Source organism: Maylandia zebra, linkage group LG7, assembly GCF_041146795.1.
Source record: "Maylandia zebra isolate NMK-2024a linkage group LG7, Mzebra_GT3a, whole genome shotgun sequence".
Taxonomy (NCBI): domain Eukaryota; kingdom Metazoa; phylum Chordata; class Actinopteri; order Cichliformes; family Cichlidae; genus Maylandia; species Maylandia zebra.
The window spans coordinates 59,430,103-59,485,195 of NC_135173.1; the positions used below are offsets into that span (position 1 = coordinate 59,430,103).

Consider the following 55,093-nt stretch of genomic DNA (forward strand, 5'->3'; position numbering starts at 1 on the left):
ACGATATGCCGCTCATATTTTAGAGCACAAACCACGTGACAAACTGAATGAACACAATGGTGTTGAAGATGATTCAGCTGTGTTTTTTAATGATGTTGTACACTGTGTTCCCCAAATGAACCTGTGTATGAATTGTAAACATTCACAGAGTCCTAACTGGTCTGTTTGGAAAGCAAACAGTGAAAATGGAGGCAAATCTATTGTATGACCTCTGGACCATGCACATCTGACCTGATTCACTCTTGCTTCAAACAGCCACTTAAAAGCCACTGATGGCATTAACAAAAAAAAGAAAGAAAGAAAGAAAAAGAGTTGAGTACTACGTGTCAACACGCTGGTATTCACTTACATCTAGATGCTTACAGAGATAGAAACTGCACTGAAAAAAATATGTTGTTGGATTTACTTAATTCAATGGTGGACATTTGTTGCACACAGATGTTTTGCTTTGGCAGCAACTTAAACAATTGAGTTAAATTAACACAATTTATTCATGTTCAATAAACCTGTGCAATTTGTGTTGATAAAATGTGACTTAAACATGTTTTGATGAAGTAATTTGAGCTCTTGGAATATTTTAATCCTTCACAATTTTCTCACTTTATTCCAACACCATTCAATAACTTTTACCCAATACTACTTGGTCACTTAAATACTACATGTTATCTTCAAATTACATTTTGCTATTATATTCTAGTATCAAATACACAATTTTCAAATGGAGGCCTTATAACAGATTATATTGTTCTCTTCCAAGATGGTTGCTGGCATCCACCAGTAACCTTTCAAAACAACATGTCTAATTTCACTGCATTGACAGTAGGTAAAGAATTAAACTGACATTACTCCACTACTAAATCTATATAAATCAACAGTTAAATAATGTCAGTTCTTCCGTGTTCTCTGGAATCAATCACAGCAAAGAAATTAGACTGTTTCTTTTGAAAAATGTTACAGGTAACCATCTTGGGAAAGAACAATACAAAACATTCTATTTAAGGCCTCTGACGTCAAGATTCAGTTAAACAACAATTATAACTAAACAATTTGAGGTAATGTTAGTTTCCATTAACATTAAATTAGGTTACTGAATTGGCAAACACCTTCCTATCAACATTACCCATTTTACCCCAATAACTAAAGAAATTAGCACTCGCAGGTCAAAACCTTTATTCAAGAGACGCAAAAATAACATTGATACAGTGACTGTCAAAAATTACAGCACTGATCATACTGTGACATCTTGGTTCAAAACAGCACACTTAGAAATATTCAACGTTCTTTACTTCAACTGAATGAAACTGAAAATACCATTTCACACGACCCATATGGGATATTTAGACTGCATAACTGTTCATGCTACATCTCTTCACTAGTAAAAGAAAGAAACAATACAAAGAGAAATTTAAAAATGCTGCCAAACAGAGAACTTGTACAGAGTAAAAGGAAAAACAAACAACAACAAAAAAACAGCTCGTCCTCATGGCAGTTGCAGAGTATATAAAAATGAACCCTGCGATCTGTTCCTGGAATTGAGCTTCAAAAATGCAGCAGAACAAGTGTGAGATTTAAATCTCCTCTCACCTAGAGCTGATCAGCTTGCATGCATAACAGTGAGCTTTCCTTGCAGGAGCAGTTTTGTCTTAGTTGTGAGCTTTTCTTGAGAGCCGAGTTGCATCCAACTCCATTACCACCCTTTGAATCACCTCAAGTGTAGCAGAGCTGTGATGGGTAACTCATATTGAAGGAATAAAAAAAAAGGTCCAAACAGCATGGCTACTGCAAAGGTCACGTTATCCAGATCTTGAAGAACTACTATACCTTCGATGATGATGCCAACATCAGAAAAGTCATTGCCTGGCGCATCTCTGGAGACAGATGTTCATTGTGGTTTTCTCAATCTGTGCAGTGGCCTCAGTCAAGTCCTGGTTAAACACAAAACACTGCTTTAAGATTCCTTTTTAAACTCATCTCTTTTGAATCTACCAGTTCTAAGGTTAGAGAAATTTAAACCAATCAAAGCAACATAGTAAATAACTATAGCCAAAGAGTGGCCTGCCATGCTGCCATTCATGGTCTAACAGAGTTTCTAAGAGAGAGTGAAAAACATAATAATTTCAAATGCTTTACATTAGTTTTTGTTAGAAAGACACCGGCCCATCAGAAATCCAGGTTATGTCACTCAGAAGATGTTAGAATTTAGACTTTCAGCCCCACAATTTGGTTAGCTGTTGGTCTTTTTTTTTTTTTTCCAAACAAAAGCTAATGTAAATATTGGTGGGATTTTCCTTTGTTCACTAGAATGACAAATTTAAAGTTTTTTCACACTGATGTGACCCCTAATACAGGGGTGGGGCCTCAAGGGGGGGCGGCCGAGTTCACTACCAGGCCTCATGTGAACTTCAAATTATTAAAGAGAACTACTGGTCCTAACCAGTCCAATGAGAATCAAGTGGATAACTAAATGCATTTTTAAAAGTTGCAAAGCCACAATCTACTCATAAAACACTCACCATGAACTCCTGCACCAAGATGTTGCAATTGTCTTTCACACAGATGCGGAGCACTTTGATGAGACTCCCTTTGAGCATTAATGTCATCCTAAAGTATTATAACAAAGAAAACAGAGATTTGTGAACTTTTCAGTAGCACAGAAGAAAATGATCCCAGACAAAAACTCTTGACTTTTTAAACCAGTCAACATGCAACACCAGCATCTACAAAGCAATATCAAAAGTTCCTGTTTGACATCAACTTTATGGATGGATAGTTTCCAGAACATACATTTTTTTAAAAAGAAAAAATTTTCTTAGTGGGCCAGTAAATGCATGACAAAAATTATGGCATCATTTTAGTGGAATCAGTACTCACAGGTAATAATGACTGTTTCAATGGATGCAGCATAAAAATCTTTTACTGGCCTAATGCATAACATTACCATAACACCTTGAACCCACAATCCATCCCCTGGTGAAATGCAGAATAGAGGTCGTCTCTCAATGTGCAGCAAAAACAAAAGGACAGCAGGTGAGGGCAGGAGGGGTAGGGATGTAAGCTAGCATAATGCCGCTGATGATATTAGCTAAAGCTGTTCAATGTCCAAAATCTCACTAACACCACGGTGCAGTAAATACACAATGTAACTGAAGAGTCAGTTGGCAAATCTATTCACACAGAAAACCAAATTATGTTATGAGCGCCTCGTAATTAGGTTTAATGTGATATTACGGCTCTTGTGCCAAAGACAAATTCAAATGAAAAAGCGCCAATTCTTTGACAACAGATAAAACAGCAAATAAGCTAACGGCTCTTTTTTTTTTAGCATGTTACATGGCGACACTCTAGACGTTAACTACATTTGGCTGAAATATGGTAAATATTAATTCAAAAAATCAAGACATACCAAAAACGTAGAGTTGGCTGCTCGACTTGACTGAGATGGATGCCTTTTTTAAACCACGATCCAAAGCCCGCGAGATGAAATCACGCGTGGTTTCACGAGATTTAACAGTTATTGACTTACTTCACCTGAACATGATATGAACAATTTAATACACCCTTTCTGCATATCATGTAGTTTTTACACTATGTTACAGGAAAGATTAGTTAGATTAGTTTAGAATTATCTTTTTAGACTTTCTCAGCAAAGACATACTGTTTTGGGACATATTGTTTTAGATTGTTTTATCTCTCACAGCTTTCTCCCAGCTCTCTGCTGACGAGACTAGCGCCACATATGGAGTTGTTTATTTTATCTGTTTTGTATTTTTCTTATCCTGTTCTCACTGTCTTTCCTATAAAAAGTGCCCAGCCTCTGTACACGTTGTGAGTTGTTCTTAGCAGCTCACCCGTGTACACGTTTGATAAAGAAAGTAACTTTGTCTCATTGTGTCTTTATTTCTCCTGGGATTTTTACAGAGTTTTCCCCCAACACACTATATAGTAACATTTATCTTTAAAACATGAGGCAATTGTGTTAAATACATGCAAGATGCTTACATAAATCCAAGAGATGGCCAGTCCCTTTTTTTCAGTGGCTTCTGTTGACGGAAATTCTATACTCATGATGTTTCTCATCCTCAGGCAAAGTGAAAATCTAGCAAGACAGGTCTATGACTATGTCTGTAAATTGCACAACATGTCCTCATTCCAGTGGGACCAACTCCACTTGTGTTATTTTCTCTCAGAGTACAAGACCATAAAACCAGTGCAACTGGTTTCTGTGCGTTCTGGAAAGTAAGTATGAGTTTTTACTACTGTGGTGCACTAGACTTTCTTGTTTTATGTAGTGTGTGCACACTGTGGGGATACATGGTTAATAAAAGTGTCCACTATGGACAAGCCCAGGCCCAATTTCAAAAAATCTCAATTTCTTTAAAATTGAGATTAACATATCCTATTGCAAAGTATCAACAACAAGACATTAAACAACAACACAGAGACTAAGAAGGCTAGAGCCTGACTGAGGTATTCATCACATATTTAACAGTAGTGGCAAATATGTTAGGTCCAAAATGACCCAGTGTGAAAAAGTATACGCCCCCCCCCCCCCCCCTTTTTTTTACAGAACATAATGCGAAATAATATTTAAAAAAAGGAAAAGATCCTTGGAGTATTTTATAACTAGCTTCATCACTCTCAGCACAATTAGCTGTGTTTGAAGTCCAAACTTTCAGAGACTCAGCGCGTGACTGCAGCTTGTTGCTATGTCAGCTTATTCACATGCCGGTCATGCGTTTTGGAGATGCGGCACACAGTGTGTTAATAACACTCACCATCATTCTACCTTCAAAGTGTTAATGCTACCTTATCTTAAACCTGTCTTAATAAACAACAATGTCATATGAAAAACTAGGGTGACACTAGGGGTGGCAAGAGATCATTTCAGGATGGCACATGCCAACCCTCTAAATCCGCCCCTGGGTGGTGGAGACCTTCATCTAGAAGAAATGCTGTAAAACTTGTGAAAATACAGTTAAAAAAATGCCCTCACTAACATCTTCTAGTGTCTCCTTAAACTGGTTGTGTTACTTTCACGCAGAACAGTTACCCGGGGGTGGCCGTGTCCCATGATTTCTCTGTGATCTGGTCCCTGAAAGCCACGGGTGCTGTGTGGGCTTCGGGGGTGAGGCGGAGCAGTAGCAGATTTCCGACGCTAGGGGGTGTAAAGAATAAAGGAGGGCTTTATGGAGGATAGGCTCTGACGTAAGAGACGTCGTAATTTCCACGATTCTTTTATTCGTTCAGAGAGTAGAGCAGAGAAAGCACGCCGCTCTGAGTCACACAACAGACACGCCGTGGACTCCTCGTGGCTGAGGCCGGCCTGAGCATCAGAGCGACCGGCACATCAAACTGACGACAGAGGGGGGCGAGACGGGAAGCTTTGTGCGGCAGACAGAAGAGGAACCAGCGATGTCAGGGCTGAAGAAGAGAAACTCCAACTCGTCCGTGGACAGGGAGGAGGATAAGCAGGTCACTGAGAGGATGCTGTCCCCGGGTAGCGGCAGTGATAGGGGGGGCTTCGGTCAGGATGGAGGACCGGGAAGCGACCTCAGCAGCCCCGGCAACGTCACAGCAGGAGACGGAGCGGAGGAAGGGGTCGCCCTGAAGAGGACCATCACGCTGTTGAACGGCGTGGCCATCATCGTGGGCACCATCATCGGCTCGGGTATCTTCGTCACGCCGACAGGCGTAGTGAGGGAGGCTGGCTCTGTGGGTTTGTCCCTCATAGTGTGGGCGGTGTGCGGGGTCTTCTCCACAGTGGGCGCCCTCTGCTACGCGGAGCTGGGGACCACCATCACCAAGTCCGGCGGCGACTATGCCTACATCTTGGAAGTGTACGGCTCCCTGCCGGCATTCCTCAAACTCTGGATCGAGCTGCTTATCATCCGGCCGTCCTCCCAGTATATCGTCGCCTACGTCTTCGCCACCTACCTCCTGAAGCCGCTGTTCCCCGTGTGCTCGGTGCCGGAGACGGGGGCCAAGCTAGTGGCCTGTCTCTGCATCAGTGAGTATCGGAGCTCAGGCACCGGGCGAGATGATGCAACTTTAGTGTGTGTGTGTGTGTGTGTGTGTGTGTGAGAGAGTCCCTATGCAGGCGGTTGTGGTTGCACTTCCTGTATATCTATACTATAAAAACACCTGTGCCTCGTGGGCACCTCCTGAGATAATGAACGACTATGCTCACACACAATATATAAAGCCTCATCCTATGGAGCGCGTGCGATACCATCAGCACTCGCACACGCGCGCGTGTAGTAGTGGAAAAAATGCGGCGATATTACATCAGCTGCCGGGGTGATGTAGGTTGCTCACAGGTTATAGGTCTTAAAAATAACCCAATTAATTGCTTTGAAATAATTCCTGGTGTTTATCATAAATAATATTTTCTGTGACGTGATAAGCAGCAAAGAAATCAAAATAAATGCCTTCATTTTAATTACTTAAAGCTTAGATATGATAACTTAATGTAAGTTGGTTTTATTAAATCAAATGCAAGCAAATATACACCAATAGATGATTTAACCCCAGTTTTAGTGGTGCGGTTTAAAAACAAGTAGTTTATCATCAGTTTTCCGTGTCGCATGTCTAAGTTAATAAACAGCCGCACATTTATGATGGATGTGCAGAGTTTTCTATGTGCACTGGGCTGTTTTACACCTTATTTTGTCTTAAAGCAATTATTTCAGGATTCTCACCTGTTTCATCACTTCATTCTTCTTTTCAAGACTTCATGGCAGCCTGAACATAAGTTTAGAGGTGTGTGTGTGTGTGTCTGTGTGTGTGTCTGTGAGGTGGTCAGGGTCGCTGCACATTCATAGCTCCTAAAGTCTATTTTAGTGCCAGGTTTTGTTTAATTTGACTGCTGCTGGAATCTGTATAATTCAGATCAGCGTGTCTCTGTTCCCTTCAGGTTTGTGAATATACGTGTATGCTACATGCCCAAGTATTAGCCATTAGTGTGTGTTTGTGGGTCTGGATGCCAAAGTGTGTCTACCCCTGTACTGTACTTGGCCTCCTTCTCCTTTGTCCTGGTCTCTCAAATACAGAGCCTCATTGTGCCGTCTCGTCTTTCTATTGTGGCCCCGACCTGATTTAGGAGCTTTGAACAGGCCTGCTGCTTTAGTTAATCACTTCTAACAGGCTACTGCAGCAACTTTGCGTGTGTGCGCTTATGGAGGATAGGGTAGGCACCAGCCGGTACATGGGCATTTAAAAGACAGATGGGTACAGGAGAAAAGACTTTATTCTCTTAAAATGTGTCACCCCTGTAACTTCTTCCTCTGCTCGCGTCATGTTGACAGCAGAACGTACAATCACACACACTCACTGTAAGGTCCCACAAGTGGAGCAGAAGAAACACATTACAGGGTAAAGTTGTGCAATTTGACTGGTTACAAGATTGGTTTCCTATACGCGTAACACACCTGTAAGCTTTATGTGTCAGTGGCCTCTTTTACTCTGTGGTCTTATTCTCTGCCTCCTTTTCTTTCGCAGTGTTGTTAACCTTTGTGAACTGCTACAGCGTGAAGGCGGCCACCAGAGTGCAGGACTTCTTCGCGGCAGCCAAGCTTCTAGCGCTCGCGCTCATCATCATCATCGGATTTGTCAAGATTGGACAAGGTACCTTGCACAAGCACACAGATACACAAATGCACACGTCACCTCTTTGCTCTTATGCCGGCTTTATTTGCCCAACCCCCACTTTATAAGCGTTTCCCTCCATCCCTCCAGACACACCTTTAACAAGTTAAAATGTAAATGACCGACATGGCTGAAGACGGGCTGAGGTAGCCACAAATATGCAAATGACACGTGCTGACAGTTTGGACTTGTGCATCTCCGTGATTCAAAGCACTCTTTTTCTAATATACTCAGGCTTGATGAACCCACTCAGTCTGTTTTTCCTCCCTCTCCTTTTCACTGGCTGTTCCTAAAAAGCAGGAGGTTTGAACATCAGGTGGGTGTGGCTTCCGTGCTCGCCGTCTGAGATGCCCACATTAAGGATTTCTGCTCTCTGTGACACCATACTGATCCATTAGCTCTTATTAAACATTGTCCATGTTTACAGTTTTTTCTGATTGCTTAAGCACATTTTTTGTAACTATTGGCTAATTTTGCAAAACTCTTCACACAAATAAGAAAACCTGTCACCCAATAATCAAAACATTGTAGTTCTCTTGCAAAAGCAAACACAGCTAGATTAACTCTTCACATCTTTGTAAAAATGGTGTTTCCGTATCAAACAGTACACACAAGCCATCATCTACTAAGCACACAATGCGCCAACTGCACACTGATGGTATGAATACAAAACACATCTGGCTTTTGCTTTCTCTGTGCACAAGGTAGGCTATGTCAGTGTGAGCTCATACTTCTGTCATAGATCCATAAGCATAGAGGGATCCAAACTTCAAGTACTGGTGTTTATTCAAACACATCAAAACAAACACAAGTGTTTATTTCCAAGTATAGGATTATTTGCAATCGCCATAATGACTATATGGGTTACTTGGTCTGCAGTGAACATGCTTCCTCTGCCCCCAGCATCTGGTCATCTAGCAATTCTGTAAAGTAACAATTTCAGTATTTTTACATCAATGGTATTGGTGTGTTTCTCATTGGCATATGGCAGTGCTACAAATCTTTGTGCGAAGTGACTGTACTAACCGATTCTCATTTCAAGATGTCCTTATGGTACTTGCTACAGTGTAGCGGCTCGAGTTAGGCTGGACCCGTTGGCCAGCTACCCTCAGGGTCATTCCACGGTTGATTACATGGTCCACTATTGTAGCTCTGATGTCATCAGCAATTCTATTTCTTACTCTTCCTACCCTTCCTCTCCCCCCTCCTCATCTTCCTCTCCCCCCTCCTCGTCTTCCTCTTGCTCCTCCTTGTCCTTGTCGTCCTCTTCGTCCTACTTCTTCACCTCCACGTCCTCTTCCTCGGCCTCCTCTACTTCTCACTCTTTCTGCTCCCTCCATTGTACTCCGCACACACAGCTTACCTGTATTGTAGTGCTTAGGCTGATTGCAAAGTGAACTGATTATCTAAAAAAGTTTTCACATGTGAAAGTGTGCCAGACAGTTGGCAAATTAGTGTTAATGATAGCCATACATGTGTATACTTTTGCTAGGAGTGTGTTGGAAATTTGGTAATTGAGTGTTGTGCAGTGAATTGTGCCTACAGTTTTGCAAAGTGTGTGTTACAAAATTGCAAACTGAGTGCAAAGCAGTTTTTGTGCTTTTAGTTTTGCAAACTCAGTGAGTGGTTTTGCTATAAGTCTGAATAGTTTTAGAGATTGTGCTACAGGAATCACAGTTAGGGTTTAAGCAATCAGAAAAAACTGTAATAAGAGGATAGACCATCGTGACAGTGTATCAGAAAGTAATTAAAAAGCATAAAAAGGTTACTTTAAGAGCCTGACACACATTACAAAAGTTAAACAGTAAATAAACTCCATGGTAAAATATGTGGATTTTATGAACTGTGTATTTTAATGTTCCGTTTATATTGTTATTAGATTCCCTTAAATGATTTAGGCAGTGTAGAAAGTCTTTACAGTTTGAGTTGAGTGATTGCATCAGCGTCAAGGAAGTTGACGGACCAGTTTGTGTGCCACGCGACATAAAACAGGAAGTTTCAGCTGTGTTTACTCCAGCTGTGTATTCCATTGACACAGTAGCTCGCCTGCTGGCACAATCAACCCTTACATAAGCAGGTAATCTCAGTTTCAAGGGGGAAATCCTTAAATTAGATTACTTAACTTAATGGATCTGTGTCTCCTTCACTAAGAGATTTGAAGAAGTGTTGTCGTGTACCTTTTTCCTCAAAGTCAGTCTAAGATTAAAACCGGCAAACTGACTGTGACTGTGAGGTTAATTGTGTTAAAAAGAAAGTCGTGATGGCCCAGACGTATAAAGCTTTCATGTCTTTCATCGCTTGTGACTCCTAAATTGTGTCTGGATCGCCTCTCTTTCAGCTGCTGTGTTCCCATCCCGAGTAAATCCTCACACACATGATTTGTAGATATTTGATTTCATGGAGTGACTTCTGAATTTTATTACAACCAACAGGATCTGGTGAAGCGTTGTGTAAAGATAGGACAGATAAACCATATAATGGCTCTTATGTAGGACACATTTGGGAGTGTGCTCATTGACTGTTGCAAGTCTGAGTCACAAATAACTTCTGTTTGAACAAGCAAACATGTGCTCAGCTCACTATAAACCACTGAAAAGTGTGCTTTTAATCAGACAGGAAGTGTGCTTACGCGATCAAACTGCCCTCTAGAGGAAGGGTTTGGCACTCTCAGCCAAGACTGACTACCACGGTCTACATATCAAAGCTGACACAAGACCCCTCTGCTTCTTTTGTGAGGTTAAAGCTTCTACCAGGCGACTGGAGGCTTGTACCCAATCTGCTGCCCGTGTTGGCTCCTAACTGTGCTCTCATGGCTGGCTTTCTTCCTGCACGCAATGAAGCTGTTGTCCATCGTATTCCTCTGAGAGAGACGGAGGAAAATGGAAAACGGGGGTACATTAGATCATTAGCATTAGATCAGAGTAGCTCTCCTGGACAGAAATAGTAAGAAAGAAATGCAATAAAAGGGAATACAGCAAGCACTGTGTATTGAATGAGGATGAGCTGGTACATCTGAGTATAAGGAGATTGACCACAGGGCTTATTTTGGCTCTAGACTCTGTACATGACCTGTGTATTTTCACTGTATGAAACACTGACGTCAGTGTAAACACACTAACACCTTATATTCCATCGATGTATTGAAATTCAGCAGATTTTGTGGCAGTACTGGTTTACTTAAAACTGCAGCTGCACTGCAAAGTTGATGCAGTTGCACAAGTGTCCACATTCAAAATAACAACAACAAAAAAAGGAAATAAGCTAAAATATTATGAAGGAAATGCATCAAAACACAACACCGAAAGCAGACTGGGTTTAGTCTGGCTTTACTTCAGCCTGTTTCTTTAGTGATAAATGTGTATCTAAAATTACGTTAACAGCGCACTGCAGCACCAGCCAGTCTCTGCTGCTTTTTGTTTTCATATCAAATCCAAATCCACTGTTTATGTTCTGATCCCTTATTAGTTGCCGCTACTGCCAAATTGTTGGTGTAAAACTTCAGCTAACTGTTGCACACAGAAGTAAGTGAGCAAGGGTATCCTGTTATGGGGCAAGATTACTTAATCAGAACCAAACTGGGATAAATTTAACATGTTCAGCTGGAGCTGTGAGGTGCACTGGAGCCACAGATGCACAGGCTTAGTGGGTAAAATGACAGGTCGGAGATCATAGGTCCGAGATCACCTGAGTGGCGGTCGATTAAACCAGAGCTGCGTCTGGTTCAGCATGTCTCCTTGTCAGACTTTTAAAGCCAATATTTTCGACTCATACACCGATGTTCTGTGCGGCACTCGTTAATAAATCTTTGTAAAGTTGAGGTTTGCAAATCCCAGTTTGTTAGTTTAAGGTGCTCGACCAAAATCGTGCCGTATGGATCCAATATTGAATATCCAGAGGTAAAAAGGTTGCAGTGACTCACAACATTCGATAAAAGTTGCCAAAATATCAATTTCCGCTGTTTTTGTTCATGTCAGCAAACCTGTGTCAGTAACTGTGGGGAATTCATAGCAAACTGTGGAATCTGTAACATCAGCAGCTGCAGGGAGCAGCCTCTGACCTTTGTGCTCTACTCTCACAATACCGTTAATTACATTAATACTTTTGAAAGTAATTCTTCCCCCAGTAGTGTGAGAAAACTTCATCAAAGTGTTCTCAAGTAAATAACAAGCATGAGCTGTACCTGCTTTTACTCTGCGGCTTCATTCATCTTTCCTTCCTGATCCGTTCCCTGTAAGCTGAATGCTAAGTTCACCTATCTAGTGTCTGTTTTGGTTTGTAAATGAAACACGAGGACGGATTCTACCAATTTGTTATTCTAGTCCTTTTCCAAGTGTCATTTCTGGTTTGGTGTCTACTCTGAATCAATTTTAAGATCTTTAATCATCACTCTGCTTCTAATAACTGTTTACCTGGGACGTCTGACATTACATAGACTTCTAGAAAGACTAGGCATGTGCCTGTCATTATATCAACAAAGGAAAGCATAAAAAAAGGAAGGCACAAAAGCCTTTATTAGCAGGGAGCTGTTGAGAAAGCCAGGAAATGAAGGGAAAGAACACAGGGGAATGACAAGTAGAAAGGCCCTGTATTTGGAATCAGACTCGGGGTTACAGCTGACGACATCTGTGCCAATTTGATCTGCTCACCAACAACATGCATTGGTACTGGGCCTCACTGAAATGTAGAGAACTCTTTGCGTGAGGAAGTGACTGTAAATGATTATAAGGTAAGCAGGTTAATATTTCTTACAATAAATAAGTGGATTAAAACCATTGTCATAGCTGCGTGCTAAAGACCTTGACCGATTTTTGCCATTTCATGATCTGTCAATATTTGTGGTTGTAAAGAGCGTGACTGAGAGAACTAATATGCACTTGAAATAAAGTGTGCTTATCAAAAAACTAAAGAGGTGTCTTTGAGTGCATTGTCAGAGTTGTGCTTTGTGCCCTGATTCTACACACAGAATGGAAAAAAGGCAGGAATTTAGTTCATTCAGGTGTTGCTGGCAAGTTATCGGCTGCGTGTGTGTTCTCTGTCGTTCATGCATATTTGGTTGTGTGTGTGTGTGTGTGTGTGTGTTACTTTCACTGTCTGGTGCCTGTATCATGAGACCAGCTGGTGGTGGGTCAGCGTGCCCAGACCGATATGGTGGAATGTGATGAGTGGTAGAAACAGAACTGTGAGGAAAGTCCCCCACTCTGACTTTAGGCAAAGATTTAAAGGTTTCACCATACGCATGCCTAATAATAGGAGGTCTAAGTGTTATCAGTTCAAATAAAACGCATCATTTAGCTATGAAAAGAGGCTTATTTGGTTGCTTTTCTGTTGGATCATTCACACAAATGGCTTGCATGAATGATCTAACAGAAATGTGCCTTAATTTGGTTGCTTTTCTTAAAGATTAAGTTTCTGTGTTTTGTTTTGTTTTTTGTTGTTGTTGTTTTTTGTTTGTTTTTTTGTTTTGTTTTTTCCCCCATTAAATATCAAAGGTCAGTAAGTCCCGTTAAAAATGTCATATCATATCAGAAAAGGAAAACAAAAGGAGCTGTGATGAGTCAGACTTCGCTATCATAGGAATCTGTAAAGGTTACTATGAAATTGGCCATTGCACTGATTTTTAAGCCTGATCAGAAGCTGTGAGTTTAACAGGAATTCTGTCGAGTTGAGACACGGGTCAACATAAGGCCTGAGGTGGATGACATGACTTGTGCAATGTGTGGCTACTCACATGGTTTTTAAAAAAAAAAAAAAAAAAAAAAATCTATTCTTCTTCATAGAAATGTCAAACCAGCATGAGCAAGCTGCTTTGTGACGTTTAACTGATGCTGGAATATGCAGCAGAATATTTAAAGGCAAACTCAGACGACAACTGTCTCAAATATTAAAAGCAATCCATCTTAAGGGGGACCCATCATGTAGATTATCAGTCCATACTTTTATTCTTGCAATAGATATTTTTGCATTATTCACAGTTCAAAATAATCAAACTTCTTCAAAGTGAGCGCCATGGTCTCTTGACACTGTGGCCACACATCTGTCTGCTTCATCAGAGGTGGAGCAATGCATGAGGCTGTCCGTTGGACCAGGCTGCACAATAATCGGGCGTTTCCCACGCTGCACATTGGCTCAGGGCTAACCCTCCCAGTACCAACACTGCCGGGGGCTGTTGGTTTAGCAACCGTCGCCATGTCTGAGAATGAGAATGCATGTCGTGGAGAGCAGGAATTTGTACACAGATCCCCTACAACCAGCAGAAACCTGAAGGACTGGAAAAAGAGGCAGTGATCAGAATGTGATAAATCCCCATAAGGGCTCAGGATTTGAGAAATACATATGCTGTCTGCTGGAACAAGTTGCATTTATATCAGCGTTAGCATCTCATATGCCATTGGATGGAAGGCGCGATTCATAGAGCTATGATAATTAGAAATGACACAAATGTTAAAAAGTTGAACTATCCTTAACCACAGACTTTCCCCTGCTCCTCTCCCTCGTCTTTTACCTCTGCCTCTTTTATAGGCTGCGTGAGCCTTATGTCAACCCGCATAGCCTTGCCACTGTCTGGGTTACTTATTGACTGTCTCAGCCAGGTCTTAACTCCAGTAATTCTGCAGTCCTTCACTGATCCGCATAGTGGGGCGGATTTAAGCATGATATTAGACATTTTCCCTTTCAAAGGCTCTTTGGCTTGTGGATTCACTGGTCAGTGTTTTATGTATTATGCCAGAATGACTGGTCAACCTGCCCGTGGCCCAATAGCGCAGACGGTAAACTGGGGCTTTTTTTTTTTTTTTTTATAAATCCTAATCCTTTTGTCTTCTCCAGGTGATACAGCCGGACTTCTTCCAGAGAATTCCTTCAAGGGGTCCAAATATGAGTTTGGAAGTATTGGCCTGGCACTCTACAGTGGCCTGTTTGCTTACGGTGGCTGGTGAGTTAACACATCAGCCTAGCTGTGCAATTAGTTTGCTGTCCACTCTCTGCCTGTATCCAGTTTCCCTCAATTCAAATGTTAAACCTGGTGCTTGGAGACGGTGTGAAAATGGATCAAATGCTGGGGCATTTTGTCAGTAACATATCATCTGATAAGTCCAATGAATGGCTATTACAAATAACACTGAACATACTGTACATTACTAATGTTTCTTTTAAATAATAAATATCAGAAAAATAAAGGTTCAGTGCATCTTCATTGCTTTTTACTGTTCAATACCTATTTGTTGTCTCTTTTGTTTCCAGGAACTACTTGAATTTTGTTACAGAGGAGATGATTGAACCTTACAAGTAAGTTGATCACAATTGTGATTTTTACCTTTAAAATTCATGTGGAGTAGTCAAAAGTCCGCAGTTGTAATCAGCCTGCCGTTGTTGTACGTTTTCCTCAGAAACCTTCCTCGAGCCATCATCATCTCCCTGCCGATAGTGACAGCAGTGTATGTCCTAACAAACTTGGCCTATTTCACCACACTCTCCCCCAATCAGATGCTTAACTCAGAGGCTGTGGCTGTGGTGAGTGCTTTGAGCTGCAGTAATGTACAAAAGTCTTGAGCCATCCCTCATTTCTTTATATTTTGCTAGGAAAATGGGAAATTGGTTCGGTGATTTATTAAAAGATATAAGACAAAAACAGAGTTTGTACAGTTCTAACAAGCTTGAAAGTCTGTATTTGGTATGCTTTAAGTGCTTCCTATCTAACATTCACACACATTCATACTCCAATAGATGCTTCGGAGAGGAGCTTGGAGTCTTTCCGAAGGATATTTGACATGGAGACTGGAGTAGACTGAACCAGCAACCTTCTGATTAGTATACAACCTGCTCTAATCTACCTCCTGAGTTAAAGCCAATCCAAAACCACGCGTGAAGCAGAAGGGAAATTTTCTTGTAATTCCTCTAAGTGGTCTTAGGGAATAGTTCTCCAGGCTTCTTCAAGGACATTTGAAGCTCTTCTTTAGATGCTGACTGGCTTTTGTTCCATTCTTTATCAGGATGATCGCATACTACTTTAATAATGTTGAAGCCCGGCCTCTGGGGAGGCCAGTTCATGAGTGATAGTGTGTTTTTCTATCCAGGTGTGCTTACTGCATAGTGTTTGGGATCATTGCCAATTTGAAAAAATGAAGCCATTGCCCTGACAGAGCCTCCACCTTGTTTTACAGCAGTATTTTAAGGCAGCCAGTGTCCAAAGAAAAACTTTAAGACACCTTCAGGAAGCCTGGAAAACTACTGCCCGGGACCATTTTATGTTTAGTTTCCAAGAAGTCGGTCTTGATTGTAATTGTCTTAAAGAAATTAGCAGCACTGTATATTTGGGTGGGGGGTATAACTGGTCCAAAGATGTGAATACTTGCTGCTGAATGCTGAATATATGTTGCTGATGTTGTTGTCTACAGGATTTTGGTAACTACCACCTGGGTCCCATGGCGTGGATCATCCCGGTGTTTGTAGGCCTGTCCTGCTTTGGATCAGTCAACGGCTCACTGTTCACATCATCCAGGTAACACTCTCACACCAACCATGTTAAAAAAAAAAACTCGTGCGCACACACACACAATTAGCAAGTGTTAAGAGTCAAGATTAGAAACACCCGGAGCCTCTTCATCTTTCTTTTCACAGCGATTAATCACATATCTGTGTCTTTCTATTCATCTCAGGTTATTCTTTGTGGGTTCTCGGGAGGGTCACCTGCCCAGTCTGCTGTCAATGATCCACCCCACTCTGCTGACCCCACTCCCCTCACTTATATTCACTGTATGTTTTTGGTTTTTTAACTTTCTTTATTGGCACGCAAGAGAGTACATCTTCTGAAACCATAGCTAAAATAATAGTGTGCGTGTCTTTTCAGTATTTTAATTTGTGGGATCTCACTTCACTTCACTGCATAATAGGTTATTATATACAGTTACAGAATATTTTTAATTAATTTTGAATAAAAGGACAAAGGTGAACTTTTCTGAAAACAAAGACTTTTTGCTGCTCTCTTACACAGCGGAGAATCAAACCATACCAACATGCTAGCAACTTACACCTGCTCAGTTGAACTTCAATGAGTTACTTTATTTAATTGCATGCAGAAAATCTCATACTTGGAGGCAGTGTCACCAGACTTAGAGAGGTAATGTTTTCCCTTCTCTCCGTCTGTCCAGTGTTTAATGACGCTGCTCTACGCCTTCTCCAACGACATCTTCTCCGTCATAAACTTCTTCAGCTTCTTCAACTGGCTCTGCATCGCCATGGCAATCATAGGAATGATGTGGCTCCGCTATAAGAAGCCTGAGCTGGATCGACCAATAAAGGTGAGTCAGCCTCGAGAACTGTTTTTAAGAGGTTTTCAGCAAAAAATGTGGCTGGTGGTGGAGAGAACTAGTCTGTCAGGCAGGCCAAAACAATGGATCTTCTCTTGGTCTTTGTCATCATTGACTCCCACTGAAGTTGGCTTTGGCAGCAGGAAATCTTCCTTCTTTGTGTAAAGCGACAGACAAAGATCCATTCAGTGCAGATGAACAGATACTGATCGCAGATTAAAAGACAGGAGGGGAGCTGGATGCTAGTCAGCTGGTGCTGAGGCTGGCTGTGTGTGTGTGTGTGTGTGTGTGTGTGTGTGTGTGTGTGTGTGTGCAGTGTACTCGTGTTACCCATGCTGTGGGGACCTGAATGTGTTTATACAGTCAGTGTGGGAAAAGCAAAAAAAAAGTCTTTGAATGTTACATTTGAGGTTGAAAGCTTTCACAATTAGGGTCCAGATTTGGAAAGTTAGCTATGGTTTGGGTAGGTTTGCACGATCTCCGTGATGTCCTCTGAGGTGATGGAAACACAAACGTGTGTGTGTGTGAGTAAGAGGAAGAGCGCTACCGCTGCACTCTCCGCATCACAGAGGACCCTTGTTACAATTTGAGTGTGTGTTTGATGGTCAGAGGCGGAAAAGTGAAAGAGGCAAATGGATGTACTGGTCCAGTCCTGTGTGAAAGCGGGTGGCTGGGACAGGAGCGGCACTGTCCCTGCTGACCTCCATCTCTCTTTCACTCTCCCACTCTTTTCCTTTCTCCTTTCTTTGTCTGTCACATTCCTGCTGTTCAGCCAATGAGAGTAGTGGAGAATCACAGTTAGATTTATTCCTTTTTGTAGGAGAGATAGGGCACAGTGTTCTAAGAACAGCTCAGTTATTGACAGTGTCCACTCACATTGATGCTACGTGGCCAAATGCATCTGAACACATGTGCATCGCATATATGATTATTGAGCACAGACGCTATCAAACATAACCCGGTAATAAGGATTATTACCGGGATTATTATTACTGCCCTGGGGCGCCTCTGTCAGTGCGCCCCAGGGCAGCTGTGGCTACAATGTAGCTTGCCATCGCCAGTGTGTGAATGTGTGTGTGAATGGGTGAATGACTGAATGTAGTGTAAAGCGCTTTGGGGTCCTATGGACTAGAAAAGCGCTATACAAATGCAGGCCATTTACCATTACTACAGTGGCGCTGGGAGGTCAAATGCACTGCAGCTTAAACTTAAGAAAGTATGAGCGAATGTAAAAATACTGCAAAAGCTTTCAAAACACAACAGTTTAAATTTTTCTGGGAGACGCATTCACAGCTTATGTGTTGTGAGGGAGCAAAAGATGCAGGTAATTTTAATTGGATAATCCATAAGATACTGTAGATCCATGTTTGCTATTAGCCGTTTACACTTCTGTTGTGTTTTGTGAGCTTTTTCTGTGTTTTTTCTATTTACTGGTGTTTTCTTAAGTTGCAGTGCATTTGGCCTCTCAGGGCCACCATAGATTATAAGGACAATCTGTGAAAGATTTAGACTTTATTGAATTGTGCCACCTGCCACATCCTGGCATCCCATTTTATCACCTCAGCTAACCAGAGCTGTGAGGGTGGCGGTGATTCGATATTTTACTTGGCTGATGATTTTTACAACTGAAGGGTGCTAATGGAAGAGTCCATTAGTTGACACTAGTGGTTAAATGAGTTTATCTAGCATACATAATAGGGAGCATCCTGTCTTATTGCATCTAGCTTGGCCAGGTTAGATATCACAACGACTGTATATAAAAGATGGCCGTAGGTTCTGTGCATAGAGTATAAATGATGGATTTAGCCACCATGATGTCCCTCATTGGTTTAGGATTGGATTTTGAGCCTTCCTTGTTAGCATTTCCGCTGCCACCTTATGTGGATGAAATGGTGGAGTGCTAATGTTGTAGCTGCCATAGGGGCAATGCAGACACGCCCGTAGCTCAGTTATCCTGGTGGATACGTTGTAAAACAGTTTACGTCATAACTGTTTTTTGTAGCATATTGCAAATATTCTTTTTCCTGCTACAAATTTGGGTATTTTAGGAGCTTTTGACTCCTTTTGCGAGCCTGTCTCAAGTGGCTCATGGAGGAACTGTAGTTTTGGGTCACTTCGCGCTGACTCTAAAACATCGAGCCAATGCAGAAGTGGCTTACAGCGGCGTTATTTCTCAGCAAACACTCAGTTATGAGTTTTTGTGCTTCTCCCTGCAGGTGAACATTCTGCTACCAGTGAGCTTTGTGTTAGCCTGCCTCTTCCTTATCATCGTCTCCTTCTGGAAGACTCCAGTCGAGTGCGCCATCGGCTTTGGGATCATCGGCACTGGACTGCCCGTCTATTTTATTGGTGTGTGGTGGCAGACTAAACCCAAGTGGCTGCGAAATGGAATCCGTAAGTATCAGAATCAGAATCAGAAGACTTTATTGATCCCTGGGGGAAATTATTTTAAAACCAAGTAAAACAAACTCCTCCCCCTTGTCTATGAATATGTTACTTGGAGCATTTTATTCCACCTGTTTTTGTGTGCGCTTTTAATTTGTGCATTAACCTCCTAAGACCCAAACTCTTCCATGGCATGCATTTTTAATTTCTCTTTCATATTTGGGCATGTTGGGGCCCGATGAATGTAAAAACAAAGAATTTCCAGATTTATTTATTTATTTTTTACCTTATTTTTGTTTTTAAGAAAAATAAGAGCCACATATGAGGATATTTGTTTAACATTTTGATAGAACAGTAGCAGTATAATGTCCTTGTAAGTGGATATCAGGCCCTTGTAGAGCAAAATTGAGTATTTTGGTCTAAATAACCCAAAATGTGATGTCCACGTATGTGGACGCCAGGTCCTATGAGGTTAATATAAACTCAGTTGATTTTTACTTATCTCAAATTCTGCGTGAAAGTTTCAATGCTAGGTTCAATAAAAACATGACAAGTTTTTCTTCTTGAAACTTTTTAAAATTGTCCTCCGTTCTGCTGCTGATTAATATTTTAGGTTTATACCTTTGGTGTGTTGATCCGTATTTCTCTCTTCAGCTGCTGCATTTTGTCCTTGTCAGTTTCCAGCTAAATAATAACATTTAACAATCAAATGTAAAATTTGGTAGGATTTCAGATTTATCATCTCAAGGCTTTACGTTGGGTAAAGAAAGATATGGTGTTGGTCCACACTGATAGGCTTTCATATTTCAGCTCCATTCATTTGAACATTTGCTTTGCTCTTGATTTATATCCAAGTTTTTTTTTCTTTCATCGCTGAGTTAAATGTTTAACTCCAGGTGACCTCAGCTGTTTTGGCCCCTGAAACCCAGTTCAGGGTTCAGGGTTAGACTCGGTTTGCTAAATCTGAAGGAGGTCCCTGTTAAAGGTTTTTATTAGTGGTGATCTCATGTTTGCCTCACTCATAGCTCTCCTGAGTGGAAATAAGAACGCCGCTGTGGCCTTTAAGGACAGATAAATGGGACTTGGGATGCAGTCGGTGTATTTGAGCTCTGTTTGGGTGGAAACTTAGGTGAAGTGATGATTAACCGTCTCCGATGTTTGTTTTTCAGACTCGACCACAGCTCTGTGTCAGAAGTTCATGGAAGTTGTGCCTCAGCAGTCCTAAAAACCAAGTTGCCCTTTTACTTCAGCCAAAAGGCCAAGACGATTGGGCTAAGATATCATAACTGATGATGTTTGAACTCCGTTAATGCTTTTCTCTCTCTCACACACACACACACACACACTCTCTCTCTCTCTCTCTCGCTCTCTCTCTCTCTCTCTCTCTCTCTCTCTCTCTCTCTCTCTCTCTCTCTCTCTCTCTCTCTGAAGTTAAACAGCCATCGTCATTCTCTCTCTCTCTCTCTCTCTCTCTCTCACTCTCTGAAGTTAAACAGCCATCGTCATTCTCTCTCTCTCTCTCTCTCTCTCTCTCTCTCACTCTCTGAAGTTAAACAGCCATCGTCATTCTCTCTCTCTCTCTCTCTCTCTCTCTCTCTCTCTCTCTCTCTCTCTCACTCTCTGAAGTTAAACAGCCATCGTCATTCTCTCTCTCTCTCTCTCTCTCTCTCTGAAGTTAAACAGCCATCGTCATTCTCTCTCTCTCTCTCTCTCTCTCTCTCTGAAGTTAAACAGCCATCGTCATTCTCTCTCTCTCTCTCTCTCTCTCTCTCTCTCTCTCTCTCTCTCTGAAGTTAAACAGCCATCGTCATTCTTTGGGGTTATTTGACCCTTTTAGTGTCAATAATTTGTAGTTTCTTTTTTTCTTTTCTTTTTATAAAACAAGAACTGTTTTTTTTTTTTTTGTTTTTTGTTTTTTTTTTTTTTTTTTTTTTTTTTTTACATTTTCACTAATTGTTCTGTGAATACGTCTAATCTGCTGTCACCAGAAACCTGTTGTATTTAGCGGTGCCTTTACGTTGCAGATGAAGGTGAGCGTAGGTGGGCGATGATGCAGAACCAGCTGTCAAAATAAACAAAAAACAAACAAACACAACAACAACTTTTCCCTTCAGGAAGTTGTTGCTGGATATCACTACACACTCTGTTTTGCTCCTGCAGTCTTTACAATTTCAGTGTTGTGTTGTTGTCTGTGCTGCTGTGCTTTTGACAGTAAGCATCTGTCTGCCTCTCAGTGTTGGTTATTTGACCTGGCATGTTGTGCGTCTGTGCACAAAGCTGAACAGAGGCTGTGCTTTTTTTTTTTTTTTTCCTTTTTTGAAATATTTAAAGACGATCAAAGTGCTGACGTCCTCTCACATGTAGGCCTGCTGCTGTGGTTTTATATCGGGTAAACGGGCAGTAAATTAAACCTAATGTATGTTTCGTTTGTCTGGCTAACCAAAGCCCGACTTAAATTTATCTCCGAGTATAAAAAATGTGCAGTCTACTGATTCCTCATAGGACTTCTGTGTCTGAAGTGTCTTTTAAATCCTCATGTGGTTAAGCTTGACAGAAGTGCCCATGGGAAATAGTATTTTCTGTAAAGTGGGTCAAAATGTGCAACCTTTCTGCTGTTCTTTTTGTGTTTTTTATTTTTTTTTAGGGCGGGGGTGGGGTTGTCACTGATGTCAGTGATCAATATGTTGGATAACTGAGCCTGGCTCCCAGAGTGCTGCTTTTACTCCATCGCACTGAAAGTGTTTGAGGCAATGTTTCCAACTACATGCTGCAGTAAAGCCATGTAACACTCACAGCACGAGGTTAGAATGGAAAGACAGAAACAATGCAGTTTTGTGTGTGTGTGTGTGTGTGTGTGTGTGTGTGTGTGTGTGTGTGTGTAACATAGTTGTTTTTCTGGGCACAGACATATGGAGCTTAAATGCTCCCCTCCAAATTATTCCATGCAGCCCTGCTCCATTTTTGTATTTTGGGACCGTTAAAGTGAAGTGACACAGGAGTTTCTGCCTAGTTATACCCAGACTGTCAGAGAGGAAGTTTGATGTTTTTATTTTTATAATGGGTTCGTTGAGAGATGCAGCACGTTTTCACATCACAATATAACTGCTAGTTTTTCATTTTTCATCCTTGTCTTTTGTTTGTATTTCACGCACAGTAAAAGTTACAAACAGAAAACTAGAGCTGCATTATTAGTGTCCACCCCGCTCCTCCTGGAAAAAGGACCAAAAGTACAGGTTACCATGGCAGCGGTGGATCCAGGAGGAGTGACGTGTATGTTATAGAGTTAGAGCCTTCTAACACTCCAGCCATCGCTCAGAGCTGATGGAGAAACTAACATAAATGCGACTGTAGGAACTTTATTTATTTGTAGCAAACTTTTGATGTGTATTATTAGTCGCTCTAATTTGTTTACAGGGCATTTTGTGAAAAGTGCTTGTCAAATAAATCTTGAGGTTTTTTTCCAGTCTTGTGTTCTGTTTTGTTTGGTTTTCATCGTTTGCTCCTCTCAGCTTTCTTTGCATTAATTTATTTGTAAGGAGTATAAAGTACAGATATTAGTGTTAAAATTTAGAGAGGGGGGGTAAAAACTACTTAAGTACAGATAACTAAAAATTATACTTAAGTACAGTAATGAAGTATTTGTAGTTTGCTATTTGCCACTTCTGCTGACAGTTAAAAGCATTTCTTCCTTCTGCAGCCATAGCTAAATGCCATCATACCAAGGCCACACCTCTGCTCGTTCCGGCCAACTTTACAACCCTAATATAACATAACCCCGATAAAATATAAAGACTATAAAGTACACATACAGTAAATAAATAAATAAATAAATAAATATTTAAGTAAAGGAAAGATACCTGAAAATTCTACCTAAGTACAGTCGTGAACTATTTGTGCTTCATTACTTCCCATCCCTGCATTTAACCCTTAAATTTCCAGTTTACATGATCAAACACCTTGTTTTAGGACGTCCATGTGCAGCGGGCTTGCTGCATGATTTGTTGTTATTAAAATTACATTAGGTCCTTACTGTATTTTAATACAATAAATGTATTTCCCGAAACGTAGTAAAACATTAACTAGAGAAACGCTGACACAATCATAAAATCCCATTGCCAGCACCTGAGAGCTTCCATGCTGGACTTGTGCAAACCAGCCACACAGACATCAGCGTGCTTCCTCCTGTGTCTGACGTTAGCAGGTGTAACACTGGCAGCATCTGTATAAACTTTGAAAGGAGGCCAGCGTAACAACAGAAAGTTTGATTTTTTTATTTTCTTGGGGAAACAAGAGCAACTCCAGCATGTTGATATTTCCATGGAAAAAAAAAAACCCAAAGTGGTGTATGACTAGCATGGTGCAAACATGGTTAAAATGTAACCTTAGAAGATCTACATCTTTAAACCCTTCACTAATAATAGTAATGCTGTTTATTGATAGTTATTTTTTTTAGACCAAATCACTGGTTCCTGGTCCCCTTATCCAGGTTGTACCTTTAAGCTTGCTTCCTTTGTTTAGCACTTGAATAGCCTCTCATTCAGCTTGGTAGGAGTAGATGGGCAGGAAGTAAGAGGCTGCCATGTTTGGTCTCCCTGCTGCTTGTTGGATATCTGCAAAGTGCCTCTTCAGGCTTCACTCTGCTTCTTTTCAAACTCTTGACCGGTCCATGTTCACGTGCTCCAGCATCCGTCAAAGATCTTCAAGAAGTCGGAAATTCCTTCACCCCGCTTTTGGCCCCGTGTGCAGACTACAGCTGAATGGATGTTGGACGTTTAATTAGTTGAATTAATTACATTTACTTTGAAAGCTAGTCTGAAAGGCATGTTTTGAGCACGAGGGGTTAAAAAGCAACATTAACGACTGTGCTGCTGTTTCAAGTTTTTCTTTTCTATTTTTGTAAGAATTTGTGTTTTTTGTTTTTATTCAGGACAAAGTAAAAAGAGACTTCACAAGACTACAAAATACTACACAATCATATTAACAGACACTCACTGAAACATTTAGATGGAGTTAAAAAGCTAATGGTACAAAGATCATGTAGGTGTTAAATAACTGTTGCTGCTGCTGTGGATAGTTCTGTGAATGCGTACTGACAGTAAACCGTTGTGCTAGATTACAGCAGGATGTTTGGTCTTTAAGGTTAACATGACACACAGCTGATTGATGTTCAAACAAACATAATCCTCTCAAGCATTCAGAACATGCAATGCAGCCAGGAGTGGAAATGGATGACGGCTCCGAGGTCACTTTACAGGCTTGTGGTAAAGGTAAGGCATGGATACCTGAACCTCTGAACCCTGTACAACACTACAAAGAAGTAATATTTATGTCCTGATATGTAATTTATTTTGAAATCTTAAACTTTCATTTACATTTAACCTTTTGTATTGTCTATATTGGTACCTAACGTTCTGTTTATTTTAGCCTTTTGTGTACAGGGCTTTGTGACTGCCTGTCTATGAAAAGCGCTTAATAAATAAAGTTTACTTACTTACTAGAGCAGTATTCTACAGTTGCACATGTCAGGAGGTCATCTCTTGCAGGTCTTAAAATTAGATATATGCAACTTAAGGTGAGCCACACGACATATTACATTGAGTCATTTTTTTTTAAACAAATATTAAGAATAAATGCAGAAGCAGTGTGTCAAAAACTAAGTACACCCTCAGCTGCTGCTGATCAAATACACTTGAGTGACAGATTATCAGCAAGACATATAAAAGACGCATTCAGTGAAAACCAAACACAGGTTGTCTCATAGCAACTGTCAGCATGGTGGTGGAGGGGTGATCTTTGAGTTGAACAAGAACTTCTCTACATACTAAAAGATTTGAGTGTCAAATATAGGGAATAGGAATTGATACGAATTTAGCGATTCCGATTCCATTATCAATATCGCTTATTCTCTTTGGGTGCACTTTAAGAGTCACCACCATCGCTAAGCAGCACAGACATTACATTCCTGCAAATCAGTTGCCTGCTGTATGATCAAATGTTTGTGCCGATCACTGTTTTGGTCATTACTCAATAAAAATAATGTATTACACATATTACCCAGAACACTGACCTAAAGTAATGCAGTATGTTACTCAGTTACTCCCATGAGAAAGTAATCCATTATACTACTTGCTACATTACTTTCAGATTTCTCTGTAAAATGACCTGAAACACAATGTCTCATAATTACCATTTAACACTATAAACCGACAGACCACAGTCCTACAGCAAAAATGAAAACCAGCACAAACAGACTAAAGCGCTCGTCACAGTGATTCTACTTTAAAAACATGAACAGGTAGAAACGGGAGCTGCACACTATCTGCTCATTAGTTTTGTTACCTGTTGGATCTCAGGGTCTGGCTGCTGGGCTGGGGTCAGCATTCACTCAGCTTTATCACCACTCTGGGTTCTTAGCTAGCTTAGTGTTAGCATGCTACCTGTGCAGGTGCTTGTAAAGAGCCAAAGTTGTGTTAGCAGCATAATGCAGTTGTTTCTGTCCTGGATGCAGTTTGCACTTCACCATTGCACTCTTGCCTTTTTGTGCAATAAAAAATAAAATGTCCCCATCAGTGCTGCAGATTATGGCACTATTTTACACTATTGTATTTCACATACAAACTGAAATCAGCTGATGGTAGCATAAGCACAAGTGGTGATAAGCGGGATCACTGAACTCAGCTTCCTGAATGGTTTTTACAAGTTTGTGTTCTGAGTCATAAAGGATTATTTTCTTTAATAAGTTCCTACTAATCTTGTTGCCTTTATATTGCCTATATGAATGCAGAAACACATCCACTGCATGTCGCACTAATCCTGAAATTCATAAACGTACAAGTGGGTATTGTAAAAAATGCTCATAAAATAATTTTTCCAGCAGAATCTATAAAGCAGATATCATCTATTGTGCAATATTTTGCAGAGACGCCTTGGTTCACCTTGTGTATCCATGCCTGAGAAAGGGAGCGAGGTGTTTGTGTCAGAGCTGATCATGGCACACCTGGTCAAACACCAGTGTGTGCGTGTGTGTGTGTGTGTGTGTGTGCAAGGGTGAAAACAAGCGTTCAGTTACTCTGGTTGCAACAAAATTTACTGCCACTTTAGTAGGTCGAGATCGTGTTTTTACTGCTTCCTATATGTGACTCTGTTGTAACAGACAAACTAACAAACTCGTTCTTTATTTTTAATGTAAGTTTTTGTTTTTGAAAAATGACACAGTTTTTGTAATTTTACCTGAACCACCACAGTAGATTTTTTATTTTCATACTAAGTTCCAGTTTCAGTTTATTGGTAAGCCCATGACCTTCCACACATTAAGAACTATATTGTATATTGTACAGTTTAAATAATTACTCTCTGAAGTGAGATTATTATTGCATGTATCTATTGTCCATCGCATATACTCAAATGTAATGATCTCCATTCATGAGGTGCCATGGTCTTTTTCATGGTTCTTGGTTATTGTTGTAAAGCTGCATCTGAAAGCTGGGTTTTACTCTATTCCCTGTTTTCAGTTTACTACAGCTCCTTTTTTCTGTTTTTATTTCCCTTCATATCCCATGTTACGGTATTGACTGATTTCCCCAGTGCCATTTAAGGACTTTTATTTTGTGTTAATACCCTTCTACTTCTACCGTTCTTCCAGCTTCCCCCTTAGTAGGAATTTAATTTTTTCCAGTTGCAAATGTCTCATTACATCTTATTAATGCTGATTTGATAGGAGGCACTCTTTGCTTCCAGTTTAGTAAAATTAAACAACGTGCTAGCAGCGTCACAAAACGTATTACATTATTTTGGTTGGTTAACAAATCTACAACAACCGGCTTCACTCCAAATAAAGCGCAAATTGGGTCTGGCTTAAGTGTTTTTGTCAGAATCTTAGACAAGTTTTGAAAAACATTATTCCAATATGTTGTTATACAGGGACAATTCCAAAACATATGTGCCAGTGAAGCAGGTTGCTGTTTACATCTTTCACAGGACAAGTTTACATTGGGGAACATTTTTGACAGTTTCAACTTCGATAAATGGAGTCTATGCAGCACTTTAAACTGTAAGAGTCCGTGACGGATACATACAGAAGAAGAATGTACATTTTCTTGGGCTTTTGTCCATTGTGATTCTTACATAAGGTCCTTCTGCCAGGCATCTTTCAGATGATCAAGCGTAATAGTTCCATCCAGTTGTGACAATATATTGTGAATTTTTGTTATTAGTCCTTTTTTGAGTGGATCAAACTGGAATAAGTTATCTAAGGTAGAGTCTGGGGGTCGATCTGGAAAGGATGGAGACTCTTTACAAAGCTTCTGATCTGTAACTATTTAAAGAAGTCGTTACTATGCAAGTTAATTTTTCTTGCTGGAATGTGGGAAAAACCTGTGTGTGCCTGTTTGTCTGTGTCTATATGTCAGGTTGGGTATCAGACGCCACCTCTCTGGGGACATCTCAGGCCCTCCAAGGTTTGGAGGCCTATCTCCCCCCACCACCACTTCCCCTGCCGGTGGCGGACTCCCTCAGACATCGGTGCGTTGGTGGTACTTTGTGTCCGGGGATGGGCGTCCAGGTATACACCGGCTCACTCCTTGGCGGCTGCTTATCGGGGCCTGGAGCCTGGGGCTCGCTCGGGCCACTTCGGAGGTGGGGTGCCCCCGGCCCCTCGGCCTGGGGCTCGGTCACTCAGGCGCAGCTGGCTGCCGGCGGAGCTCACGGGCACGTCACTGCAACCCCCCCTGGCTTCTGCTCTGCGCCTGCTGAATGACCCCTCATCTGGGACTCTCCTCAGCTCTTTCCGGGACAGTGGCGCGGCTGCCCCTCTGTTGGTCTTCCTTGGTCTCTTGTGTTCTGGGGGCCTCTGGATGTCTGGAGTTTTGATCTCCTCCATACCTGCTTCATGCCCTGGTGGACGGGGCAGTGGCTCCCCCACACCCTCTAGCAGATCATTACATGAAGGAACCTTTTAAAAAAAAAACAAGTGTGTCCATGCTCACAGGTGTACACACGGGTGATCACACCCACAAACTACACCCTTTTTGGCTCCTACCTCAAAGCACACTGTGCTCTCGATCTTACGTGCTGCACAATAATGTTTAATATTTAGTATTTACTGTCATATTCCCATATATCATTGTGATGTTGTTTATTCTATTACTCTTGTTCTCTTCTGCTTGTTTTCTTTTTTCTTTCTCAGCAGGTGATCCAGGTGATCGATATATGCATTTTTTTTCTGCTTATTCTGTTGGTTTTTGTTTTTTGCCCTTCTCCCCCGTCCCTCTTCTCAGCTGTTTTTCTTTCCCTCTTTCTTTCTTTCGTTCGTATTCAGCAATTGAAAATAAAATAAACAATAAAAGGTGAATCAAATGGACCATTACGGCAAGGCTGGGATGGTCAATTTGGTAAAGTAAATCTGTTGGGCATCTTTCTTCGCCTTTAGACAACAATTCTGATGGCAAAAGAGCCAAACGGGACAGGCAAGAAAAAAAAAAAGGAATGTGGGAAAAACCTTACTAATGAATAAATCCTTTATTAAATACAGCCCCTTGAGGTTCCACTGGAGAAATGAAATGTTTGAGAGTGATCGGGTGAATGTTGCGTTATTCATGAGTGGAGTTAGTATGGAAGCTTCTTTCCTTCCATAATGTTTCCTTATCTGAGTCCAGAGTTTAATTGTATCAGAGACTACCGGATTCTTAAACTCATGTTTAGGGATAGGGGGAGCCGAACAGATCATAGCTTCTAATGAGGAGGGATAGCAACTTTCACTTTCCAGTTGAAACATTTTTAATGCACATTGGAACATCCTACATATACAATATAATATTTTTTCATGACATTGATTTTTTAAAATGTATTTTACATTATGAATGTTTTTTTTAATGGAGTAATTATAGCTGCCAGCTTGTCTATCTCTCATCTGACAGTGTCTTTCAATTATCAGGTCCAAAAAATGAAGTCTTCAGAATATTTTGACACAATAAATATATAAATATATAAATATATAAATATATATATATCTCTACATCCCAGAGACTTGCTGTTAATTCATCCTTTGACTTATAGACCCCAGCCAGGATGAGGATGCCCAAATATCCATCCTTCCACTTCTTCGTCCTTTTAGATTATTCATTTCACGAATGACTTTCTATACTGACCAGCTCAAAGGCTGACTTGTAAAATGAGTAACAGGAGGGTCAAAACACAAACATGGGGAGTCTCACAGCGATCTGCATTATATGACAGCTTACACTTTATCCTGTCTTTGAGAACTCCCTTGCATCCTTGAAAATGCCCTGAAATCACCACTGATGACTGAGCATATTCTTATCTATGACCCCATAAGTCATAAACAACCCTAGATATTTTGTCTCTCTGGTAAGGACACAATATCCCCAAATGTACTCACTCTCTCAAAACATGATAGTATAGTAAATCACATCCATACTGCTTAATACTAATAATAAATTCATGATTGTAGCGTACATAGCTTTCTGTGTCTGAATATTAACAGGGATGAGATAAGGCACATACATCTATATGCTTTTAAGAAGGATCTATTATAAATCCTTTTGTCAGGATCTGGGTCTGTGACCCATCATTTTGAGTTTATTTTTGTATTTTTGATTTCTTATGTTATATTGAAAGGTTGCTAAGTTCTAGTATTATTATTAGTTTGCCTTGAGTTTTAGTCTAGTCCTTTTTTACGATTCTTTTCTTGTCCTCTGTGTGGTCTCAGTGTTTTACTTTCAATTATGCCTGTGAGTTTGGCTCTCCGCATGTTCTATGTTCTAATTGTCTTGCTCGTGTGGTCATGTCTACGTCTCTCCATGTTTCATGTTTTATTTTGAAGAGTCTGGTGTTTCCATTAACATGTTTAGTTTTACTTCCCCTGTGGCGTCATTATGTTTATTCCAGTCAGCTGTTTCCCCCGTGTGTTTCCACAGACTGAATACCTCCTGTGTGTATTTAGTCTGTGTGTTTTCATTCAGTCTTTGTCAGGTTGTCTGTTTTTCTCCCTCCACGTTACTTCAGGTTTAAATTCTTTCATGATTCTGTTCAGGGCATGTTCATGTTACCTCTTCATAGTTCCTTGCATGCACCTATTTAGAGTCATGTTCATGTCACTTTTGTCGTAGTCGTCACAATTTAGTTTTTCCCATTTTAGGTTTTAGTTTTAGTTCTCGCCCTGCTTTGTTTTTGTAGTTATGTTTTTTTCAGCCTGATAAACAGCTCGCCTTTTCTTTAAACTCAGTTCTGTCTCCTTTCATGTCTGCACCTGGGTCCTCCTTCTCACTCCCACACAGTCAGCTTCAGCCAGACTGTGACACCTTTTCATTTTCCTATTCATCGTCCTCCTGCGAATACGACAAGATGTTCTGTGCTTGCATTTATTTCATGTATCACATACATCGCCTGCATGTAACTTCACAGTTATCAAAAGTTGTATCTGCAACAGTAATTAGCTCATGGGAAACAGCCAGATGCCGGTCATGTGGTGCAGTCGGCAGTAAGTGTATGGCTGGTTAAGGAAGATTTAATCATTTATTTTATAGAATTTAAGCTCTACTTAGATTATTTTATTCAACTAAATTCAAATCTCTTTGATTTCAGGCTACATTAAGTTTTTATTTATTTATTTATTTTTTATATAATCAATGTTAATTCACCAAATCCAAATGTATACAGTTTAATGGTATTTAAATTTGCTATAAATTTGAATAGGTACATGCATTTGTGGACTTTTTGTGTTTAATTATCTAAATATTTCATTAAAAATCTCATCACAAGCCAGTCACAACAGATGGCTGCCCCTTCTTGAGCCTGGCGCTGCCAGTGGTTTCTTCCTGTAAAAAAAACAAACAAAAGAGTTTTTCCTTCCCACTGTCGCCAAGTGCTTGCTCATAGAGGTCCTCGTGACAAAGGGCAGTCCTGGTATAGTCCAACACCTTATGGGAAAGAGTCCGACTTACTGCTGTGCCCTGAATGCTCGTACAGGGACCGAATCTCTCGTAGCAATGGACCACACACCCCATTATCCTGAAGCACCCCCCGCCCCAGTTTAAATCTTAAAGTATTAAGAATATTTCACATCTTGAGTGTTGCTAGTGCTTCTTGTGTCTTATACTGTGTCCCCCCCCCCCCCCCCCCCCCTTTTCCCCCTAATTGTCTCCCCAAACCAAGCGGCAACACCAAAGCCTAAAAAACGAAGCCAACACAGAAGCCAAAAACTGCAGTTCCTCTAATATCCACTTGAATCTCTAAACATGAGTCAATCACAATACGTTCCAATGTTAAAATAGCCAGATTTACAACATTAATAGGCACTGATCAGTTTTATACTGCTTGGTAAAACCAAACAACTGGGGTACTTGGCACCACTCCGTTGTGATCATTCCCTTCGTTGACCAGCCTAGATGTTGTAGCCAACATAAGATGACATTTCTAGTTCTTTTGTGAGTCCAGCTCACTGTGTTTAACTGCTGTTTATGTATTTACTGAATGCTGTACTGCATGTGTGTGTTGTTGAGTGATATGAACCTTTTGATGATGAAAATATTTGGTATTATGAAGAAATTTGAATAAATGAAGGTTCTGCGTTGAAGTTGCCACAACAGCTGTGTAGTAACCTTTATTTTCACAGTTGCTTTTGATAAACAAATGTACAGTACATTGTGTAAAGCAACACACTTTTATTTAGAACTACAACAGTACATCAAGTCCACGGCGTCTGATAAAGGGTGTGAGAGGAAACCCAATAGAGCAGTGACTGCAGTTCAACAAACAGTCTGAGTCCACACAACAGGGGAACACTCACAGGTGTAAGCTCTGATTTTCAATTCCCCATATAAACAGTCACACACAAGCTGAAATGTCCGCAGACAGTGGATTACACACAGACACACCCACTGGGTGGAACACTGGGATCAAATACTCACTTGTGTTTGTCTTTCTCTATTGTTTCTGAAGTTTAAAGGAACAGAGGTGCAAGTGCAGAGTAAATGTATTTTTGACTACAGAATTCTTTTAACAAAAAAAAAAATGTGGAAATGTAGATGAAATATAAAATTCCAAAGTTTTTGGTAGAAAAATGTGATTAAGATCAGCAGATGGGGAAAGATGTCAAATTAAAGCTGTTTATATAAAATGAGAAAAATATGTTTTATGTTGTAGAGAAAGACAGGAAGAAAGGCAGGGAAAGAGGAAATAAGCAGAGTAACATGTAAGACATATCAGTCATGTCAGGTTTTACATCTCACTAACTTGTCTGAAGATACAATTTGGTCCTCAGAGAGCTCGATAATTTAAGGAATACATTGATAAATGGCACGAGACAGTGTGAAGCCACCGTACTTCTCACACCACTGATTAAACTTAAATATGTAACTGTACATTTCCTCATAAAAAAAAAATTACAGAAAGTTACATAGTCACAAATAACTGAACACAACACATAGATACTTAAAACAACGGAGGAAATCTAGTGGGAAGAAGGACAAAATTGGCACAAAGGGATATAAAATGACAGAAAAGAGCAAAATGGTTCAAGAATAGCTCAAACCAGTCTCTTTCATTCTGAGAATCCTGCCTCTACACCAGGGGTGTCCAACTCCAGGCCTCAAGGGCAGGTGTCCTGCAGGTTTTAGATCTCACCCTGGGCCAACACACCTGAATCAAATGATTAGTTCATCACCATGTTGAGGAGGTAATTTAGCCATTTAAATCAGCTTGTTGGCTCAAGGACCAATATGTTCTCACTCTCCAAGTGTAACATATTAGGCTATGGGACAAATAGTCGGTATGTTACGCGTTCGGAAAAAGGAAGCAACATGAGAACTGTTTGGACTGAATCTACACATGTACATTTATTTTACTTTCTCATCATGAATTGCTTTGGAAAACACTATCTAACATGATTAAGGTTGTGGTTAAGGTTAGGGATAAGGTTACGGTTACGGTTAGGGTTAAGATTAAGGTTAGGGCTGGAATACACAGCTGAAATGTGTGTTACCGCCGGGAGCGTCATTCTACTGGATTTCATTCACAATCCAGCGCGTATCATAGGGATTCCTCGGGACGTGACAAATCGTCGGTATATTACGCATTGGGAATGAGAATGGCCTCCAAGGACACATCTAAAACCTGCAGGACGACGGCCCTTGAGGCGTAGAGTTGCACACCCCTGCTCTACGCAGAGGCAGACATCCTGCTATCAGCTGCTCTTCAGTCCTTGTATTCAAAGTGGCCACACTACATTATTTAAATCTATTTAAATCTTTCTTAGAGGAAAAAAAGAAAACAAACAAGATTAACAAAAATTAACAGCTGTGAGAATATTATTTCCACAGGTGAAGTTGAGGAATTTAAAATATGGACGTTGATGGAACCAACCTCAACTGGTCATTAGAGGAACTGCAGTTTAAAAAAAACAGCAACTATTGTTTAGTGTGCAGTTTGCTGCTTTCAGTTAAATTAGTCAAATCTAGCGTTGTGCTTGGTTTAAATGTTAACACCTGAACTGAGGCGTGAAACAACAACAACAAAGGAGACGATTTTTTTGCCGTCTCCAGTCGTGGAGCAATTCAGAGGTGCTGTCGGGTTAAAATAGCAAGTGAACAAATGTTTCATAGGGCAAACTGTGACAAACAGCCAGAACAAGGGGCTCAGAATAAAACTTGATTCTATTTGTGATTAGGTTAGGGTTAGAAACTGAGATATATGAGATGAATGCTTTGTTTGATTCGTTTTGTTTCAGGAGAATGATATCAGTTTTCCATGACGCGTCGTAAATCATGTTCGTGTGCGCGGCAGCGTCTATTTGAAGCCTCCTTTATAATCACAGCAGGGGTCATTTCCTATCTTTTCAGCTGTCAACATTTTGGATCATCTCATCACAGCTCTCCTTTATTACCTCCCTGCAGCTTCAGTCACGGCCAGACTCTCAGATTAACAGGCAAACAGTTCCATGCCGCTGGCAGTATTGACGCAATGATTCTGAGCCACAGCGGTGTTTGTTTGTTTGTGCATGTGTGTGCGAGGGACACAGGTGCAACCCAGCCATCTGTTCTTATCTGTTCATCAAAGAGAAGATGTCCATGTTCCCATGTGACTCATCGCCCAGAGCCTGGGCGATGAGTCACATGGGAACATGGACATGTGTTAAGAAGTTATGTTAAATCATCCCGAATCAAGCAGAATTAGATCCAGTGATTCTCAGAAAGGATGTGCCAATATATTAAATTAAATGAGTTTAAGAAGAAGGGTAAAAGTTCACGGTTGATGAAGTCCTATTGTGAAGTCTGTGCTCGCCATCTCGGTGTAGACGTGAATAAAGACTTAATGCTCTGATCAACATTATTTACTTATCCTGCAGCATTCTTGTCTTTATCTTTTTTGTTTGTTTGTTTGTTTGTTTTTTACTCTAATTGGAATCATAATTTACAAAATGAAGATTATGTTGTTTTAAACAAGGTGTGAAACTGGAGACTGAGACCATAAACCTCTCAGAAAAATTGTTTAATGATGTCACAGATCGAGTGAGGAGTAGGATCGTTTTCTCAGACAGTTCAATTTCGTTTTGCAACCAGAGGAGTCGCCCCCTGCTGGCCTTTTGAAAAAAGAATGCTGGTTTAAGGCATTTCCGATTGTCCATCTTTTCGATACAGTCTATGCCCAAGATCCGCTAAGACAGTCAATGTTAGCTCAAATAAAACAAATCCAAACCGTGATAAGTCAAGTCAATGTATGTAAACTTGACCCAACAATAAAACATTACTTTTTCTGAATTGCTAAACCACTGTAAAACCTAAACTGTCAACTATGAGAACTCTTTCATCAAATCAATCCCACAGTTGCCAAAATCTTAAACACTATTCATCTGGTTAGCACACCATTTGCAAATCTGAATCTCTCATTTACCAAAACTCTAAACATATTTCTAACACAAAACACATTTAGCAGTGTGCTGCACTTGTACCCAGAATGTTGCACTGAGGATTATCCTCATCATCCTGATCACACCACCACTTATAGACCTCTAAGGCACATCTTTGGCTGCTGGGTGCTGAAATGCATCCTGCCTACAAAGGTCTGGAAGCCAGTACTGCTCAGAGGCCCAGTCTCGTGGAGCCTCACATGACTCCTGTGAAATGTTTCAGTAGTGAGTGTGTAGCGAGTGTGACGTAAAAACATCTTGAGTTTATGTTAATTAGCTGGTTGGAAACTGTGTGATATTATGTGTGATGCTCTCCTGCGATGGCCCGAGGTGGAGATAATTACAGTTTTTTCTGATTGCTTAAGCACATTTTTTGTAACTATTGGCTAATTTTGCAAAACTCTACACACAAATAAGAAAACCTGTCACCCAATAATCAAAACATTGTAGTTCTCTTGCAAAAGCAAACACAGCTAGATTAACTCTTCACACCTTCGTAAAAATGGTGTTTCCGTATCAAACAGTACACACAAGCCATCATCTACTAAGCACACAATGCGCCAACTGCACACTGATGGTATGAATACAAAACACATCTGACTTTTGCTTTCTCCGTGCACAAGGTAGGCTATGTCAGTTTGAGCTCATACTTCTGTCATAGACCCATAAGCATAGAGGGATCCAAACTTCAAGTACTGGTGTTTATTCAAACACATCAAAACAAACACAAGTGTTTATTTCCAAGTATAGGATTACTTGCAATCGCCATAATGACTATATGGGTTACTTGGTCTGCAGTGAACATGCTTCCTCTGCCCCCAGCATCTGGTCATCTAGCAATTCTGTAAAGTAACAATTTCAGTATTTTTACATCAATGGTATTGGTGTGTTTCTCATTGGCATATGGCAGTGCTACAAATCTTTGTGCGAAGTGACTGTACTAACCGATTCTCATTTCAAGATGTCCTTATGGTACTTGCTACAGTGTAGCGGCTCGAGTTAGGCTGGACCCGTTGGCCAGCTACCCTCAGGGTCATTCCACGGTTGATTACATGGTCCACTATTGTAGCTCTGATGTCATCAGCAATTCTATTTCTTACTCTTCCTACCCTTCCTCTCCCCCCTCCTCATCCTCCTCTCCCCCCCCCTCATCTTCCTCTCCCCCCTCCTCGTCTTCCTCTCGCTCCTCCTTGTCCTTGTCGTCCTCTTCATCCTACTTCTTCACCTCTACGTCCTCTTCCTCGGCCTCCTCTACTTCTCACTCTTTCTGCTCCCTCCATTGTACTCCGCACACACAGCTTACCTGTATTATAGTGCTTAGGCTGATTGCAAAGTGAACTGATTATCTAAAAAAGTTTTCACATGTGAAAGTGTGCAAGACAGTTGGCAAATTAGTGTTAATGATAGTCATACATGTGTATACTTTTGCTAGGAGTGTGTTGGAAATTTGGTAATTGAGTGTTGTGCAGTGAATTGTGCCTACAGTTTTGCAAAGTGTGTGTTACAAAATTGCAAACTGAGTGCAAAGCAGTTTTTGTGCTTTTAGTTTTGCAAACTCAGTGAGTGGTTTTGCTATAAGTCTGAATAGTTTTAGAGATTGTGCTACAGGAATCACAGTTAGGGTTTAAGCATTCAGAAAAAACTGTAAGACGTGGTCCCTCAGGTTGTCTACTAACCTTTCCTTATGAACAGACTGCTCTCTGTGTCTTTTACTGTTTACAACAACGGCACACAAGAGAGATTGTATCCAGTGTTCCTGTTAGTGGCATCGTTTGTTCACATTTGAACCCCAGTAAAACACACACCCCGGCTGCTCACAAAAGTAACAAAGACTATCAGTCAGAGCGAGTGGTGGGCAGAGAAGTCATGTGCTGCGTCTTTGTAGTCAGCTGATACTAGTGAGTATATGTGTGTGTATGTGTGTGTCTAGGTGTGGGTGCAAATGAGCTTTTGTGAGTATAGATGCTGGGAAGGAAAATGAATATCATAATATGCCGGCAGATGGTTGGAAAGTGCTGATAGCTGCAGCAGAAACTGGCCTTGATATATAAATATGTCGCTTCTATCAGTCGTGTCTTCTATGTTTAATCACAGTGAACGGATAGGAAATTATTAGAAGGGATGGAGATGAGAGATAAAACTTCCATTTAATCAGTGGTTGTGGAAGGTATACGTGGGAGCAAAGAAACACACAGCTGTCCCCTTCTGACAGTTTGCAGTGCTTTCCATTTTTAAATTGTCTCTGTCACAGTGTGATTTTTTTTTTAAAAATTACCTAATAAAAAATTATTATTTTTTACTTAAAATAGAAAAGTATTTACTTTTACTTTTTATGAAAAAAAAATCAATACGAATTTGGTTTTACATCTCTGTAATATTAAATAACGTTAAACTTGCCCCCCGCCCTTCCTACAGCTTTTGTTTTATATTACAGTTTTTTTCAGTCGCTAACAAGCGTTTGTCCAAACAGTTGTCACATTTGCAAAACTCTAAACACAATTAGCACAGCATTGGTCTGTTGTGGCCATACCATTCACACATTTCATGTCGTGTTCACCCAATATGCAGTCAGTGAACACATTTCCACAATGCTTACATTTTCTTAACAGACAAGCTATACCTCCTGTTAGGTATTTTAGTACCATGGTAGCATTTACTGGATATTGTTTTATAGTGACATTATGCAGGAAAACTCTGTCATTCAATAAGGCCCCTTTGTTTTAGTTATTTTTCTCTTTGACCCAAGAATTGATGTGTGAGAATCACAGGCTGGTACAAGGTTGAAATACCACAGAGATCACTCCCTCAGCTACATTAGTTTCTTAATCTTTTAGACGCCTGTTGAGGCCAAATGGTTTGTTTCAGATTTCACTAATGTAAGAACTCTTTGTTTTGTGCCTTGAAAATATGTCGCTGAGATAATCACAATTGTAGCTGAACTAATAAACTACACAAAGGATGCTTCTTCACCCAAGGGCAGGAAGACGCTCCCTTATCTTGGTCTGTACTGGTTTAAACTGATAATCTGCTGTCTCATGAATTTTACCCTCTATATAAACTGTTATACTTGTGAATAAAGTTGAGTCAATTTGGGAAGACAATCTAAAGCAGTCTCTGTTTTCTTGTTCTCCCAAGCTGCTCCCGAGCTCGTACTAACACGCTGAATGGCATGCTTGAATATTACTTGAGAATATATTTGACTGTGTTACAGACTAAGGGACATTCTCTGCTGATAGGTGAAGGTACATTCTCTGCTGATAGACGTCCACGCCTCGGAGGAAGCCGATCCACGGAGTAGGCCCTGGAAACCGTTTCCTTCACCTCCCAACAAAATTATGGACTGTTTCTGTAGTATCTACGAATGTTAACACACAACATCCCACAATAGCAAAAACAATATTCCAAACCTTAGATACAGTATAAAAACCTCTGCTTCTGCAATGATATCAGTACAAAAACAATATCAATATCAAAAATAGATCTCAGCTGATAATAAACAAACAATTGAATAATTGACACACAGCTGATTTATGTTGGGTAAATTGGGCCAACCACAGCTTCTTCCATTCTGGCTTAGAGTCAGTGGGGTTTATAAGGCAAGACCTTGAGGAGTGATGTTTTTGGAAACAAAAAAAAGACAAACACTGTATTGTCTGGTCGAGGAAGAGTAGGAGCAAGGGGCCCAGGGAGAAGAGCAGGCCCAAGGAGAGGGCAAGGTAGAGGTGTAAGAATGCGTGGTGGTGGCATTCCAAGGGCTGCAAGAACAGTAGTCAGTGATGAAATTCGTGCCACTATCGTTGACCATGTAATCAACCATGGTCTTTCACTAAGAGAGGCTGGTGAAAGAGTGCAGCCCAATTTGAGGCGGTCAACGGTTGCCTCCATTATACGCATCTTTCAACAAACCAACAGGTAAGTATTGCATTTTACATGGATTGTTTCTATTCTCACTTGACATGTCAATATGGTCATACAGTAATGCATATGTTGAATTTTTTGTCTTTCTAAAGAATGCAACATCTTCCACCCTCTGGGGGAAGAGGAAAGCTCCTCAGTAATGATCAGGAGCTTGCCATTGTAGAAATGGTTACTGCAAATAATGCAATAAAACTGCGTGAAATTCAAACTAGAATTGTGGCGGACCATGAGATATTTGACAATATCGATAGAATCAGCCTCACAACCATTACGCGGACATTGTCCAAACACAGAGTGCGGATGAAGCAGCTCTACACTGTTCCCTTTGAGAGGAACAGTGAGAGGGTCAAGGAGCTACGACGACAATATGTCCAGGTATAGTGTATATTCAATCCAATGTCCAGTTCTATAAGCTTTGCACTTTGCAAGTAGGTAACCTACACAATACTAGGTTACAGTACAGTATGGTATACAGTAATAACATGACTTACATAAACTTTGTTTCAGAGAGTTATGGAATTGGAGGCCAACCATGCCCCTCATGAATTCATATACATCGATGAGGCAGGATTCAATCTGGCCAAAAGGCGTCGACGTGGACGAAATGTAATTGGAAAAAGGGCCACAGTTGATGTGCCAGGACAGAGAGGGGCAAACATTACCATGTGTGCAGCAATTGCAAATGCAGGATTACTCCTTCACAGATGTCAGGTTGGACCCTATAATACAGAGCGCTTGCTTGCCTTTCTCAATGATCTCCACCAGTGCCTGGTTCCAGAGCAGGGTCAGGAGGGTGAAAACATGAGGACCTTTGTAATTACCTGGGACAATGTGGCTTTCCATCACTCGCAAGCAATAACAACATGGTTTGAAGTCCACCCAAGACTGGTAAGTCTCTTCCTTCCACCCTATTCACCTTTCCTCAACCCCATAGAGGAGTTCTTTTCTGCATGGAGGTGGAAGGTTTATGACCATCAGCCATATGACCAGATGTCCCTCCTTGAAGCCATGGATGCTGGCTCCAGGGACATCACAGTTGACGATTGCCAAGGGTGGATCCGACATACCATGCGGTTTTATCCCAGGTGCATCGACTTGGATAACATCAGATGTGATGTTGATGAAAACATGTGTCCTAACCCTGAAGATCGCAGGGATTAGATGCAAATTTTTTGCCTTTTTTTAGCCCCCCTCCCCCCCTTTTTATCTTGGCTTTTTGCTGTTGTTTTTTTGTTCAGAATGCGCTTGTGTGTTTCATGGATATTTTGTTCACTGTAAGCAATACTGTAGAACTTTCTCTGTCCTATCATACCGTGTTTCTACTGTACCTCCTGTAGTAAACAGTAAAGAAACAGAAACTTGTTTGCTTTTTACTGGAATGCTTTTGAATGTGAACATTACTGTACATGTGGACATACAGTTACCAACCAAGACATTTCTGGTGTCAAAATGGTGGATTGCATGTTTCGCATGCAAATACCTGTAAAACTGAATCATAAAGGTCTATGCAGTTTTTGTAATGTCAATAATAGCCAGTATTTTGAAACCTGGTGTACTTTGATTGACTGCATGTACCTTGGGAAGTGAAAACAAGTGTTATTCTTTGACAGACTAATTTCATTTTGAGTCAGATTTATAGTGTTTTTGTACAGCTAGTGTGTGCAGAGAAAGATGTGTTCTATTTTGAAATGAAGAGGTAGTATATATTTAACAAAATGTATTTTTGAGAAGAAAATTATCCATTTGGCCAATTGTGTTTTGTAGGTGTGAGTCTGTGTTAAGAGTTTAGAAAAAGTATCTGAAGTATGGGTAGGCGCTTGTTAGCGATTGAAAAAAACTGTAAATGAATAAATATCACATTAGAAACTGCAGCCAACATGTTGTTTCACTGCTGCCTGAGTCAAAGGCAGGTCAGAGGTGTTTAACTGACAAATAACTGGCCATTAGTTTCTCTCTGTGAGATTCCACACAAAGTAAAGACAAACAGACACGTGATGTTAAACAGGTGACTGTCTACACGTGTCCCTCAAAAACTTTCTGCCACTGGTGCACATTTACTCTTAGTTTATTTTATATTTTATCTTTATCTAAACGTTTCTGAAGACTAACAGGACTGCGCAGGACAGTAAGGAGCATACAAGGAGTCCACAAAGGCATCAACCAAACCTACCTCAGGACTCCATGAGCGGTGCCCTGTCCAGACTTTGATGAAGACCTACACAATATTAGCCAGTAGAGCTTGGAGTAGAGAAGCTATCTGTCTTGAACCATCCATCGTATTAATTTACTTTGCTTCCAAGGAGCCAGACTTTTGAGGTGGTTTTGAATAATAGTTCTCCAGACTTTCTGATGATCTTTTAAAGTTTATATCTTTACATGATCATTTTCAGAAGTTTTTTTTGTTTCAAGCATAAAAAGACACCTGGCTAAAGGGATGAAGCAGTGTTGTGTCTACACATAACAGACAACTTTCCAAAGAAACAATTTTAAAGTGCATCTTCAGATGCTTTACTTTGTGCATGTCACAAAAATGGGGCGACCGTGGCTCAGGGGGTTGGGAAGCGTATCTGTAACCGGAAGGTCGCCGGTTCGATCCCCGGGCTCTCTGTCCTGGTTGTTGTGTCCCCATGCCACTTTACCCTACCGCCTACTGGTGTTGGCCAGAAGGGCCGATGGTGTGATATGGCAGCCTCGCTTCTGTCAGTCTGCCCCAGGGCAGCTGTGGCTACAACTGTAGCTGCCTCCACCAGTGTGTGAATGTGAGAGTAAATGAATAGTGGCATTGTAAAGCGCTTTGGGTGCCTTGAAAAGTGCTATATAAATCCAATCCATTATAAATGCAAATTTCCATGTCTTTAGTTACACAAATTGTCAAAAATACCACAGTTTGACAAGCATTAAATAGTATTCCTGCACCAACTACATGATTCAGCTCTTAGCCAAACAAATTTGGCATACCTCAGCAATGTGTGTATTGTTTTATTTATTTATTTTGAGGAAACTAGATATTTGGAGAATAAAAGTAGTAACATGTCACTTAAAAAAATAGGAAAAGAAATCCGCAAAGACTGATCCAGGGCTTGAGACCTTTCGCTGAACAGTGACGGTCTCAGTGGAAGTGAAGTCATTCTTAAGAAAAGAAAACAGGGAGAAAGCTGAAGTATGTCAAACTGCACAAGAACTGGACTGAAAATGAATGGCACTTAGTCTTATGGAGTATGAATACAACTTTGAAATACAATGAGTGTCTACACTCACTGTAGAACATGATAGAGGGTCTGTCGTGGTTTTGGGCTTCATTTGGCAGTTCAGTCCTTTCAAAATTGATGGAGTAATAAATGCAGAAAAGTCAAAGGAGCTTGCAAAGAAAAGCGTCTGGACTTCTTTAAGTTGCTTGAAGACGTTTCACCTCTCATCCGAGAAGCTTCTTCAGTTCTAAGGTCAAATGGTGGAGAGTCCCAGATATAAACCTAGTGGGAGTAACCCCCCACAGAGGGACAAAAGGACCCCCTGATGATCCTCTAATCGCCTGAGCCAAGGTGTGAAGAAGCTTCTCTGTTAGGACGCGTTTATTTGATTCATTTTGGCAGGGAATGAGCGCCTTATCGGTTATGTAGTCCTCCTCCGCGACTGAGGGCGCTGTTACATCCCAACAGCGTGCTGACGTCAGGTTTGTTGCCGGAAGTACCTCTCAGTTGTCAGAGGAAAAGCATCGAAATCCGGCGTGAGAGGCTGTTTTGGCTTCCATGTGGCACTGAAGTCAAAAGAACTGAAGATTTTACGAGTAACTGTCCGCTTATAGAGCAGCCATGGGGAAAAAAGGCAAGAAGGAGAAGAAGGTTAAGGGAGCCGAGAAGACAGCTGCCAAAATGGAGAAAAAGGTTTCAAAAAGGTCCAAACGAGAAGAGGTAACAATTAAATCAAAGTAAAATAGGATGAATCGGAAAGCCCTATCCTGTTGCAAACCTTTTACGTTTCGCAGATTATTTATTTATTCTATTTATTTATTGAATCAAATTATCTTTAATATGAGGTGAGCACATAAAGGCGTTTTTGATTTCTTCTCCGTTTAACCTTTTCTGCCTGCAGGATGATTTGGAGGCTCTGATCGCTGAGTTTCAGAGTCTGGACGCAAAGAAAACCCAGGTTGTCGAGACGACGTGTCCGCCTCCATCACCGAGGTGAAAAACATAGAGTCAGGCTCAATATTTGGAAAATATAAATAAAATTCAGTGTCATAAGCAACATCACAGTGACCCACAAACAAAGATGCAAAACAAGAGATGCAAATTAACATAAATTGCACATAAAAATCACCAAAATAAGGCAAAAAACCCCCAAAACAAACAAAAAACGTGCGTAAAGAGATGAATGAATCAAAGATACAGAGTGAGAGAGAAGCAAAACATCAACAAGGAATGCACAGTGACAGAAATTCACAAGAAATCACCAAAATAATGCAAAAGAAAGTGTGTAAGAGGGATAGAAAACAACCACAGATCCCAACCTTTGATTTTTTTAAAAGATATAATTTTCTATAATTTTGTATTTTTTATCGTGGTTTTGACGTAGTTTTGTGGTCAAAATTACAAAAAAACTTAGAGTTTTGGATTTTATATTATTCACTCAAATGACTTACAGTGTAGACAAGAGAAATGCCAACTCAATTTTTTGCTAGTCCCTGTCATGAATGAACAAATCCATTATTTATTAAATTAAATGCACTGAAATTAAAAGATTTAGTACATTATAACATTATTCCAATGTTATAAAAAGTACAGTTTGGGGGATTTGCTCCTGTTTAGCACCAGTGAGGACATTTTTCTGCCTCTTTCCACTTGTTTTCATTATTACCAGTGTTTTCTACACCATCACAAGTCTTCTGCACAGTACAAAGGATGTGCTAGTTAGCTGTGCACGTAGTCTGCAGTAAAAACACAAAAAGTTTAATTCATTCATTCATTCATTCATTTTGATGCCGGTCCAAAAGTAGAACTTCAGGGATCAATAAAAAAGGATGTGAATCATCCTTTGACGGAGTCGTTAATGAGTGCACTGAGTGCAATTTCACCAGAGTCCATCCAGTATAAGTTCAGAGATTGTATTCAAAACAACACATTTCAGCCAGACTGTGGTGCTAAAGAAAAGACTCGGGGACTATTGAAGTGAACAGGAAGAAGAATCGCTTGATGATTTACCTCTTCATGCTTTTTAGATTGAATGGATCCCTCTCTGCACATCCTGAGAAAGATGAACTCATCCTGTTTGGAGGAGAATTCTTCAATGGAAAGAAGGTAGCAGATTAGTCCAATAAATGATATTGTGCATTAGTGCTCAGTCGTGTGTACCAACCTTCAGTATATGTCTCCTAGTGTGAATGAGCAGCTAATTACACAGCGAAACAGTTCATCTAACACTCTTTTCACTGATATTTGTTTTTCTTGCAGTGTTGGTTTGTTATTTATTTGGTATTTTTGGTAGTCCACTTTTGCACCTTTTTCTATGTATTTTTCTCCCTGTTGCATGGGCTGCACCTTATTATTTTTATTACAACAACATCAAATGTCATCACACCGACCTGTGTCACTAAAGAACGAGTATGGGCCATCTTGTGTTCAAAGGCTGCTGCACCTGTCAGGACAGCCAATGCTAGTTTGAACCTGCTGTGTGTTTCAACTGACCCTAGCAACCAATCAGAGTAGAGACTAAACATTTTCAACAGAAGTTACCAAGGTGATTTTCGCAGGTTAAGAGAGAGTGTCTTTGTGATGCTCAAAGACCTCACTCACCGGTTATTTTTACTTCATAGTACAACCCTCCGCTTTCTGATTGGATTTTTTTCACAGTGTGTTGATTTCGAATTAAAAATTTTATAATTATTTGCAAGCATCACATGCTTAAATCTCTCCAGCCTATGGTTAATATGAGCCTAAGGCTTCCGTGGCTGATTTTGTGTGGACAGTTTTAAAACCCCTGCTGTGGTTTTCTGTTTTTGCAGACGTATCTGTACAACGATCTGTTCTTCTACAACATCAGGAAGAATACCTGGGTTAAATCAGAAATCCCCAACCCTCCTCCACCACGCTGTTCTCATCAGGTACACAACATCCCAGATGAAGAGTCTTAAGTGTCTTTTGGTACACAGTTTACAACTAAACATCTCAGGGGTTTCTTAGCATTTGATAAACCAGCAAACACCACACTTTTTCACCACACAGCCAGTACCTGGGTCAAATTTGTGCTGTCATAGTGTTGTGATTTATCATTTCAGCCACAAGGGGGCAGTCTGCTGTAGCACAGATCAGAGGGCAACTTTAAAACTTATCAGCAATCGCACATCATCACAGCAAGACAGCCTTTTACAAGGGAACCAGTTAAATCTGAGGACATCAAACTGTCTTATCTCGTGCTGTTTTTGCAGCCGTCTTCTTCCCCCCCGCCTCACTCCTCCCCCTCTCCTTTCTTTCCTCCACTCAGGCGGTGGTAGTTCCTCAGGGCGGGGGACAGCTCTGGGTGTTTGGTGGAGAGTTTGCCTCTCCAAATGGGGAACAGTTCTATCACTACAAGGACCTTTGGGTACTGCACCTTGCTACACACACCTGGGAGAACATCAAGTGCGTACAAAGGCTGCTAAGCATAGATGCAGTAATTGGAAGTTGTTGCTGATAGATGGATTGTGTAAATACAGAGTCTCAAGTCCAGCTGCTGTACAGATGTTATGTTAGTTTTTACTTTTCAGGGCACCGGGCGGTCCATCGGGCCGCAGTGGACATCGGATGGTCCTCAGCAAGAAGCAGCTGCTGGTGTTTGGAGGTTTCCACGAGAGCACCAGGTAAACAGGCTCACTGAACAGGTGTCATGGTGGTCACGGTCTGCTTGATATCAGCAACGGATGAAGTGACAAAGAAACTGAATCCACTGAAAATCAATCATTTATTATTTGAAATTAAATGCAAAAAATCTAATTAATTTGTGAAGACGTGTGTAAGAGATTGCGTATATACCATTCACAGCAATCTGAGGACATCAAGCCTCCTTATCTCACTCTGTTTATGCAGACATCTTCCTTCCTCTGCTTATAATGGAAGTTTAATCAGGCTGCGAAATGTTGGCCGGCTCAAAACTGTGTCAGAATTTGACTCGTCGATCGTGGGGACTGGTAAATGAAAATCACTTCAAGCATGAATACAACTCAGAATATATTGCTCCTAAAGTTCTACTGCGTTCCTTTACTGTTAAATAAATAGATAAGGAGCATGACAGTAAATTAGAAGATTGCGTCGGCATTTGGACATTGCTCGGTGTTTGTTTCAGACTCTTCTTGTAACATATTAACACTTTTTGTGGACAGAAATTTTATGTTTTGGACATACAATCTTGTGAAAAACTAAGTACACCTTTACTCCTTCCAGTCAAATGCCTTTGATTAACTGATAATCAGCACCTCTATAAAAGCACAGGTTTTGTAGGTCTGGAGAATTCAGGTGTTTAACACATTGTCAAACTCTTCCCAGCAACTTAACCCCAATTTCAGTCTGCAATGACATGACAATAAGAATGGGAATGTACAAGAGTGGTTTGTTTGGAAGGGTTAGCAGGAGAAAGCTTCTTCTCCCCAAAAAGGGCATGACAGCAAATTGCATCTAAACAAATCACGAGATTTCTGGAATAATGTACTTTTGACCGACAAGACCAAAGTATAGAGCTATTTAGACTATGCTTAGCACCTTTTGGAGAAAACTAAAGATAGCATACCTGCGCAATTCGACCATGAACTACTCTGTGTACTAAAGTATTCTAGATTCAGATGTCAGGCCATCAGTCCGACAGCGAAAGCTTAGATGAAACTGGGTCGTGCAAAAGGACACTGATCCTGAGCACTGCAGCAAATCTGCTACTGAATAACTTCAATAGAAAAGAATCGAGGTGCTGCAATGACCCAGTCGAAGACGGGCATTAAGAGAGGACCTCTATCTATAAACACATTCCCACAAACCTCAAACTGAAGCAATGCTGCAGAGACGAGTGGGCCAGAATTCCTCCACAGTGATGTGAGAGATCGATAAAGTCATACAGAAAATAGTTCAAATTGTTGCTGCCCAGGGTGGCTCCACAAGCTATTTCATTAAACATCCACCGCTGCTGACGACAGTAGTGACACTAGCTGATGCATCTGTGGATCCCTACAGTTTTTCAGTGTAAAAGCCCAGTGTCCTTATGCTCCCGCCTCTGCCTCCTCACCCTGCAGGGATTTTATCTACTACAATGATGTCTACTCTTTCTCCCTGGACACCTTTTCTTGGTCACGCCTCTCTCCATCAGGCTCCGCCCCCTCCCCGCGCTCTGCCTGTCAGATGACCTCCACTCCAGACGGCATGGGCGTCATCATCTATGGGGGATACTCCAAAGTGGTGCGTGTGTCGTCTGACAGCCTCCCCCGTATTGTTGTCATTTTTTTGTTGTACAGCCTGATTAAACTGCGTGTGCGTTCATGCAGAGGGTCAAGAAGGATGTCGAGAAGGGGACCATCCACTCTGACATGTTCCTTTTGAAACGAGAGGGTAAAGATGGTCAAGGTACACAACACTCAGTTGTTAACGACAAAATCATTCAAGTCTAACGATGTTGCTCCTGTCCTCGTGGTATATGTTGTGACTTTTCCTCTGTCCTGCAGAGAAGTGGTCGTGGTCCAGACTGAACCCTTCTGGCAGTAAGCCCCCTCCTCGCTCTGGTTTCTCCTTGGCGGTGGGCCCAGCTGGGCGGGCGGTGCTGTTTGGTGGGGTTTGTGACGAGGAAGAGGAAGAGTCGCTGGAGGGCGACTTCTACAATGACCTGTACTTGTATGACACAGTGAAAAACCGCTGGTTCCCCGGTGTGCTCAGGGTAAGCTACGATCTATGTCTGTCCTGATGAGAGTGGTCCTTTCCAGGATGAAATTACCTCCACCTATAGATCTGAGTGGTTTGAGTGTGGAAACTGATACACTGTGGTGTCATTCATAATTGCTGTGTGTGCATAAAAGAAGGAGTAGTAAATTGAGATCTATAAAAGCAAAGGCTCTGAATTATAGCTCAGCATAAGCAATACGTCGAGCCACAGTTTCATACTTTCCTTCTAGATCCACTTTATCACAAACATTCAGCAGCTTTGAGCTCATCTGGTCCATAGTTTGTATCGCATATATGTAGCCCAGTGCAGAGGAGGGGGTCTGATGGCATGCTGCTGTGTGTTCAGTAGGGCTGCCACGATTAGTCGACTAGTCACAATTATGTCGACTATTAAAATCGTCGACGACTAATTTAATAGTCGACGCATCGTTTGAAGCTTTGTAAGATCACAAAGGACGCAGGAATGAGTAGTAGGATTTAAGAGTGTAATAACGGACTGAAACAGAAGATGGCAGCACTGCATGTACAAGGATGCCAGCTGCCGTTAAACCCCGAAGAAGAAGAAGCTGTGTCCCAGAATTCATAGCGCAGCCCAGCGCAGTTGTCAACAATGGCGGCAGCTAGTTAGTTTTAACTTTACTCTTATTATTCTTTCTGGGTCACAAAATAAACGTTTAACATATTTTCAGGCGAGAATGTAGCTGTGTAAACCTCAAATATCTGCTCAGTTTATCAAGACACCACATATTTTCAAAAGCGCTCCGACGTTTTCGGAGACGTCTGTTACCCACTAGCTCGTTAGCTAGGCGGGGCAAGGCTAACTAGAGCCGTGAGAACACCGGACTCCCGGCAAATCGTTTTCAAACCCACCGCCGTCTTTCGCTAGTCAGGTTAAACATATATATAAGTCACTTAGATAACTTAAAAATGTTATTGTTTGGCTTTCTTTATTTTATTTGTTCCTGAGTAAATCGGTTTGGCTGAGATTAAAGTTATAGTTTTTGCACAGCTAAAACTGTCAAGCAGACAGCTGATTATCAGAAGTGTGAGACGCTGGAGAATATACTCCGGTGTCCTGTTATATTTTAGAAAGCAAGGAGTTTATTAAACTTCACCGAAACAATCTGCAAATTTCATTAAAAATTAATAAACTACCATCTTGTCTTTATTTTTAGTTAGCACAAACACTTCAAGCTGTAAGCTAATGATAGTTATATTAGAGCAGATGCTGCTGGTGCAATAAGCTGTACGCTGTACGTCCAATGGATGATGATCTGATTAGTCGACTAATCGCAAAAATAATCGGTGACTAGTCGACTATCAAAATAATCGTTTGTGGCAGCCCTAGTGTTCAGTTATAAAGCATCGCTGCTGATGCAATGCAGAATTCAGAAGGTAGGAAAAAAGACAACATCAAAGAGGAATAAAGAAATGCAGACTGTATCGGGGCAGGATGACGGTGCAGTGTTCAGCTGTCACAGCAGGAAGCTCCTGAGTTCAAACCTGCCAGCCAGCTGCGATCTTTCTGTGTGGAGTTTGCATGTTCTCCCTCTCTGTGTGGGTTCTCTGTGGGTACGCTGTCTTCCTCCCACAGTCCACATGCATTCTTTACATGGCCATCAATTTAATTTAGTTTTATATATGTAGCTCAAAATCACAACAACATTTGCCTCAAGGCGGCCATCCACCGCAACCAGTTGGGGCTGAGGGGGGTGGAAGACGGGAGAAAAAGCAGCCTGTGGAAGAGAGCAGAGATTAGTAATAACTAATGACTCCCTGTGCATTGTTAGATCCAAACCCAACCCAACTCGGTGGATGAATTTGGCCTGATGTGTTAGTGTTCTTATCACTTCACCAGCTGTAGTACAACATCTGTCTTCAATGGACATTTGGAGATTTTACAGGATTTACGTCACATCTGACACTTGCTGCTCTGATATACGTTATTTTGCACATCTCCATGAAACAGAAGTTTAAAACAAAGAGCATTGATATGATCAGAAGGTTGGTGGTTCGATCCCTGGCTCCTCCAGTCTCGATGTTGCTCTCTGATGCATCCATCGGAGTCTGATTGTCGTCAGGAAAAAGCACTCAGTTTAGAGACAGCGCTTGTGAGAATGGGTGTGATTGGGTGAATGTGGCATGTTGTATACAGCGCTTTGAGTACTCTGGGAGAGTAGAAAAACGCTGTATAAGAATCTGTCCATTTATCATTACCATTTACTTTCTGTGTGCTCAGTTTTATTTGATTTCTTCTTTGTGTGTCTGTCCAGGGAAACAAGACAGAGAAGAAGAAACGGCGGAGGGTGAAAAAGGATATGGCAGAGGGGGAGGAAGCGGAGAGGGAGGAAGAGGAGGCAGCGGCACCTCAAGGACCCACTGAGATCATCAAAGAGATCGTCACTGAGGACGGAACAGTGATGACCATTAAGGAAGTGATTCCTGGTCCTCAGGTGCAGGAGGAGGAGGAGGAGGAAGAGGAGGAAGAAGATGGCAAGATTACACACACTCGTGCTAAACTAAAGGAAAGAAGTTCTCAGCATCTTTGTCTACCTAACTTCAGGGTCTTTTTTTTGTTTTGTTTTGTTTTTATCGTCATTAGGCTCGGCCACGGCCCCGCTCATCGAGCCTTGCCCGAGGTCCAGCGCCATGGCAACAGTGCGACAAGGCAAGCTCTACCTGTACGGGGGGATGTTTGAGGTGGGCGACCGCCAGTTCACTCTGAACGACTTCTACTGTCTGGACCTGCACAAAATGGACCAGTGGGAGGTTCTGGTCGAAATGGACCCAAGTGAGTCAGCCGGACAATAAAAGTCCAAAAGCGACAACAAAGAGGCCTTAAACGAAATCCGTCAGCTCAGCGCACATAATTAAAGCAGCCAGTGTGTGCGTGTGTGTGTGTGTGTGTGTGTGCGTGCGTGCATGCGTGTGTGTGTGTGTGTGTGTGTGTGCGTGCGTGTGTGCGCTAACGTCTGAATATCCTCTGACGCAGGAGAGAGGTGCTGTTAAGATGGGAGTCAGGGGCGTGAGGTTTCATTTGGATTTATGATGGTCTCTCCACAGAGACACAGGAGTGGCTGGAAGAGTCTGAGTCAGAGGACGATGAAGAGGAAGAGGAGGAGGCGAAGGGAGCAGAGGGGGAGGAAGAGGAGTCCGAAGAGGAAAGCGAGGACGAGGAAGGCAAGAGATTATTCAGGTTCTTCGATGGCCGACACTTATGTGCTCTCTTTATTTATAATGAGCAACAAGTGCAGAGTCCCATTCAGGATGTGCATGACATCTGTTTATATTGTACACCGCCTGTTGCAGTCTAATACAGCAGCTTCATAAAGGTATTAATACTTCAGTGAAATGTTTTAATATTTTTCCCTGCTCATGTTTTCAAATGAGCATCGAGATCATGTTTCTTCATCTTGAACTTTACTTTGCATACGTTTGTTTTTTTCCTCATTTGTTTTAAGGACACACTGCACGCCGTGCTGAGAGATACCTCGTTTTCAGCTAATAGCTTTTTGTAAATCATGTTGTTGCGAAACTGTCAAACTGTTTTACAGACACAACTTGTGTGTTGTTTTTGAAAGGCCACGAGAACTGTTGCTTAAAAAATGACAAGAAAGTTCCTCCTGAGACATTTACACAGTACCGTATTGTACGTTATTTCATAATCGAGTTTCTCACCCACCACATCTGTTTTTAATCTCATCATTCTTGGTCTGTCGCACACACACAGCAGTGTGTCACGACATTCATACTAACAGTGCAGTATCAGGCAGTTTAGAAAGTTTTTTGAACGTTTAAAATTCTCATGTGCATTTTTACTGGCCTAGGAAAAACAATGTCTGTTACTTTATATACTGTTAATCATATTGATTTATATGTATATTAATAATCTTAAATCTATAAAATAATGAGCAGTGACCATTGTAGGATAAATATAGCGCAAAGAACAATAATTGCCTTAAAAATAAAATGTAGGTAGGAGCAGGAAGTAGGTATGGTTTCAGTGTTTGAGTCAATGGACATGTTTATATTCCATTATTGGTCCTACCTCTGCTCCCACCCAATCGTGTGGGGCATTGAGAGCACACAAAGCCGATGGCGCTGGGCTGGAGTGTGTTCGTCACAATCTGAGAAGTTAACCTGCAGCCACGTTTACAGCAATGTCCCAGATTTGAAGAACCATGACTAGAGTCTCTAGTGTGCACGCCAGTTTTTAATTACTCACACGACTGCTGTTACGTTTTCAGCCTTGATGCTGAGATAATGTAACAGAAGCTGTTGGGCTGAATTTAATTGAAATGAGTTCAGAAGCCCAACTTCCCACATTCCCACGTTTGAATCAGGATTTCTGAGCTGATGCGGTGATTCCAGGAAGTTAGAGAGCTGTGTTTTAACCTCTGCTTCTTGCCATTTTTCGGTCTTTCCACAGCTATACTCAGCACGAAGATATTAACTCTGAGAGAGAGCATCTGAACACATGCAGCGTTAGTGTCTCCCTCTCTCTCTGTTATGGACAGGTTTCTTTTGCTTTGCTTTTGCAGTTGGCTGTTCTAAACAACTCAACAATGCAAGCATATGCATGTGTGCAAATGGGATATTTATTTTGGCACCCAGGTGTAAATAACTCTGGATTAGTTCAGATTTCAGCTTTGTCCCTACACCTGTTTAATTTTTAAATTCTCGAGTTATCAGTCTCACAGATTTGGCTTTGGTGGAGCAATAATCCTTGTACTACTCCCTAGCTCCAAAGACATCAGCTCTGACATTTCTGGTAATGCTACCAATGTTGTATTTACAGATGCTAAAGAGATTTTTGTTAATAAACTACAGCTCTGGCTACTTAAGAGGAGATGCAACTGTGTTGTGGCTGCATCTGCTCAGTAACGTTAGTGTCTCTATTATGCAGGGCGCTCCCTCGTCTAACATCTGCACCTGACTGTGTGTTTCCAGATGAAGAAAAGCACCCCGCAGTGCAGGAGGGGGAGACGGTAACGGATTACCAGAACCGTACAGAGCAGTACTGGATAGGACTGGCACGTGCCAACATGGGCTCCGACGCCAAGGACAAGAAAGTTGCCAAGGTCGCCCTCGCCATGGCTAAAGTCTTCTATGAAGACCAGTAGCAGGATACGCAGAAGTGTGTGTGTGTGTGTGTGTGTGTGTGTGTGTGTGTGTGTGTGTGTGTGTGTGTGTGTGTGTGTGTGTGTGTGTGTGTGTGTGTGTGTGTGTGTGTGTGTGTGTGTGTGTAAAAAACTTTTTTGTAATGGGTAAACTTTTATATAACATTCAAAAATGCCTTTTGAACAGTCTGGGGGAAAATAATTCAGTCATGAATCGATTACATTCACTTTTCACAACGAAAACAGTAACAAATACAAATGACTGATGGTTTGTAAAGGTCAAAATGTTCATTCATTTGAAATAAAATCACTTAATTCATTAATTTCACCAAAACATATTTAATGCTGACATGTTTCACACACTGCTGCCGACATGTTATCGTGTCTTTGAGTGTAGCTGAGCAAGTGAGCAAATGCAACCCACCTCCAACTCAGTTGTACTTGGAATTAGAATAACTTTATTTTCCACAGTAGAAAAGAAATTGTCTTTGGTTCACAAATCAATTCACAATAAAGATGCTGATAATAATCAGCGCACATTCATACATGCACACACATAAAGCCTCAATAAAACTATAGAAATATAACAAAGCATCTTGTTACTTGGTATGCTAATTACATTTGGCACCCTTTTACGCCTTTTTAGTAGCTAGAGGCATCCTATGACATCATCCTCAGGGTGTTAGTTCAGTATCAGAATAAAGATGGTGTTCTTGGTCAACAATGATAGACCGAGTTTTCCCTAAAACGGCAGTGTGATCCGACTCATCTAATGTGGTTTGTTGTTTACCAATGATTCTTCCAGCAGCTCCGACAATCCTGTCCATGTTGTTTCTATTTGTATAAAATACATGGGTGACTGACAACAAAGTGCATTTCAAAGCTACCCAAAGTCTAAATAGTTGTCCTACCTCAAGAAGCATGTCCTTGATCTGCCTGATTCTCACTCCCTTAGCTCCTCCCCTTGATAAAATGACATCCATCAGTTTTGGGGTGCAATGGTCAAGTGTAGCCATTCAAGGCTTACAGTGGTTATTCTCTTGAACTCCTCCTTTATCTGTAGACCACACAAACAGAAGAATTAAACCTTGCAGACTATTAGCTATACTGCATTAATGAATGCTGTAATACATTATTTAAAGAGGATAGAAGTGATCTAAGGCTACCCCAAGTTTTGAGGGAACAAAAACAATCTTGGTGAAGACAAGGGAGACTTCCCCACCATAACCGTGGTGTAATCTCTAATGTTTTAGCAACCCTGTTTTTGCAGAGGTTTCGAATTTACACATTGTTCACTCCCAGCCCATTTTGTAAAAAATGTGTCCCAACTTAACAAAGCACTAATGACCCTACATTATCACACTATACTAACTGCTTACATAAAGTCTTAATATTAAGTAGATTCACATTGTTAATGCCAGAATAATGCTATTTGAATGACATTAACAATATTTCACACAATCTGATTTAAAAAAAAAAAAAAAAACCCAAAAAAACAAAAGAAAGATAGCTACAGCTCTTAAGATCAAGAACAATACTTACTTTAAGCTGTATCACAATACTAACCAAAATCATTTACAATGTAATATTACGTATAGGTCATGCAAGTTTTATAAAGACATAAAATAGGTGAGCCAGATGGAAAAAAGAAGCCTCTAGGTTATCCCTCTGACAAAACTATTCACAGTTTAAGGCTTCCAATTTTGGTAAAAAGAAAAACAAAATCAGCCTAAGATCGAAATTAGATTGCACTGTGTAGCAAAACTTTAACCACGCTTTTCCTAGCCACAGTTGCACTCTCTAGCTGAAGACTTTTGTCAAATGAAATTGTTTAGGTTTTTTTATTTAAGAAAAACAAAACCTAGAACATCAGGCTTGAGATATAAAGAGGCTTTTTGTGCCATTTCCATG

The 55,093-nt window shown here is 40.9% G+C and overlaps 3 protein-coding genes and 1 long non-coding RNA gene across 4 annotated transcripts; 3 read left to right on the plus strand and 1 right to left on the minus strand.

The window, feature by feature from the left end:
• Positions 1-923: 923 nt before the first annotated feature.
• On the minus strand, positions 924-3,991 carry LOC106675740 (uncharacterized). Its single transcript, XR_001342059.4, has 2 exons — positions 2,514-3,991; positions 924-1,925 (listed from the first exon to the last, which is right to left on the minus strand). It is a non-coding gene; the product is annotated as an uncharacterized LOC106675740 (long non-coding RNA).
• A 1,068-nt stretch (positions 3,992-5,059) lies between these two features.
• Positions 5,060-22,797, plus strand: slc7a5 (solute carrier family 7 member 5). The gene is made up of 10 exons (XM_004564618.6): positions 5,060-6,007; positions 7,498-7,623; positions 14,470-14,575; positions 14,884-14,928; positions 15,030-15,153; positions 16,038-16,141; positions 16,299-16,395; positions 16,791-16,940; positions 19,166-19,343; positions 20,504-22,797. The coding sequence occupies exons 1-10, from the start codon at positions 5,413-5,415 to the stop codon at positions 20,557-20,559; spliced, it is 1,581 nt and encodes a 526-aa protein (XP_004564675.1). The 5' UTR covers positions 5,060-5,412; the 3' UTR covers positions 20,560-22,797.
• A 15,088-nt stretch (positions 22,798-37,885) lies between these two features.
• On the plus strand, positions 37,886-41,006 carry LOC112435082 (uncharacterized). Its single transcript, XM_024802983.2, has 3 exons — positions 37,886-39,168; positions 39,267-39,549; positions 39,682-41,006. Exons 1-3 carry the CDS (start codon positions 38,987-38,989, stop codon positions 40,333-40,335), a joined length of 1,119 nt encoding a protein of 372 aa, XP_024658751.1. The 5' UTR covers positions 37,886-38,986; the 3' UTR covers positions 40,336-41,006.
• A 1,848-nt stretch (positions 41,007-42,854) lies between these two features.
• klhdc4 (kelch domain containing 4) lies at positions 42,855-53,505 on the plus strand. Its single transcript, XM_004564617.4, has 13 exons — positions 42,855-43,082; positions 43,264-43,355; positions 44,390-44,468; positions 45,173-45,271; positions 45,652-45,788; positions 45,914-46,006; positions 47,423-47,585; positions 47,672-47,750; positions 47,849-48,057; positions 50,336-50,555; positions 50,665-50,853; positions 51,126-51,242; positions 53,013-53,505. The coding sequence occupies exons 1-13, from the start codon at positions 42,984-42,986 to the stop codon at positions 53,183-53,185; spliced, it is 1,749 nt and encodes a 582-aa protein (XP_004564674.1). The 5' UTR covers positions 42,855-42,983; the 3' UTR covers positions 53,186-53,505.
• The last annotated feature ends 1,588 nt before the right edge of the window (positions 53,506-55,093 follow it).

Bases quoted from the DNA above. Each gene is read 5' to 3' on its own strand.
- slc7a5 (XM_004564618.6), top strand. From the start codon at position 5,413: ATGTCAGGGCTGAAGAAGAGAAACTCCAACTCGTCCGTGGACAGGGAG. The intron at 16,941-19,165 runs GTGAGTCAGCCT...TTCTCCCTGCAG, and splicing joins AGCTGGATCGACCAATAAAG to GTGAACATTCTGCTACCAGT. The intron at 19,344-20,503 runs GTAAGTATCAGA...TTTGTTTTTCAG, and splicing joins GTGGCTGCGAAATGGAATCC to ACTCGACCACAGCTCTGTGT.
- LOC112435082 (XM_024802983.2), top strand. From the start codon at position 38,987: ATGCGTGGTGGTGGCATTCCAAGGGCTGCAAGAACAGTAGTCAGTGAT. The intron at 39,169-39,266 runs GTAAGTATTGCA...GTCTTTCTAAAG, and splicing joins ATCTTTCAACAAACCAACAG to AATGCAACATCTTCCACCCT. The intron at 39,550-39,681 runs GTATAGTGTATA...ACTTTGTTTCAG, and splicing joins TACGACGACAATATGTCCAG to AGAGTTATGGAATTGGAGGC.
- klhdc4 (XM_004564617.4), top strand. From the start codon at position 42,984: ATGGGGAAAAAAGGCAAGAAGGAGAAGAAGGTTAAGGGAGCCGAGAAG. The intron at 48,058-50,335 runs GTAAGCTACGAT...GTGTCTGTCCAG, and splicing joins GGTTCCCCGGTGTGCTCAGG to GGAAACAAGACAGAGAAGAA. The intron at 50,556-50,664 runs GCAAGATTACAC...TATCGTCATTAG, and splicing joins GGAAGAGGAGGAAGAAGATG to GCTCGGCCACGGCCCCGCTC.